Source organism: Rattus norvegicus, chromosome 4, assembly GCF_021556685.1.
Source record: "Rattus norvegicus strain SHRSP/BbbUtx chromosome 4, alternate assembly SHRSP_T2T, whole genome shotgun sequence".
NCBI classification, from domain to species: domain Eukaryota; kingdom Metazoa; phylum Chordata; class Mammalia; order Rodentia; family Muridae; genus Rattus; species Rattus norvegicus.
Genome location: NC_141537.1, coordinates 168,390,009 through 168,450,956, shown reverse-complemented (window position 1 = coordinate 168,450,956; position 60,948 = coordinate 168,390,009). Strand labels below are relative to the sequence as shown.

At 37.9% G+C, this 60,948-nt stretch overlaps 4 protein-coding genes and 1 pseudogene across 4 annotated transcripts; 4 read left to right on the top strand and 1 right to left on the bottom strand.

Moving 5' to 3' along the window:
* Window positions 1–15,658: 15,658 nt before the first annotated feature.
* Smim10l1 (small integral membrane protein 10 like 1) lies at window positions 15,659–18,085 on the bottom strand. The gene has a single exon (NM_001447436.1). The coding sequence runs from the start codon at window positions 17,940–17,942 to the stop codon at window positions 17,739–17,741; it is 204 nt and encodes a 67-aa protein (NP_001434365.1). The 5' UTR covers window positions 17,943–18,085; the 3' UTR covers window positions 15,659–17,738.
* A 4,325-nt stretch (window positions 18,086–22,410) lies between these two features.
* Window positions 22,411–27,200, top strand: LOC147995101 (large ribosomal subunit protein uL1 pseudogene; annotated as a pseudogene).
* Window positions 27,201–28,673: 1,473 nt separating this feature from the next.
* On the top strand, window positions 28,674–29,450 carry LOC147995100 (taste receptor type 2 member 140-like). Its single transcript, XM_087659609.1, has one exon. It carries the CDS (start codon window positions 28,675–28,677, stop codon window positions 29,386–29,388), a length of 714 nt encoding a protein of 237 aa, XP_087515735.1. The 5' UTR covers window position 28,674; the 3' UTR covers window positions 29,389–29,450.
* Window positions 29,451–35,563: 6,113 nt separating this feature from the next.
* Tas2r140 (taste receptor, type 2, member 140) lies at window positions 35,564–36,502 on the top strand. Its single transcript, NM_001085397.2, has one exon. The coding sequence runs from the start codon at window positions 35,564–35,566 to the stop codon at window positions 36,500–36,502; it is 939 nt and encodes a 312-aa protein (NP_001078866.2).
* Window positions 36,503–57,007: 20,505 nt separating this feature from the next.
* Tas2r103 (taste receptor, type 2, member 103) lies at window positions 57,008–57,946 on the top strand. Its single transcript, NM_001166690.2, has one exon. The coding sequence runs from the start codon at window positions 57,008–57,010 to the stop codon at window positions 57,944–57,946; it is 939 nt and encodes a 312-aa protein (NP_001160162.2).
* The last annotated feature ends 3,002 nt before the right edge of the window (window positions 57,947–60,948 follow it).

The window sequence follows — 60,948 nt, the reverse complement described above, 5'->3', positions numbered from 1 at the left end:
GCGAAGAAATAATTCATTGGACATATTCTCCATCTGAATTAAGTAGCATAATTTTGAAAAGTGCAATGTACATACAAACAGGGAACAGTTTGATAGTAGTTATTCTGGAAGAATAAAAATTAACTTCACATTTTGTTCCAAAAGGCAAGAACACAGGGAAATCACATACGCCCTTGCATACCTGTATTTTTCCAGAAGCATCTCAGACAATATCTGTTTTTGAGTTTTGTTGTGCTTAGAATCTGAAAGTCACTTTTTTGTAGGATTTCTGTAAGCTCTGAAAAATTGTGCTCTTAAGTTTCTCTTTAGCCTAACCTTTATTTCTAGAGGTCAACAATGCTTATCAGACTGTTGCATAAATGATAAATGTGTTATTTGAAACTTAGTTCTATTGATTCGAATCTGAATAAATAATCATTGAATTACATTATTTAATTAATAGGACTCCTTTGGTGTCTCTCTCTTACTTGAAATAAAGCCATTTAAAAGAGAGAAAAAGTCCTATTTTCCTGAAAGCTTTCCTATAGCTAACTTTTTTCTGATGTCATCCTGTGGGATGGATATTTTTCTGTGATGATATCATTCTTTTTAGATTTATTTATTTTCTGTATATGAGTACACTGTCTTCAGATACACCAGAAGAGTACATCATCTCCCATTACAGATGGTTCACAAGCAGCATGTGGTTGCTGGAATTCGAACTTAGGACCTCTGGAAGAACAGTCACTGCTCTTAACTGCTGAGTCATCTCTTCAGGAAGATGATATGATTTTTATTACTTGCATTTTGACAGGGTCTTAGGGAGATCAGGCTGGACTTAATCTCAAGTTCTAAGTGTAAGCAACCTTCAACTTCTTTTATCTATTCACTTTTCTTTTTCTTTAGTTTTTCTCTCATAAAATACATCTAGACCACAGGCTCCACTCTGCATACTTCTCCCAGTTTTCCACAACCCCTGTTCCGCTTTACTCTAGGATCACTGCTTCCTCTTTTCTCTTTTATTCAGAAAAGAACACAGAACACAATGATATCACCCAAACACAGAATAACAAGTTGCAATACGACTAGGAACAAACTCTCATATAAAGGCTGGATGGGGCAATCCAGTTGGAAGAAACAATAGTGTCAGCAAATATTTCCATTATATTATTAGGAGTCCCACAAAACCTAGAAGCTAAACAACCTAAGTCTGTATACAGAAGGCTTAGTGAAGTCCCATGCAGGGTCCGTGATTATTGTGTCTGTCTCTGTGAGCCTCTACGAGCCCTAGTTAGTTGATTCTTTGACCCATTTCCTAGTGGTGTGTTTGAATTTCTTTGCCTCCTTCAATCCTTCCTTTGCATCTTCTTCAGGATTTCCTGAGCCCCAACTAATGTTTGGTTGTGGGTATCTACATCTGTTCCAATCTTTTGCTAGATGAAACTTCTCTGATGGCTATTATGCTAATATGTTGTCTATGAGTACAGCAGAATATTTTTAGGAATGAATTCATTACCTCATTTTCCCCAGTAGCACTTTGATCTATCATAGGTCTGTTGGCTACCTAGAGTCTGGTTCCTGGCCCACCAAACATTGTTAGCCATAGGGTCTCCATATTGGTATCGGTCTTATTTTGTATCAGTAATTGGTTAAGGCCAATCCAACAAGTTCTGTGCTACCCTTAACCCAGTATATATTATAAACAGGGCAAATTTTCGGGTTTAAGTTGATATTCACTGGGGGTTTTGCATTATCACAGAAGATGAACAATCCAAGCCCTGTATTCCTGTTACTGGGAGTCTTTGCTAGGGTCACCTTTGTAGATTCCAGGGGGTTTTCATTGCACTAGGTCTCTACCTAATCCCTTAGAAGTCTCTCAGTTCCAGTCTTTTCTCCCAGGACTATCTCCCTTCATCATTTTTTTCCTCCCTGATACCCCATATTCCCATTCTCACCTGCTCCCAGGAAGCATGCATATTCATTTTATTTTCCCTTCCCAGTTAGATCCATATATCCCCCTTGACCCTCCCTTATTACTTAGCCTCTCTGAGCTCTGTGTCTCTATTTCATCCGGTTCTGGATCTTTGGATACAATTCTACCAAGGATAACAGTACGTTTTTTTTCCCATAAGTTTTTATTTTTTTGTGGGGGGAGAGAGGGTTGATTTTGTGTTCTTACTACTTCTCTGGAATATTCAAAATGCAAAATATTGGGGCATCTTTTGACCTTTTGAAAACAATGCTTTTGTGAAAAGTGACCCAAGCATAACTGTGGACATCAGCAGCAGGTAGGCTTTCTGGAAGCAGCAACAAACAGATTAAGTCCTGGTGGGAAAATTTTTTGAACAGGAATTGAAAGTGCCCATGCAATTAAATTTCACTTTGATTTTTTATTCTGGTTAGAGAAGTGATATCTACACATAAATCAGTGCTAACACAGTACATTTCGATCTTACATCATAAGGGGTCACTTGTCATCATTTCCCAAGTTCCAAATACCAGATATACTACAATTTGGACTCTTCAAACCAAAAATACATACTCCCACAACTACACAAACTAACACAAAGGCCAATGCAATTAGCTCCCCCAACTAGTTTCAGATCTTATCAGTACTAAAGTATATCTCCGTTGGTATCTTATTTTATTTTTGTTTGTTGTTGCTGTTGGTCTTGTTGTTGTCTTTGTTTTTGTGGTTGTTTGAGTAATGGTCTCACTATATAGTCCTGGTTGAACCATTTTACTTGAATTACCTTTTTGATTGAATGATAATATTTTATTATTTCCAAATAACATTTTGTCCTAGGAAAGATATAACCAAAAAAGGATCCCCCCCCCCCCTAAAAAAAAAAAGTTAGGGTTAGGCAGAATTTTGTTTTTAAATTCCAGAATAGCAAAACCATCCATCTAAGGAATCTGGAGACCACTGGTCAAATGAAATATCTGAAGAAAAATGAAGAATTATCAAGAGAAAATATCCCAAAATAAAGAGTAAATTGTCCAAATGGTGCCACATACCTCAGCCTTGTGTCTGCTGCCCTCTACCGACCTAAGTGGCAAATAAAATTCAATTAAAAAATTAAAGCTGGTTTTATGTTTGGAAAAACACCTCTAAACCCACTCCGAATTATTGAAGTAAAATCCAAATTATCTGTCTCATATCAGGAGAGCCTCCTGTTATGTGATAGGGGAAACAAAAATAAGGGTCTATTCTACTATCACTAATCTCATAGCTCTTTGGTTTTCATTTGATTCTCTAAAATTTTTCTTACGGTATAAAACTTAACTTAAAAAGCAAGAAAAAACCAGACATAAAGAGTAGGAGGAAGTCAAGAGATGGGTAGAGAGAAACAGAAAAAGTAGAAGAGTGAAACATTGAGTTTTAGTGTTTTATTGAGTTGTCATAGAGAGGGAAAAGAACTGTTTTTATTGAGTCAGTGAGGGAAGAAAGTCAGTTGGGTGCCTTCTCTGCCTCTTTGAGGTAGCAGACTTTCACCCTACAATGTAGCTCCCAGGTCATTATTGGTAAAAATCAAACATTTGATGTTTTCAGAATATTAATTTTAGCTCTCCATTGTTGTTGTACGTATCTTCTTTCTAGGTTTATGGTAATGTCTGCCACATAAGACTTTCATTTTCCTATTTGTCCTTGTAGTCCCACACATTTAATTTATCTTATACTTTGTTTTACTTGGGATAATATTCCAATTACAACAAACTGTGTAAATACCATCTGAAGGGACCTGCCAAGGATCAACCTTGGCTTGGAGTAGGGTTCTGAGAAAGGGTTGCTTGGCAGCAACCAAAGAACAACTCAAAGTCAATTGTGGGTATAAGTTGACAGTCTTGTGCAATGTTTGCGACAGCTTTCTGAAGATCTTCAAATAGACATAAAGATCTCTTGCAGGTCAAAGCCCAGTTTTTTATTTACATATGAATTCAGTCATTCATACCATGTCCATTTTGATTATTCCACAAATCAGTATTTTATGAACTTAGCTCCTTGATTCTTAGGAAAAATAGTAAGTACAATTTTTAACAATTAAATGTATATATCTTCTTGTCTTTTTAAAGAACAGACGATAAGCTTGCTGCTGGGATCCTACCCTGAGATTAACATTCCTACCATTGCTATGTTCCAGGCTGAACTTAAACTCGGGAATTTACCTTCCTTTGTATCTTTCTGACAAGCTGGCTTATTAGTGCAGGTTTTTATTTTTAGGTCCCTCAAGTGACTCATGTAATTCATACCGATTCCTTATATTTTGTATAGTTGAGAAGTCCTATTTATATACATTTGAGCTCATGTTTTCAGAGTTCTTTCTCACAGTCTTAATGATTGTCCTGAAGGTCACACATTTACCATTTTTACTGAGAAATATGACTCCTGGACTCATTCTGTTTCAAATTATTAATGCAATTATGATCAAATTACCTTGTTGAAATTCTCAAAGAATTACTAAACATACTATATTATTTTCCCCTAGAAAAAAAAAGAACTGTCAGCCTTCATCCTTCTATGCTAGTATGTTATATAGCTTATTCTTGTGCAGGTGTTATGCAAGCCGCCACAGCTATTGTGAGTCAAGAGCCCAGACGTCCTGTTTTTCAGAAGACAGTCAGGTGCTTCCCAACTTCTGAGATTTACAGTCTTTCTTCTTCAGCTACTGCAATGATTTCAGTTGTGGGGAGAAAGTGATATTAATGGCCCATTTGTGGCTAAGCAGTCAATTTGACTTTTAAATACATTTTCATTCAATTTTACTTGGAATTACAAGAGTTCCCTGAATTAACACTGTACCAGATATGTTACCAGTTGAGTACTATGGTTACCCTACTGTATTTATTGTACCACATGGAGCCCATTCCAGTTGTCTATTTTTATTCCTTATTATTTACTTATATTCTATTATTTCTTTCTAATTATTAACTTTTGTCATCCCCAGTGACTTTAATCCCATTTTCTCTCCTCTGTAAACCTTTAAAAGCATTCACAAATTGGTAAAGGATATTTTGTATTTGACTTTTTTGTATGTGTGATTTAGTTTGCAATAGTATCTTCCAGTGCAATCTACATTGTTACAAGTATACAAATGTACAGCTCAGGATTTCTAAAATCAACTTATGACTTCAATAACTTACCATAATCAATTAGCATGTTTTCATTTCTTCTCTGTTGATGAACATCTCAGTTAATTTCATAGCTTGGGTGTTTTGAATAGTGCTACAGTCAACATATATGAGCAAGTATCACTTTGATAGTCTAATTACATTTACTTTGCAAGGTATTTAACCAAAGGAATGAAGGATTACAGTAGTACTATTTTCAGTTTTCTAATGTATTTTCATAACTGCACTAATAATGAACAATCACCAAAAATGTAAAAGGACCACCATTTTACCACAACTTTGCCATATATCCATAGCCAGTCTAAGAGATATAAGGAGAAATCTCACTGTGGTTCTTGAGTTTCATTTCCCTTATAACTACTGATGTTGCAGTTTATGTACACAATGATCTTTTCTTGGTCAGTTGATTTAGAGATCAAGGTGAAGTAAAATCAACTGTCGACAATAGTCAACCCACACCATAAGTGGCACGGGCCAGGTAACTTATTTGCACTTTCTCCCTTCTGTTTGGTCTTCATTCAGTTCTATAAGGACCCTGGCTATTTGCTAGAAACTGGCATTTCTTCACGGCTTGTCTTCCTCCCTGTGATGCTTCTTGATATTAACTGTTCTCCACTAGGACTCTCAAGCCACTACATATGACTCAGAGCACAAATTCATTGCCAGCTACCTGACTGGGACCTTCTGGTTTCCCTATCTGGCTTTGAGACATGTGATCAATATGTACTTTATAAAGAAACTTGTTTGGTGATTGTTGGCAAAACTAGTGAAGTCACCAGAATATAGTAGACAAGCAAAAGACATGGCATAAAGGCTGTTATCTCCAAGCACCAGACAAACAAAGGAAATCTAGATTCATACACTATTATGATTAGCCCTCCCCTGAATATTGTAAATACTTCTATGGAAAGAAGACACATGACTTGAACTCTAACCACAAAGAAGACAATGTTTACCAACAAATTCCAGATGTCCAAATTTAAGTGATGAAAAACTAACAACAATGACAATCAATGGTAACAAATCAAAGTAACATCTGCTTCAAGATATATAAACCTCATAGTAATGCCACTTGGTGAAAATGACCTGGAATTACTTCTAGAGTAAGATTTTAAATGATATATTAAAAATATGGTAGGAAAAGTAGAAGGAGACAATGAGATAAATAGAATAAGGAAGTCCATCTACCACATAATACAAACTTGAATTTTTGAAGGAAACAGATTTCAATAATGCTAGAAATAAAAAACTCTATAACTCAGTTGAAACTGTGTTATATGTGCATGGGAGAGTTGTCCCTGCTCCTCACTGTTGGGAAAGCTAGTTTGCACCTTGCATGGGTGGCACAGCTCTGATGGTAAGGCATGGGTAAGTCAGCCCTGAGGGTGTGTGAACAGGCGAACTGGACCAGGTCCTCCCCAGATGTAATATGAGGACAATGGGGCCAGAGCCTCATCTTGGAAGCAAAATGAAGCTGATTCTAGAGACATGGGTGCAGGTGAGCCAGTCCTGTGTAAGCATAAGGGATAGCTGGTGGGCTCAGCAGTCAGCTACCATGTGGACTAGAGCTTTGAATTGGCCTACCCCAAAAAGTTCTTTCTTTCAAATATAATTTGAATTCAACTAAGAGTAGTTAATGGATAGAAGTCCAGATTAATTTACATATATATTGTTTACAAAAATGTCAGAAATCCACAAACTGTGACATTTAATGTTATTTATTCTTTTGTTATTGGGTCACATTTGCTCCTAGCAGCTCCCCTTTTGTAGATTCAAAGAAGAAATTGAGCATCTCTATCTCTGGGTAAGGTAATACAAATTGATCCATTCTTATCTCCTTGTAAAAAGCTCAAGTACAAGTGGATCAACAACCTCCACATAAAACTAGATACACTGAATCTCACAGAAGAGAAAATGGGGAAGAGACTCAGATACATGGGTATAGGAGAAATTTTCATGAACAGAACACTAATGACTTATGCTATAAGACCAACAATCAACAAATGGACCTCAAAAAGTTGAAAAGCTTCTGTAAGGCAAAGGACATCGTCAACAGGACAAAATCGCAATCTGCAGATTAGGAAAAGATCTTCACGAATCCTACATCTCATAGAGTGCTAATATCCAATATATACAAATAACTCAAGAAGTTAGACTCCAGAGAATCAAATAATCCAGTTAAAAAATGGGGTACAGAGCTAAATAAAGAATTCTCAGCTGAAGAATATCTCAGCTGAATGGCTAAGAAGTACCTAAAGAAATGCTTAACTTTCTTAATTATCAGGGAAATGAAAATCAAAATATCCTGAGAGTCTACATCATAGGAGTCAGAATGGCTAGGGTCAAAATCTCAGGTGACAACAGATGCTGGCAAGGATGTGGAGAAAGAGGAACACTCACTCCTCCATTGTTGGTGGGATTTCAAGGTGGTACAACCACTCTGGAAATCAATCTGGAGGTTCCTCAGAAAATTGGACATAGTATTACCTGAGGACCCAGCTATACCACTCCTGGGCATATACCCAAAAGATGCTCCAACATATAGCAAGGGCACATGTTTCACTATGTTTATAGAAGCCTTATTTATAATAGCCAGGAGCTGGAAAGAACCCAGATGTCCTTCAACAGAAGAATGGATACAGAAAATGTGGTACATCTTCACAATGGAGTACTACTCAGCTGTTAAAAACAATGACTTTTTGAAATTCATAGGCAAATGGATGGAACTAGAAAATATCATCCTGAGTGAAGTAATCCAATCACAAAAATACAAACCTGGTATGCACTCGCTGATAAGTGGATATTAGCCAAAACACTCAGATTACCCAAGATACAATCCACAGACCACATGAAGCTCAAGAAGGGCAACCAAGTGCAGATGCTTCAGTCCTTAAAAGGGGCACAAAAATATTCCTAGGAGGAGATATGGAGACAAAATTTGGAGCAGATACTGAAGGAATGGCCATTCAGAGCCTGCCCCACCTGGGGATCCAACCCATATACATACAGCCTCCAAACCCAGACAATATTGCTGATGTCTACAAGTGCATGCTGACAGGAGCCTGATATAGCTGTTTCCTGAGAGGCTTTGCCAGAGCATGACAAATATAGAGGTGTGTGCTCACTGCCAAGCATTGAACTGAGAATGGGGCCTCCAGTGGGGGAGTTCCAGAAAGTATTGAAGGAGCTGAAGATGTCTGCAACCCCATATGAACAACAATACCAACCAAACAGAGCTCCCAGGGACTAAAGGAGCATCTAAAGAGTACACATGGACAGACCTATGCATCCAGCTGCATATGTAGTAGACTATGGCCTTGTTGGGCACCAATGGGAGAAGCCCTCAGTCCTGCCAAGGCTGGACACGTCAGTGTGGGGTAATCAGGGTAGGAAGTGGTGGGTAGTTGGAGAGAGGAAACACCCTCATAGAAGAAGGGGGACAGGAGATAGGATAGGGGGTTTTTGGACAGGAAACCAGGTAAGGTGATAACATTTGAAATGTAAATTAAAAAAATAAAAAAAAAATGAAAAGGTGGGCACAGAGCTAAATAGAGAATTCTCAATTGAGTAATCTCAAATGGCTGGGAAGAATCTAAAGAAATGTTTAACATCCTTAGTCATCAGGAAATGTAAATCAAAAGGACCCTGAGATTCCACCTCATACCACTCAGAATGGCTAAGTTCAAAAACTCAGGTGACAGCAAATGCTGGCAAGGATATGGCGAAAGAGGAACATTCTTTCATTGCTGCTGGGATTGCAAGATGCTACAACCACTCTGAAAATCAGTCTGGCTGATCCTCAGAAATCTGACATAGTACCACCTGAGGACCCAGCTATACCACTCCTTGGCATCTACCAAAAAGATTCTTTAACATAAAACAAGGACACATGCTTCACTATGTTCAGAGTAGCCTTATTTATAATACCCAGAAACAACCTATATTTCCTTTAATTTAAGAATGGATACAGAAAATGTGGTACATTTAGCCAATGGGGTACTATACAGCTGTTAAAAGCAATGACTTCATGAAATTTTCAGGCAAATGGATGGAACTACAACATATCATCCTGAGTGATGTAATCCAGTCACAGAAGAACACACATGGTTATGTACTCACTGATGAGTATATATTAGACAAATATAACACAATACAATTCACAGACCGTATGTAGCTCAAGAAGTAGGAAGACCAAAGTGTGGATGCTTCAGTACTATTTAGAATCAGGAACAAAATTATCGTGGGAGGTAGAGGGAAGGAGGGACTATGGAGGAAGAGGGGACAGGGAGGGGCTAAAGAGCAGGATCAGGTATGGGAACAAATAATGGAGGTGTACAGAAGGTCAGAAAATTGAACAGAGTTGTTTAGCAAGGGGGTATGGAGAGCTGGGGGTAGCCACCAGAAAGTCCCAGTCACCAGAAAACAAGAGACTCCCAGGAAACAACAGCGATGACATTACCTGAAATAACCAACAAAGGGGAGAGTGAACCTGTAGAAACCATATCCAGAGGTTAGGAATTGTCCCCTGTTGAGATGGGACCACCCACCCATCTCCAAAATTTTAACCCAGAATTGCTCCTGCCTAAAGAAAATACAGGGACAAAGAGTGAAGCAGAGACTGAAGGAAGGGCCATCTAGAGACTGCCCCATCCGGGGATCCATCCTACATGCAGACACCAAACCCATACACTATTGCTGATGCCAAGAAGTGCTTGAGGACCGGAGCCTGATATAGCTGTCTCTTGAGTAGCTCTGCCAGAACCTAATAGTGATGGGGATGCTTGCAGGTAACCATCAGTTTGAGCATAGGTATTCCAATAGAGGAGTTAGAGAAGGGACTGAAGAAACTGAAGGGGTTTGCAACCCCATAGGAAGAACAACAATATCAACCAACCAGATGCCCCAGGTCTCTCAGAGCCTAAACCACCAACCAGAGAGTACACATGGAGGGACACATGGCTCCAGCTGCATATGTAGCAGAGGATGGCCTTATCTGGTATCAATGGGAGGGGAGGTCTTTGGTTCTGTGAAAGTTCGATGCCCCAGTGTAGGGAATGGAGAGCAGTTAGGTGGGAGAGGGCATGTTGGTAGGGGGGCACCTTTATGGAAGCAGGTGGACGGGGATGGAATAAGGAGTTTCCAAAGGGAAAACTGAGAAAGGGGATAATATTTGAAATGTAAATGAATGAAATTTTTAATAAAAAATTGTACTTCTCAAAAAAAAATAGTAATCTCAGAATAACACTTACGTTGCTGCACCAGGTAACAGGTCCTAAGAGTGAAAGTGTTTGTATTTGTGTACATGTTTCATTGCAATCCTATCACTACAGTTGTTAGCACAAGACACGAATATTAGATAAAGAGGGAAGACACAGAGGGTAAAGTTTATAATAGAGTGGCAAGTTTAATAGAGATGGTGGATGTGTAGATGTATTTATAATAATATAATTTAAGGGTAGATACACTAATTGTATCTTACAAATAAGAGTGGGGGATGTTCACTGTAACATTTTTACTGTGAGAGTGAAACTATAATAAACAGACATTAGATATCACACACAGTATACTAGGCATTCTATTCATTTAGTCTCTGTAGCTGTAAGGTAAAATGACAATCTGCAATGAAATGATGATAAAGACTTGTCGGTTTGGCTCCATGGAGTTATAAGTAAGGTAATGGCAGAGTATTCATATTTTCTGTCCAACAATGTCTGAGCTGTGTCTCTTCTACATATAGATGATGAGACTGAGGCCAAAGAAGGATTTAACAATAATGTAAGACATCTTGATTAGCAATCTGTATAAGACAAAATACGTTATTTCAGGAATTACATTTTAATTATCTTGTCATGGGAAATGTAATGTACAAATTAAACTGCATGCACATTAGCCTTAGATGTTGACCTCGCTTTTATTTTGAAGTTTTAATATTTAGTGTCACTAAAATTCTGTAATTAACTAAGTAAACTTGCGAGCAACTTTTGACTCTAATAAAATGGTTGTTGGGGTAAATGAGTTAACATCTAGCTAAGAGTAATTACACATAAGCAGCAAATTTTAGGGGAGATAATTATAATGAGCAGGGTGTTGTCCTTGACAGTAGAATGGCAAAATACAAGTATAGGAAGCCTAGGCCTTAGGCTAAGATATTGTAATGAATGGTTTCTAATCTGTGTTTTAGTGGCTAGTGACTTCAAGCCCTGAATCTCCACTGTCTCCATCTGCCACCTTCCCGTAGGACTCAGCAGCATCAGACCCTCTCCCAACCCATGCATCCCCAGACCAGATCATGCAACCTAGAATGGTCGACCAAATCTTGTGGAAAGAGAAAAATCATGATTGCTTCTTTTTTTACTACTGACCACTTACCTGCCAAATAATGTTCGATTTGAGAAACTGTATATGATGATTTCTTCTTTCTGTCCAGAGGAAGGTGATTGACAGGAGAAGAACATTCTGAGTCTGTTGATGAAACTATCTAAACTCGGATGCCAAGTTCCAAAGGCACCGGTGTACCCAGGTATGCTTTCTTGAGGACTTCTGTACCCATATATCAGCTAAAAACATGTATCTGTACTGGATTCTAACAATGCTTTACAGATTTGTATCAAGTGGGCCATGTGCTACTGTTTTCGGTGGATTCTCCTAGCAGAACCTCACTATACCCCTTTTACAGTTGTTCATATCATGGCAAAACCCTTCCAAATTCTCTCATTTTAGACAAGAGGTAAGATTCTGTCTATCTGCATCCTTTTGAGAACCCTAAGTTTGATCTTGAAAGAATAAATCATCTGAAATTTTGTTACTTGCATTTGAGAAACATAATCAGGCAACTCTTTTGAGTCCCCCTATACCAAATGCCTTTTGACAGCTTTTCTAGTTACTCTTTGATTTGTTTTTATGTTTGTTACATTGAAGGCATTACATTCTCTGAAACTAAAGAACCCTAATCACTCTCACTCTAACCCGAATTTTACTCGGTGTCGTTGTAGAGCCTGCCTATCTAGGTTAGGCTTGCTCCATTTTAAGCTTATTTTAAGGAAGGGCTGTGATGAAATATTCTGACAGAACACGTTAAAGGAGACACGCTTTATTTTAGATCACAGTCCTAGGCATAGCCCATCATGGCAGGAAAAAAATAAAAGTGTGGCAGGAGTTTGTAGCAGGTGGTGCCATCAGAGCCACACCTGTGAAAAAAAAGCTAACTTTAATTGCTGTTCAACTTTCTCTGTGCACACAGTCACAGTCTAGGGTTCCCTGTCCAGGAAATGGTCCTACCCACAATTAGGAAAGTTCATCACACATCAACTGATATCAACCTAAGCCCCACAGTCATACACAGAGGCTTGACTGCCAGGTGATACCAGATCTGTCAAACAGACCATTAATACCAACCTTCCTACGCATTGAGAATTGTGAAAAACAAAAACTCTGTAGCCCTCTGTTTTCAAAATGAAGGGGATATTGAAAATGAAGAAAAGTATAGAATGAAGCACAAAAAGTGTATTTGTAAATGGCAGTGCTTATGCTGGGTAAATATCCCCCAAACATGGGAGATGAGTTTGACACTTCACATTGCAGTCTTGATCTCTGGCATTACTCCTTGGGTTAGGATTTACCCTCAAACATTAAGATCTCTTATAACAAGAGAGCTCCTAAAGGCCCACTACTTTAATAGAATGTCAAAGAAAAGGTTGCTAAGGTCAGTATCTAAGAGCAAAAACAAGATGGGGTATATTTGTTTACTCATTAACCTCTTGCTATTAATGGGACATGACAGGGTCATGGGTCAGGAGCACCTCTGTTGGCCACCATTGGCCACTGGGGTCTTAAAGATGTGTGCAGAGATCATGAGGAGATAGAAGTAAGACAAACATGAAGGTCAAGGAATCATTTGACTGGAATATCTCCCACACAACACACACACACACACACACACACACACACACACGAACAGGAGTGATTCACAAGGCTATCCAATTTAAATAGAAGAATGAGATGGGTTAGTGAGAAGAGGTGATAAGATCACAGATGCAGTAATTATCTGTTAATCACTCTTTATTTTCCATTTCATATGAGTTAGATCATAGTGGATTTCTACAAGGGCTTTCTCACTACTCTTTGGTGCTACATAGTATGTTTTAGCTTAGCACAACATGAAATCAATGATCTTCTGTTTTCTGATTTTTAAATTTTATTTTTACCTGTATGAGTATTTGCTTGCAAGTGTGTATGTGTGCTATGCCTACTCCTGGTGCCTGTGGAGGCCAAAAGGGGTTATCAGATGCCAGTGGCTCTGGACAGTTGTGAGCTACTATGTCTGCTGAGATTAGAACCTGGGTCCTCTGCAAGAGTAGCAAATGCTCAACAGCTGAGCCATCTCTACAGCCAGGTTTTCTGATTTAACTGTACCTATCATTACATGTTTAGACTATTTTGGATGGCAGCCATAACATAAATATTAATCACCTGCACAAACAATTTATAATACATGCATTATTTTATATACACAATAAAAACTTCCCCATCATATATAGCCCAAGCATTTGATTTTGTGTTTTAAAAGTGTAACAGATAGTTGATATAGAATTATAAATAATATCTGTAGTTATCTGGGCTTTTAAAAATGTAAATATAATTTTGAGTATTTACTCATAGTACATGATAGATGTAATTTTATATGCTTTATAGAAAGTTTCATCTTTAATATAACTATGAACATAAATGTCCTTCCATATCATTAGATATGTTTTCTCACTTAAACATTTTTTTTTATTTCATGATTTGGTCACTTTTAAATCATGCTGACCAATGGTGCCTCTTTTTTTGGTGGCCTTTATACTACCTTTAGAGTATTTCTTTTCTTAAATTTAAAAATTTAAATTTAAATTTTTAATTAGATATTATATTTACATTTCAAATGTTATCCCCTTTCCCCTTTGGAAACCCCTTATTCCATTTTCCCTCCCCCTGCTTCAATGAGTGTAATCCCCCACCCACCCACCCTCTCCAGTCTCCCCGCCCTGGCATTCCCCTATACTGGGGCATCGAGCGTTTCCAAGAAAAATATGGAACACTTCTTCATGAATTCATGTGTCATCCCTGCACAGGGGCCATGCTAACTTCATCAGTAACTTCTAGGGCTCTTGATTTCCATACCATGAAACCTAGGATTATCTAGTCGCTTTCAAATCCTGGGACTAGAAGTAATTCCTTTGCATTCAAGGCTGGCTGGTGCTGTGAGGAAGACATAACGAACTCTTAGAATATTGTATACTCCCCGCATAATAAAAAAGTTTTGGGGACACTCATAGGAAATATATACTGAGATGGGTTCTCATGCAGCTGAAGTTCGGCTGGGTTTATTACAGGTCTGTAATAGAATGCCCAGTGTTATTCCTAGAGCTCTCAGGTTAATTACAGCAGTTAAGATAGAGGTGGATTATATTACAACCATAAAATAAAACAATCTATTTTATAGTGAATTAACTTTTATGATACAGTCTAGATATTAAGGAAAAGAATATCACTGTTATTCTCCACCCCAACTGGACATAGAAGTTTAAGATTTCACCATGGAAGATAAAGAGTATAAAAGACAGGAAGACAGGATGAGGGTGTTATGAAATGCACTATATATATATATATATATATATATATATATATATATATATATACACACACACACACATATATATATATGGCTGTTGCACACCAGAGACAGTTCAACGACTCCATCATGGAATAAGGAGGGGGGCCCTAAGGGGTCCTAGGTCCCTGAGCTGAGGAGCTATAAGCAGATGGCTATTGTCCCTATTTTTAGATGTGGACTGGACTCAGTGGATTAAAAAAAATACAGAATTAAAGTAGGATATCAATAGGAAGATAATGTGGGAGGTATCTATAGGTTCGACACTGAATGTGTCCTCAGGCAGTGTTCATATTATTGTTTAAACACTGTCTTTCAATGTTCTGGAACTTTGCCAAGGATGCTAGACCAGAGAACCCCAGGGACCTGTCTCTGCCTCTCCTTAGCACTGGGGTTGCAATCACGCTACCAAGCCTGGCTAACTAGGCTCTGGGGACCAAACTTGGTTCTTCAGGCTTTTATAGAACAGTCTTTACTGACTGAAGTATGTTTCCAGCTCTTTCTCTTTATGGTCATTCTTTCTGCTCTATTACAGTTGGAATTTTCTCATGCTTTAAAACATCAGGTGTATTTCTTCATTAATAAAGCATTGACTATTTTTTTTTCCTTCAGAGTACTTCTTTAGCCTGTAAATTTTAGTAATGGGGACCTGGGGACTTCAGTGACATTTAAAATGTCACTTGGCAAATATGAAGCCTATTGTGGGCATAGCTCAGTTATCAAAAGACAATGGCAGGGGGATCATGAGTTTTGGGCTAGCCTGGAATACACAGCAAATTCTAGAGGAAACCCTATTGAGAGAGAAAGAGGCGGGGAGGGTGCAAACAAAATACCACAAAAGACAGAAGTGAGACATTCGGTTCAGTCTTTTCCGGAATTAAGTTAATAAGGAGACACTCATTTTTTTTTTCCTTCTAAAATTTTTATTCTTAACCACTGGATTCTTTTGCTTTCGTTTCTTTGGGACAGTGTTTTTATCACATGGCGCAGGCTGTCCTTGAACATGACAGTTCCAATGCAACTTCCAGAGTGGAGTAACATCTGTGTGCTACTATGTCTGGCTCTGATTGGATCCTTCAGCTATCTTTGAGTATCAGGAAATTTTTCTGCAAAGAGCTTGGAAACAAGCAATTTTCAAACAAAGCCAGCAGAGGGGGTTTCAAAACAGCATGCACTGTCTTAAAATGTGCTCGCAGGGACAGAATAACAGATACGATTCCATGTGAAGCCTCTAACAGTATATGTTCATCTTACACGTGTTCGGAAAGAATACAGTTACATGAATCTGTAAGAAAAATCACAAGTGGAAATGAAAATCATTTCCAAGCTATATTAGGCAGAATACTTCCACATTAATATATATTGATATTATCAAACAGTAGCAGCTCATTGTATGATTTATATTTCAATCCCACAATACTTTTGGTCATTTGACCTGTGGTATACTTGCCTGGGGAGCTTTTAAAATCAAAATATTTTAATTAGATCTTAATGGAAGAAAACCATATACATGATTTAAAAGAAATCACCTTAGAGTAGTAACAAAAATCAACAAAGCCTTGCTTTTCCTTTACCTATCCCCATACATTTTCTCTAGAAATAACCACTTTTAGCTCCTAGATGGTTTTGCATTAATTTTCCTAATCATAGTTTATGTTGCTTCTTTATGTATTTGACCTTTATTTATGTTTTTGTAGCGCTGCGTATCATACCTAGAGCCTCATGAAGGGTAGGTCCACAACTTAAGTCTACATGGTAAGTCTACAACTTAATCAAATCTTCAGTCTAGATCTTGATGCACTTTGTGTCATTACACATACATCTTTTTCAGTTTCCATCCTCCCAATGTTACATAACTATTTCCTGTTAAGTGAGAACTTATATTACAGGTACAGTATTATTCACATGAGGTAGGGCAGCATAATGTTTTATTATTTTATTTTTCTTGGGGTTTCTAATTACCTGTTTAACTTTCAAAATAAAATACAATTACTAATTCACCACAGGCTTGTAAAAAATCTCTAGCATACATTCACATACACCAGATATCTGCTCCTTTTCAGACATTGAGAACATTCCATCTCTGGATGTTTACTCTTTAGGTCATGTTGTTACTGCCTCCATTTAGCAGTTAGAATCATGGCTGACCATAACAAGGAAATCTTTTTGTTCACAAATGTACAGCTTTTACCCTCCCAGTCCACAATGGCACCATCAGTCCATTTACTTTCTTGTCCCTCCACTTGTCACGGTTTGTAACATCAGCATTTTACTCTGTAGCTAAAATTAGGTATTCTCTTTAAAGAAGAAAGCCATATGTGGTCCATTTGCATTACTACCAGGGAATACACAATTCCTGTGAGGCGACTGGACTTTCTTTCCTTTGGAAACAATGTCTCTTTGACTGGAACATCTTCACATACTCCCACTATATTTTCAAAATCCTGCTGTCTGTCACATTTGGCATATTTGAGGGCTCTCCTGTAGTCTGACTTTGACCCACAGTTTCAAAATATCCTCTTGTGGGAGGAAGAGATGAATGTTTTTTTTAGATCACATTCTTGATATAACAAACCTCTTACTCAATGTCTAGCTCACAGTCCAGTATTCTCAAAGATTAATTCAGAACGCAAGTTTGATGTAAATCTGTGTTCTTGAAAACCTTAGCCTTCCTTTCTCATAATGCATCCTGTGCCCTTTGTCATATCCTAAGACTTGCCAGGAGTTTACTGAGGTGCAGTTCCTTTGGATACTTCCTTGGACAGCTGCTCTGCTGCTGGAACAATTTTTTGCTCTTAATCGAATCAGCTAGCTTTCCCTCCTCCAACTCCTAGGAAGGGTAGGCTGCGAGCAGACTGCCCGCGAGCGAGCCTGATCTCGCGAGATTGCACGTTCTTCTCGCGCATCTTGAAGATGCCGCGGAGCGGTCTGGGAAGCGGCCATCTTGCGGTCCCGGGTGGCGCGCAACGCAGACAGGGCTCTAAATGTGTACCTGCAAGCGGATGTTGAGGATCACTGAGCCCGCGATGTAGAAGTACGGGAAGTTCATTCGCAGCTGCCAGGCCAGCTCGAAGAAGGCGAGCAGGGTGCGGGAGAGCCCCTTGCAGAAGACACCGTACGGGGTGGCGGCCGCAGGGCCCACAACCCTGAGCGCCAGGGCGGACGGGGCCTCGGCGGGGGTCATGGCGTTGTCAGACCAGGCCGAGGGTCCCCGAAGATCCGCGCAGTCCCGAGCCAGACCGAGCAGTGGCCGGGATGAAGCGGCCACCGCTTTAGCCTTCACCGGCAGCGGCCGCCGCTCCCTCCCTGGTGGCGCTGGGCGGCGTGGGCTCCGCCTCTTCCTGTCAGCTTCCTGGGGAAGGTTGGCTGCAGGCAATTATGTAACTGCTAGGGACAGCAGCACAGAGATCCGCTGTCCCTTTAAAGGGCAGAGCTCAGTGAGCTGATGTAACTTAACCAACATTTAGTACACATTTTGCAAAGATCAAAGGTAGATGAAAATAAGAGTGTCTGCTATTTAATCCCATAACATTTACTGAAACACTGACAAGGTGATCAGTCACCTTACATAAACGTATATAGGCTTAGGGTCTGCATTTGTAACACCGTAAGTGAAAAGTCATCATATTAGGTTAGGGATCCACCTGTATATTAGGACTATGTAGGTTGCAAGTGATAAATTAAGCAAATATACACGATCTTTTTTTTTTTCCTTTTATTGGATATCTCTTTATTTACATTTCAAATGTTACTCCGTTTCCCGGTTTCCCTGACATAAGTCCCTATCCCATTGTATAGGATGTGTGTTAGCACATGTATATATGGTTGTGTTTCCAATTAATATAAACCCATAAAAAGTTCAGATTAGGTATGGAATCCAGCTTTTTGCACTAGTGAAAAACCTAAGTTAGACTCGAAAGACCAGAATATTATTTATTTTCATATTCTTAGTATACTATAGAAATACAAGTATTCATTATTCAAACTTTATTTCTGGCATTTATGTAATGCACTTCCATTAACTTTATTTGTTTCACTAATGCCCCAGTTTAGCCTCATTTATGTACTATGGATATGCATTAATTTCTGAGCATAACTTTCAGAATATAGTATACTTCTAAACGTCGTTATTAAAATTTTCCAGATCTGACTTAACTTGCATATATGCGTTATATATCCCAAGCATCCCCGTGCTCTGAGAGTGTCAGCTCAAAAGGACACTCCAATTTCCAAAACATCGAAGGACAGTCTATGCAAAAACGAGCTAACTCCTTGGACTGCAGGAGGATTTCTGGTTAGATAAAAGGCAGGCTCTTTTCAGGAACTTGTGAAGTGTTTTCCTACCTGCCAAAGGGAACATTTATTTCTCTTACCTCTGGCAAAAGAGACTTGTCATTCTCTGTTAATATATGTCTTTGGGCGCTATCTAGTCTATCAAGGTCCTTGCCTCAACGTTTCTTCAGTCCTCACTCAGTTATGCATTTCCAAGACCCGATGCCCATTTCTGCTGGCCCTCCCTCAGTCCAGCTACTCTTTTGTAACCACCATTATTCGCACTATGCCTTCTCTATTCTCTATCCTTGATATTCTTCTCTCTGACAGACAGTCCTGGCTGTATCCAGTCTGCTGCCGTGTGCAATCTACTTTTTCTCTTGTCTTGACACTTCCAGTTCACCCTGGCTATTCCCTTACATCTAAAATAAAAATCTTCCTATACCATGGAGTAGTCCTGTCATCTGTCTATACACAGAGCACTTCTGTTTCTCAGTAAACTACCTATAGGTCTGGTGCAAATAACATGATTTTGTGAGAGCTGGAAAACTTAAAGAGGGGTCTCATTTATGCTTCTTTTCTGCTATTGTATCAATGCTAAACCAGTAGAGAAACTGGTCCCCAAACTAAGGACTAGAGAATAAAGAGTAGTTAAGGATGAATGACCAACTCAGAATGTACATGCTTTTAGTACACAGGTGTAGTTTATTCTGAAATCAGAATCCATGAAGCTATAAACATTGACTTAAGTCAGTCCGAGCCTGGATCTTCCACTTTCTAATGACAGAAGTATTCCCTCATTCACATACTTACATCACCTGACCCATCCCTAGCCTGCCCTGGCTCTTGCCCTTGTTAACTCCATGAAAATAGCTGTCTTTTACTTTTGGAGAGTGGAGAATATAGCAGCCATGCACTAGGTAAGTGGCCACAATGAAGACTTATTCCTGTAGGACATGCTAATGATTCTTTAAAAAGCTCTCAATCCTGCTTAATGCTCAAGAGTGTTTGGAATCTGATATTTTAGAGGGTTGTGGTTTACTTCTGTCCCTTGAACTGAAAAGACTATTTCACATCTCTTAGCAGGTGTTTTTTAAAAATAAAACTAAAAATGTTGAGTCTTTCATTGCCTGGGAGGAAAAATTCAATACCAAATTCGATGCCTTGGGAATTATTTTCCTGAGAGGATACTTAATGAGAAAGTATCAAACAACATTCAGAAGACTGCTTATAGTAGTCCACACACTAACTGACAAACAAACAGTGCAAACGCCCTTACGTGCAGACAGATCATCAGTTACACCACAGCCTCACCACGGAACCGTATGGGGAAATGCAAGACAAAAAGTCAAGAATTCTTAAGACCTGGCACTGCTTAGCAATATCTTGACTTTTAGCACAGCTAATGGGGAGGGGGAAATTAATAAACTCACTGAGAAAAGAAAAATTACAATAGACATCAAAGAAAATGACAACATAAGAGAATATTTTAAATGCCTAAACTCCACTGAGTTAGAAATCTAAAAGAAATTAAAGAATTTCTAGATTTATATAACAAGTTGAATCAAGAAAAAGCCATCAGTATAAATAGGCTAATAATGAACAAGGAGATTGAACCAATAATTTTCTGACTAAAACATGCCCAATCCAGATGGTTTCAGATAAAAATTGAACTGTAAATTGTATCCTGAGTATTCCAAGATATTTTACTAATATCCACTTATCAGTGAGTACATATCATGTGTATTCTTTTGTGATTGGGTTACCTCACTCAACATAATATTTTCTAGTTTCATCCATTTACCTATGAATTTCATGAAGTCATTGCTTTTAATAGCTGAGTAGTATTCCATTGTGTAAATGTACCACATTTTCTGTATCCATTCCTCGAAGGACATCTGGGCTCTTCCCAGCTTCTTGCTGTAATAAATAAGGCTGCTATGGACACAGTGGAGCATGTGTCCTTGTTATATGTTGGAGCATCTTTTGAGTATATGCCCAGGAATGGTAGAGCTGGGTCCTCAGGGAGTACTATGTCCAATTTTCTGAGGAACTGCCAGACTGATTTCCAGAGTTCTTGTACCAGCTTGCAATCCCACCAACAAACTCAGAATGCTCAAGATACAATTTACAGACCACATGAAGCTCAAGAAGAAGAAAGATCAAAGTGTGGATGCTTCAGTACTTTTTAGAAGGGGAACAAAATACAGACGGAAATACAGAGACAAAGTGTGGAGCAGAGACTGAAGAAAAGGCCATCCAGAAACTGCCACACATCGGAACTATCCCACATACAGTCACTACTGCAGATGCCAAGAGGTGCATGTTGACAGGAGCCTGATATAGCTGTCTCCTGAGAGGTTCCACCAGAGCCTGACAAATAGAAGCAGATGCTTGCAGCCAACTATTAGATTGAGAATAGGGTCCCCAATGTAGGAGTTAAAGAAAAGACTGAGGTAATCGAGGGGTTTGCAACCCCAGAGGAAGAACAACAATATCAACCCACCAGACACCCCTCAACTCCCAGGGACGAAACCCCCAACCAAAGAATACACATGGAGGGACCCATGGCTCCAGCAGCATATGTAGCAGAGGATAGGCTCTGTCAATGGGAGGAGAGGCCTTTGGTCCTGTGAAGGCTCAATGTTCCAGTGTAAGGGAATGCCAGGGCAGGAAGGTAGGAGGGAATGGGTGGGTGGATGGTGGAGCACTCTCATGGAGGCAGGTGGTGGGGTGATGGCATGGGGAATTTTCAGAGGGGGAACCAGGAAAGGGGATAACATTCGAAATGTAAATAATGAAAATATCCAATAAAGGAAAAGAAAAATAAAAAAGGAAAAGATGCATTGGAATTAAACTATAACAAAATTGAACTGGATATTCAAAGAGGTATTACAACGAACATCTCTTGAATTGTTTTTAAAAATGAACAAAAAAAGGGTGGGGGAGAAAAAAGAAACAGAAGGAAGAATTTCAAACTTGTATGTAACAAGTCAGTATTGCTCAAATACCAAACCAGATAAAAACATATCAAATAAAATGAATGACCAATAACTGTGATAAACATAGGGGCTAAAATATTTGCAAATGGGATTTGATATGGCAAAAAGATCACCCACCACTACCAAATTGAGTTTATCCTGGAAATGTAGAGATGGCTTATGTTGATAAGTAAGTATAATAAATAATATCAGTGGATATAAAGCCAATCAAAACATCATCCATTACCTGTGGAAAGTCCTTAAACAAAACCCAATATACTTTAATAATCAAGGTTCTGGAGATTAACAGCCTAGAAAAAAAAATCCAAAGGAAGAAAGAACAGGTTCATGCAGTAGTGTGGATACATTCTGTCAAATAGATCAAGAAACTCACCAAGGGTTCTTTTCCGGTTCCCGTAGCCGCAGCCATGAGCAGCAAAGTTTCACGCGACACCCTCTACGAGGCGGTGCGGGAAGTCCTGCACGGGAACTAGCAGCGCCGCAAGTTTCTGGAAACAGTGGAGCTGCAGATTAGCCTGAAGAACCACGACCCTCAGAAGGACAAACGCTTCTCGGGCACCGTCAGGCTTAAGTCCACCCCTCGCCCCAAGTTCTCCGTGTGCGTCCTGGGGGACCAGCAGCACTGTGAGGAAGCCAAGGCCGTGGATATACCCCACATGGACATCGAGGCGCTCAAGAAGCTTAACAAGAACAAGAAGTTGGTCAAAAAGCAGGCCAAGAAGTATGATGCCTTTTGGCCTCCGAGTCTCTGATCAAGCAAATCCCACGTATCCTGGGCCCAGGCCTAAACAAGGCAGGCAAGTTCCCCTTCCTGCTGACACACAGTGAAAACATGGTGGCCAAAGTGGATGAGGTGAAATCCACAATCAAGTTCCAGATGAAGAAGGTGTTGTGTCTGGCTGTTGCCGTCGGCCACGTGAAGATGACTGACGACGAGCTAGTCTACAACATCCAACTGGCTGTCAACTTCTTGGTGTCCTTACTCAAGAAAAACTGGCAGAACGTCTGAGCTCTATATATCAAGAGCACCATGGACAAGCCCCAGCGTCTGTATTGGGATGCTCCAATAAACCTCGGTGCTGCCAAAAAAAAAAAAAAAAAAAAAAAAAAAAAAAAAAAAAAAAAAAGAAACTCAACAAAGAAGACCAGAAATGTATTATAGAAGCTTTGCAGAGTGGCCTACACCTGTGAGTATAATACTTGGAGGATGAGGCAGTAGGATTACCACATATTTGCCTTAGAAATATCTGTTTATTAGAAGGGTATAAAAGTTATATAAGAATATTTTCTCACTTGAATAGAATTATTATTACTTTTTTGTATGTAGGTGGGTGACTAATTCAATTAGCATTATTCTGGTGTGAAATTTAAGTTGACCTTTTTTTTCCATATTATCATTCAGTGTTTCAGGGTAATTTATTGAAAAAAATCTTTGCAATTTAGCAGGTTGTTTTCCTTGAAAGTGTATTATCTGCATAAACTAGTCTATCACTAGAAACATTGCTGTGTTTCTTGTTCCATTTGTACTGTGAACCAGCAGTGTTAAAATCAAAGGAAAAGATTAAATATTTATGCTCTTATTTGGAGGTTATTTAAATAATAATTCTCTTCCCTACAAGTTGTGCAGAGGTAAAGATGGAGCCGAGACCGAGGGAACAGCCAACCAGTGACTGCTCCAGCTTGAGATTTACCCAGACAGCAGAGTCCCACTCTTGACACTATTAGTGATACTCTGTTATATGTTACATCATATAGTATGTAATGATACTATATATAATGATACTATGTTATAATTAGCATAATCATCTCCTTGGAGTCTTTATCCAACAGTGGATGAAAGCAGATGCAGGGCCCCATAACCCAACACCAGGTGGGGCTTGGAGAGTCTTATGGACCAGTGGGGAATAGAGTTAAGCCAGCCAGAGGAGCCAAGTTCACCACAAGAAGACCTACAGCATCAACTAACCTGGGCTCACAGGACTTGCAGAGACTGGACCATCAAACAAAGAGCATGTAGGCACTGACTTAGCCCCACCCTCCACATTTGTAGCAGATGTGCAGCTTTGTCTTCATGTGGGACACCTAACAAATGGAGTGGGGGCTGACCCTGTCTCTGTTCTGTGCCATTGGCTACCCTTCTCCGTACTTAAACTAGGTTAGCCCTCAATGGGAGAGTATGTGCCTAGCCTCTGCTGGAACTAGAAGTCCCAGGGTGGGGTGGTATCCAATAAGGGATCCTCTTCTCTGAGGAAAAGGGGAGGGGGAAATGGTGGGACTTGTAAGGGTGGGACTGGGAGGAGAAGAAGGGATCTGTGATCTGGAAGTAAAGTGGATAAACAAATTATTGGAGAAATTAATTATTTTAAAATTGAATGGACAAAAATAGTAACCTTTTTAAAGCTCTACACATGAGGAATATTTTGCCAAACATCATTAATGGGCTGAAAAGACTGAACAGCATGAAAGATGTTTTGAATCTTCATTATCTACAAGAGACATACATTTGAGATAACATAGTAATAATTCTATCATGAAGCATGCACGTGGCTATATATACTACAGGATTACACACTTTCAAACACAGTTACACATGCTTATTAGCTGTTGAAGGAGCATTGGCTTCCCTGGGTTTCCAAGAAAACACTGTGAAAAAACTACGTATTGAATCGATCATTTTATTAACAGAAAACTAAAGTTGTTTAACACAAATAATGAAGATATTCAAGCAATGTGATTGCAACTGTCAAAGCAGAATATAGCCATATTTTCATGCTAACAAATAAGAATTCATCTTTGACTCAATATCAAATGAGAAGTCCATTGGTCTATAGGAGGAACACAGGAACAAGAATTAATCTGAGCAGTTATGATAGTGTACTCTTTGTAGGAAGAAGGGTTTAGTTCACGTAATAACACACTGTGGTGATGTTTGCTTAAAATTCGACACACAGTTATAAAAAAATCACTATATATCCACAGTTCAGATGCACATATAAAGTTGATATACTACAAGAGGGGGCAGGGAAGATAACTTAGCTGGTAACAGCACCTGCACAGCTATGGGGATCTAAGAATCCACAGAATCCATAAAGAGCAAGCCATGACTATGTGCATCTTCTATACCAGTGCTGGACTGAGGGAATGGGGAGAAGAGAAAGAAGGATCACTGGAGCTTTGATCCAGCTCAGAGAGGAAACTGGACAAAGTGATAGATAAGGACACCACAAATTCTTCTCCAGTGTTTGCTCCATGGGGCATCGGCACCCTTACATGTGAGTGTGCATATGACACACACATACAACCTTACACACAAGTGTTACTAGTTTTGACTTTTATTGGGTGAATTTTATCACTGCTCAGGTGAGTGAGTATGAAAGTGATATAACTGGAAATGTGAAAATGAAGAACGTGACAGCTTTACATGTATGACTGTCCTCCCTGTAGACACTTTATCCTCTGAACTGCATCCCTGCATTGTGCCCTTCAGTTAATCTACCTCCTGTGAAAGAGGCACAGCAAGATGTGGCTGCACATAAATGATGACATCATCAATGATCATCATTGGATCCCACAACCAAAGGCTGCAAACTGTAGCTCCTGTCTCTTTAAATTTGGATGCAGTAAATTATTATTATTATCATTATTATTGTTGTTGTTGTTGTTGTTGTTGTTGTTGCTGCTGCTGCTGCTGCTGCTGCTGCTGCTGCTGCTGCTGCTGTTGTTAAAAATGAAGACTCACCATTTCAATGGTTATTCATGCTTGCCAATCATCTCCAATCCATGAGAAGAATCTCGGGAGGAGGAAATAATGTCATTTCCGTTTGCTGATTATTTGTGGCACCTACAATTGAAAACAAAATAGTTTTCAAAATATTTCTACTGAACTAATGAATGGATAAATAAATGAATGATTGTATTAGGGCTGGCAAAATGACAATAAACAAAACCCAGTATGATAGCTGCATAAAAGCATGAATGTTGTGTTTCACTTTTAATTTTTAGGTTACAAGTTTATAAAGTAGATGGCATTTGCCACAAAATGTCAGTTTTGAAGAAGTATGCAAAGGAGTTCAATAAAATTTCACATATTTTCAACTGTGAATTTCGATACTATCATTTCATCTTATTATTTACTTTATATGCAAAATGCCATTTAGCATTATAAAATCTAGGTAGCAAACAGATTCCTTTCATTACTTATATTTCTTTTTTCTGTTTTTTAATGGCTGTGAGATTAAACCTAGGGTCTCTTACATGACTGACAAGTATTCTTCATCTCAGCTACACCTGAGGCCTACCAGCATCCTTTCTTAATTATAACGTTTGTGCATTTTCTCCCATAACACTTCTAAACACTCTTCAAGTGAGCGTATTGTAAGGTCATAGAAGCCAACAAAGAAAATCTAAAATTCAACAAATATTTTCTCTGCATCATTCAGAGGCATTTACAAAACCAGATCCCATGCTCACAGTGTTTCATTATAGTTAAAATTGGAAGGATAATATTGGCGATACAAAATATTCCCTCAGAAAATAGATATGTGAGGACTCACACAGATCCATGCCCAAAGTAGTCGATGGAAAGTGTCACTCAAAGAGTGACTCCATGTATAAATGCTTGCTTTTTGTGTTGGGGACTGGAACCTTTGCTGTATAGCTCTTTTTGGTCAATTGTCTCTTAGATATGGTTGCTCCTTTTTTGTGACAGAGCACCTTGCATTGATTCTGTAAGAGTTTGGGCTCTTCTTTTACTATAACTGTGCCAGAGACATGCATAGTAATCTTGACACTATTAATAGAGTAGCAGGTTTGTTCTGAGCAAAGCCACTTGGACAACAGAGTGCGGCAGTTACAGCTGCTAAGGTAGAACCTCAAAGGCTTCCTATCTAGAGTGAAAAGTCAAATAGAGAAGTTCAGGGATCCTCCCAGGGTGGTGTTACTCACTCCCATGTATACAAGCTCTGCCGCTTTTCCTTAAGGTCTTACCGCTCTTGTAGTAGCACATGCTCCGTACAGCCCCACCTCCATTGTGTTTTGCATTTTTATTCGCTGACTTCCTCTTTTTTGTTATAGAAAAGGAACCACTCGAAGAGCTCCTTTCTGTGTCCAGGTATGCTCGTTCTTCTGTTCTAGAAATTTCTCCTAAAATGTTTCATATGCTAGCTTAATTTACCTTCCTAGTAATTTCCGCCCCGAAATGTTGGGCATTCATGAAAAATTTCAGGATATTTTTGTCTTATTTTCTTTGCTCAGTGTTGCTCCAAAGGGAAGTGGTAGTTGTTTTTCTTTCACATGCAGTAGCCTGTGACTTTCTCTTCAATCTAAACACTTTGGTTGCCGTTACTGTGATATAGAGTCTTATCAAAGAGCCCAGTTTTCTTCAGTACTGAGCCATGTATAGCAGTGTGGTAAGTATACCAGGTTTCCTAAAGTTTTTGATGATTTTCTGGTTGCTCATTCTGATATATATATATATTTTTACATGTGTGTGTGTTTGCTCCTTTGGCTGTCATCATTTAGCTCTTGAAGAACGCTATGACCTGTTGCTGCAGTCCCTGGCTTGCCTTGGGTGTGTATTGTGTTGTATATATCTTGGTGCCTACAGTAATTTTAAATGGACAGATGTTGACGCAAAGTGGAGGAAAACAAATAGTATTTGCAGCTTGTACTGGTGAAGGAATCTCGTGCATGAACACAGAGAGGAGACCCAGAGAATGAAGAGGATTTGTTTTATGCAGATGAATTTACGTAAGCTTGTTGTCTGCTTTGTAACAATAGGAGTATTTCCAAATTATTTGCATGTATGGAAAAGATAGTCACAGGTCTTTAGAATATTCTAGTACATTACCACTGCATCAATTACACATGAAAGCAATTTTATACCATCTCCTAACAAACTATCATGTTACTAAATCTTAAGTGAAATATTCATTAAGTTTTAAGTAAATGATAAACCTGAGTTTTAGAAGTCAGAAACAAAAATGATTATCATTGAAATAAATACACATTTACGAACTAGTACATGCCTGTGTACATATGCATATACAACATTATAAAAAGTAAATTATCAATCTAGTCATTCTCAGTTATTTGAGGAATAACTAACTATGGATGATTATTAGATAGCTGTGTGTTTCTAGAAAAAGCTTTGGAAAACAAGAATAAGAGCCTGTATCAGCACCCTTTTGAAATATTAAATGAAATTCTTATGTTAGATAACAATTTAGGTACTATTGACTTTTATGTGAGTTATAACCTTATAAATTTGCTTGTCATAAATTAAGTGATTGAGCGTTAATATGTAGATAGTGGAAGCCATGTAAATAAATACATTCATTCTGACGACAGCATATGGCAATTTTGTTTCCCTCAGCATCAATTACAGAAGACTTCAACACATCTTCTGTAAGGTACAGAGCATCTGGATGAAGCTGAGATGGGTTTGTTTGAAAAATCTTATCTTTTGTGAAGAAAACTGTAAACCAGCCCACGAGTGATTCTTTGTGTTTATGTGACACAGCATGTAAGAGTTCATTAAATTAGAATGCTGTGAATTCTTAGGAGTCATCTAGGCATGGTTTAGAAGACTGTCATTAAAATATTTAGCACTGTAGTAGAAATTGGAGCCTCCTCTTGGAGACGATGAGTGGTGTCTTACATTACATATTATTAACTACTCTATGTGTGGAATTCATAGTGGGAAGTTTAGGCAATGCATTCACAGTTCTCGTGAACATCGCGGACTGGGCCAAGAGGAGAAAGATATCTTTTATAGATCAGATCTTCACTGCTCTGGCAATTTCCAGAATTGGTTTCCTCTGCTCAATAATCACAAGTATACTGGTATATGAACTGCACCCAACCTTAATAATGACTAAAAGACTTGTGAGAGAAATTAATATTTCCTGGACAGTGACCAATCATTTCAGCGTCTGGCTTGCAACAAGTCTCAGCATTTTTTATTTTCTCAAAATAGGCACTTTTTCAAACTCTCTTTTTCACCTAAAATGGAGAGTAAAACAAGTGGTTATAGTGACATTGCTGGCATCATTGCTCATCTTCTTTTCAAATTTCTTAATCATAAACAGATGCGCTGATCTCTGGATAGATGGGCATGGAGCTACTGTGTCCTACAGTGCTGTCTTAACCACTGCTCTGCAAATTTCTAGGCTTATTATAGTCATCAACACTATGTTCACGCTTATACCGTTCGCTCTAGCTCTGACAATGTTTCTCCTTCTCATTTTCTCTCTGTGGAGACACCTGAGGAACATGCCGGGCAATGCCGCAGGCTTCAGAGACATCAGCACTGCAGCCCACATAAAGGCCCTGCAAATGACAAAATGCATAGAGTGAGAGAACTTGGAACACTGAGCCCTAAATGTCTCCATGAAATACCCCTGAGGGCGTAGGGAAATCTAGAGGGGAGGAAGAGGAAAGGAGTAAGAGCCAGATCAGTTTGAGGAACAATCAATAAAAAGTCTTTTTAAATCAACAGGATAAACACACATATGAACAGGCACAGGACTGAAGGAGTGTGCAGCAGGTAGGGTCTTACAGCTATAAGAATAAGGGAATTCATGTCCCCGTCCCTTACACTGAAGCGATCTTCAATAGATATCCACTTGCCATTTTGCCATTAAAACCTTAGTTTCCCTCATGAGGGTCTCCTGTGGAAATAAACTACTCATAAGGTTGAGTTTCATGACCAACGGTAGATAGCAAACAAAAAACAAACTCAATGATATTTTTTGAGGCTCTATTTTGCAGTAAAAGGAAAAGAAATAAAAAGACATGCCTATACAGATAAGGAAGCATAGAGAACTTAAAATAAACAGATTTAAAAAACTGCCCATATTATGTGACAATTAAAACACTAAATATACAAAATAAAAGAGTATTTGTAGCTTCTAAGAAAATGTCAGAAGTCGTATATGAAGGAAAAACCATCAAAATAACAGCTGACTACTCAATGGAAGCTTCACACACCAGGAGATCATGGGATTACATGCCCCACATTCCAAAGAAAAACTAATTATGCTAATTCAGATTGTTTTACACAGAGAAGGTATCTACCACAGATGAAGGGGGAAAGGTTTTCCATATTAACAGAATCAGAGAATTTATTTCCACCACACCAGCCCTACAGAGGTTGCCGGATGCCATACATCAGACTGAAGAAAGCAGTCTATCTACATAAAGTCAAGAAGCTGCAGAAAGAAACAAATCTGCAGTTACTGACCACAACATGGGACTGCTAACCCAGGCAGAGCTAATAGCTATCAGGACAGCCCTTCCAAATTAACCACAATAAAGTTATCCACTTATCGAAAAGCACAAGTTAAATGAATGGATTTAGAAACGAAACCCATTGTCTCTGAGTATGTGTATGTTTGTAAGTATGCATGTGGAGACTGCGTTTTTGTGTATGTATGTATAGGGATTGTGTGTTTTTGTGTATGTGGTATGTGCATGTGTTTGTGTATTTGTGTATTTGTATGTATTACTTGTGTACTTAGTATACATATTTGAATGCATGTTTGTGTATTTGTGTGCTTTTTGTATGTGTGTCTGCTTTGTATATATGTGTGTGTGTTCATATGTGTATTATGGATTGTATGTGTTTACATGTGTATATTATTTGTATGTATATGTGTGTGTGCATATATGTGTACTTGAGTATGTGGGTATAGGTTTATGATATATGTTTGTGTGTGCTTGTGTATATATGTGTGTTTGTTTATGCATATGTGTTTTTGTTTTTGTGTATTTTTTATGTTTTTATGTGTTCATATATGTATACATCAGAGTGTATGTGTGTTTTTTGTGCATATGTGTGCAAGTGTATATGCATTTTTGTATATGTATGTGTATGTATATTTGCTTGTATATATATGTGTGCATGTATGTGTGTAAGTGTGCATGTATATATGTAAGTGTGCTGGTTTATGTGAATATGCGTGTATGTTGTGTGTATATATTTGAATATGAAAGTATGTCTCTAAGTGTATATACATGTGAATGTATGTATTTGTATATATGTATGTGTGTGTTTCTGCAGAGAAGTATAAAGTAAGAAATGAGGTTAGATTATGGAAGTTTTATTTAGGTTTTCTACTGCCAAGATGAAACACTAATACCAAAAGAAACTTGTGGAGAAAACAGGTTTTTGCTCAGACTTCACAGAATTGTCTATCACTGAAGAAGGCAGGAGAAGAACTAAAGCAGGACAGTAATCAGGAGGCAGGAGCTGATGCGAAAGCCATGGGGTGATGTTGCTTACCGCATCGATCAGCCTATTTTCTTACAGAACGCAGGACCACTAAGCTGAGTAGTGGTACCATGCACTATGAACTGGGCCCTCCACCATCAATCACCAACTAAGAAAATGTTCCACAGGCTTGCCTATAACCCTATATTATGGGACTATTTTCACAGTAGATGTTCGCTTTTCCACGATGATTCTAGCTTGGCTCGAGTTGACATAAAATTAACCAGCACAATAGATTAGAGCAAGGGAGAAATTGGTAGACTTGGAGGAATTGGAAAGAGGCAGGGTCAATATAGAACCAGTACTCAAGTAGGAAATTCTCAAATGAATGCTTTAAAAATGCAATAGAGAGAAACTTGCACTCAATTAAGTTAGTAAATTTTAAAGACATGAGTTAATTTGCAGGCACATTTGGATCACCGATGTTAAACAATGAGGAAATTAACTACTGAAACAAACTTAAACCAAATAAGGAAGTGTGAAATGCTAACTAACAGGCTTCTGACTGGAAAAGCTCAGACTCAGACGGGTTCACAGCCGAATTATTCAATCCCTTCAATGTTGTACAACCTATATTTTTCAAATTACCAAAACAATAGAAAAAACTGTCAACTCCTTCAACAAATCTAGTACTACTAAAGCCCGGTAAAGACACAGCAACAAAAGAAAACAGGTCAGTATCTCTAATAAACACAAACACAAACATTCTCAAGTATTTACAAACAGGACACACATATATCGAAAAGATCACCTACTCTGCCTAATTTGGCTTCTTCCTAGCAATGTAATAATGATTCTACGTACAAAGATCAATTAATGTAATAAAATACATAAGTTTAGTAAAAAACAAAACACACGATCATCTCAAGGGATGGCAAGAATGCTTGTGGTTAATCCATCATGGCTGCAGCATGAAAATTTTAGAACAAATAAAATAATAAGGAATGTTCATCGATATAATAAGGACAAAATATGAGAAACCAAGCCGGTACTATCAGAAAGAGAAAAACTTGTAAAGACTCTAATATCAGGAATAAGGCAGACTGTTCTCTATCCCCATTCATTTGGAATACTATGTTTGATTCCATACCTATAGATATAAAAAAGAGAAGGAAATCAAAGAGATATAAATAGAAGAATATTAAAGTTGTCTCTACTTTCTGTAATGTTACACTATTCGGATTCAAAATTTCCATCAGAAAAATGTCTAGAAATATTCAATACTTTCACCAAACTGGAAAGATATCAACTCAACATGCATTAGCATTTTTACCAGTAAACCACAGACATGCTGAGAGGAGAACCTTCTACTGCTATTTTTTAAAACCAATGCATTTTAAAGTTTTATTTTAAATACTTATTCTTACACCCATAAATGCAAGTAGCTCTAATTTCATCAGGAGCTTCTTTTTTGGAAAAGGTGGACATGATTTTAGAAATCCAAAGCTGGTCTAAATGCAGAGAAAAGAGGTGGTCTGTGGATTGTTCAAACCACTAAGGCTCTGGGAAATCACAGAAGAGAAGACAGAAAAATTGTAAGAACAAGAACACCTGGGTGTCTGCTTTGAAGTAGTGTCTTTGTCCTATGACAGGAAGCTGCAATCATGAGTACCCATCAATAGCATTGCCTGAACAAGACGGACATAATAATGACAGCAATTAGTTGATATGGCAACATGAACAGATGATTCCATATGTTATCACCCACTAAATGAAAGAGCTGTGGGAGGTAAATGTCTGAGGAGAGAGGAGAATCAGTTTCTTCCAGGAACAAGCTTGTTCAGAGGTTGCTATCTCAAGTGTTCAATCTTAATGCATATGCATACAAGCAAATCTAAATGTAAAAACAAATTATAAGCAGTTATAGTGACATTGCTGTACATGTAGCACTTTATGTACTGAGAACATAGTTCTGTATAGATACACAAGACTGACTCTTCCAGTCTATGTGTCTTATATCTCTGTATGACCTATTTATTCATATCTATCAACTCTCTATCATATATCTATATATTATCAGTAATCAATCATGTGCCATCATCTATTAATGTATTACACATATCTACATAGTTCTGTTGCACTGGAAATCACAGTTATCTTTCTTAAAGATGTTTTGTATAATAAACATTAATTTTACATTAGTGAAAATGATTCTGAATATATTGTCTTAAATTTGTGGTAAATTTTAATGTTGTAATTGAGAATCTAATCTATTGTAAGAAATATATAGACACTGAAGATAGGTAAGTGTTATAACAATAGTGATCTAAAATAAGGGATACATAGGGTGAATTTATGTTTACTAAACTCTTTTCAATTGTGTGTGTTTATGAAGACAATAAAACTTACACCTATTGAATTATGAAGTACAGAGATTTGTAGATGCACAATATAATATTTGTAAATATAAAAATTGCAGGAACATTCATGCTCCTGAGGATCTGTTATTTGTTTTATGAATGAATTATATGGAAACTGTTCTTGGTGTTGCTGTCTTGTTGGACAACTATGTTTCCTATCTCCTGCTGCTCAGGTAGAACTTTCTCTATTTCCTATTCAGAGAGGAAGGTGCAGAGAAGAGTTTTGAAGGAGCTCCCCTGAGGATCTGCCACTCTTCCATTGATATAAACTCTGTCACTTTCCTAAAAGTCAATGCAGTTCCAGCAACAGCACCCACTCCACACCCCTCCAGGGTGTTTTGCATTTGTCTGTCCTCTTTTCTTTGCTGTGTGGAAGGGACCATGCCAGGAGAACTGACTATGTTTCTCTGCAGTGATGGTATGCTTATTTCTAAATTTTCAATGGTTGTGCTGGTTTTCTTTCTCACTATGCCTGTTCCTTAAACATTGAGTAATAATAAGAAATATCTTTTCTTTTTATAGAGAAGTTTTTCAGGAGGCTAAGTTTATAGTCCATCTTTGACACACAACATTCCATGTCTTTCTTAAGAATTTCTATAGATGTCTTCTGTTCTTGTCCTGAGATAGGCTTTCAGCTAGAATGGCTTCACACATGGTAGCCCCCTTGCATTAGCATCTTACTTGCAGAGCAATGTTTACCAGTAGTAGCACAGATATCTATTGATACATGCTTCTCTCCTGTCTTTGTTCTATTTATGCCATTGCTTCTTTGACTCTCCCTTAGCTATGAAATAATGCTCTCATGCAATGTTTCATTTTCCAGCTTGCCCAGGTGTTGAACCATCTCACCTACCTTGATGACTACAGTGATCTTATAAGACAAGACTGTGAAGCCAAATGAAGGGGATTGGATACTATCTGAAACTCCTTCGTGCTGATGGGGGAACAGGCTATTCCACAAAGGGAGACACAAAGAGTGAGGAGAAGTTTTGTGGTGTAGATTAATTTGAATTAACGCACTGTCTGCGCTTAAGCACAAGAGGAAAATTTCTAAATTTGTTTTCATGAATGTATAAAATATACACACTTACAGAAGGTTTGGTACATCAATTATACTGTCAAGCACATTTACACAAGTTTGAAATGGCTATTTCAATGTGAAGTGTGAGTTGGATGGATAGAAATTGATTGTTAATGGGCAGCATGAATTACAGAAATGAGAAATGAAGGAGTTATGTTCTAACTTTATGTTTATACATTAGTATACACCTGTGTGTTCATGTAGAAGAGTACATGTGTGATGTTGAAGAAAGACTATCAGTATCTGCAGTAAGAGGTATTTATTAGGTTAATTTTTTGATAACTTTAGGGAAGAACATTGAAAATAAGATAATGTAACATAACAGAAATTTTACTTATGCATTTAATATCATACTTATTCTATTTGACAGCTTATTGTCTGCTATACCTTTTATAGTTTTAAAACGCAGTTTGCCTGGAAATTAATTAGCTATATTTTAATAAGCAGACATATAAAACTGAAATTAGAATATCTTTGTTTTGATGATACATATGAAAATCTAACGTTTCCCTTAGAATCAGCTACATAGAACTTCTGACTATCGTGTGCAAGGTACTTAGTACATAGTGCGTAGATGCAATTAATCTGGTCTGTCTTGGATAATATATGGGATTTTTTTTGTGTATGTATGTATGTATGTATGTATGTATGTATGTATGTGTATGTGTGTAGAAAAACTATAAACCAAATCATTAGTGTATTTTGATAATTGATATTGTTGATGAAAGTTCATAATAATTATGTTTTGAAATTTAAGAATCACATAGATATAGCCTTTTAGAAGATTACATTAAGATCGTGGAGCATCTCCTGGTGACAATGAAGGTTACTGTGGAGTGTGCATTATTAATCACTTTAATTGTGGAAATCATTATAGGGTGTTTAGGAAATGGATTCATAGCTGTGGTGAACATCATGGACTGGACCAAGAGAAGACGGTTCTCCTTAGTGGATCAGATCCTCACTGCTCTGGCCATCTCCAGACTTGCTTTTGTGTGGTCACTACTCACAGTTTTAGTGATATCTGAGCTTCACTCATCATTGTTGATAACAAGAAAAATGTTGAGGATAATCAATAATTTCTGGACAGTGACCAATCATTTCAGCATCTGGCTTGCTACATGTCTCAGCATCTTTTATTTTCTCAAGATAGCTAACTTTTCAAATTCTATTTTTCTTTCCCTAAGGTGGAGGGTAAAAACTGTGGTTTCATTAACACTGCTGGTATCTCTTCTCCTCTTGCTTGTAAATGTTATCATCATAAACACATGTATTGTTATCTTGGTTGAAGGATACAAAGTAAATATGTCCTACAGTTCTCATTCAAACAACAATCCACAGATTTCCAGGATTCCTTTATTCACCAACACTATGTTCACATTCATACCCTTCACAGTGACTCTGACAATTTTCCTCCTGCTCATCTTCTCCCTGTGGAGGCATTTGAAGAAGATGCAGCATCATGCCAAGAGCCCCAGAGACCCCAGCACCACAGCCCACATTAAGGCTCTGCAAATGGTCGTCACCTTCCTCTTCCTATACACCATTTTCTTTCTGGCACTTGTCATGCAGGCTTGGAAAAATGAGATTCAGTCAAAGACTGTGTTCAACTTGGTTTTTGAGTCGATAGCACTTGCTTTTCCTTCAGGTCACTCCTGTGTACTAATTCTGGGAAACTCTAAGCTCAGACAGGCTTTTCTGACCATAATATGGTGGCTGAGGTCCAGTTTTAATGCTGCAGAACTCTCAAGTCCTTAGACCATTTAGTGTATTGACTTCACTAATTTAAAGTATGACTTCCATTTGCCCTTTCAGTTTATTGTTTAGTTGTAGCTTTGTGAACCTTACAAAATTCTTTGTGAATCAAGTACAATCCAAAATATTAAGGGATAGATGTTGCTGTATGTGGAATGATGTCAACATGTACCATAAAACTAGAAGAAGTTGTGTTATTAATGTAATATAACTTTCTGTGATACAATAGACTTTAATATCATTAATAAATCCTATGAAATTTGTTTATATGTATATACATATATGTATAAAACTTAGGAAGGACAAAAACAATGGCCTATATCAAAATAATTATATTTACAAAGTTTAGAACATGTTGAGAAATGATATTGAATTAGACATCTAATATTCATTTTATTGTTTCAAATATATTATCTATTCAGAAACTTCTAATGAAAAATTTGAGTTTAATGCAATCTTCCTGTCCATTTTACTCATTTTGGAAATTAGGAATTCTTCAAACTTATTTATCATGGGAAAATTTGTTGTACTTTTTCTATGAAGTATTAACATATGTGATCAATCCAATTTAGTTGTTTTGCCCACAAATGCAAAATCATGCTCATGACAGTACCTATATATTTTAATTTTAAATCTACTTTTGAAATTAAAATATAATTATATCATTTCTCCCCTTACCTTTCCTTTCTCTAACACCCTCCATGTCATATATTGCTTTTACATATTACAAAATTACAAACAAAAATTTAAATAAAACTAAGGCTTTCTTAGTTTATTTGGTGTTACTTCTATGTATATTACAAGGTTGACTACTCATTGTTGAATAGTTAATGTGGTAGTCATTCTCTGCTCATGTGTAAGGTTAGATCATCTCTGAGGAAAGCTAATTCTCCCGCTCTCAGATATTGTTAGCTGCCTGTAATTATGTATTTCACCTCAGTAAATTCATTATTTCACCACACTAGACATGGATCAAATCGTTTCTTTATCATTTCCCTGGAATAATTAGTCATTTGTTCACATTTCCCAAGAAAAGTTAAAGAACACTGTATATTATAAAAAATTTGGGGTCATCAGAATCAAAGTCACATTTAGAAAGTATGTCCAGTACAGTAACAAGTATTATCTGGTGGTAATAAATTTGAGTTGCAGAAAAAATTTGAAAAAAAATGTATATGCTAATATAATTGACCACTGCTTTCTGTATTCATAGCCACATACCAAGTTCTGAGAGGTGGTATTCTTCTGCCCAATGATGACATTATATACTGAGGAGTACATAACAGTGGAAAATGAACAAATATGTGTTCACTTAATGTCCTATCTCATTAAGGTAGTTCAAATAGACTTACCAGTGATATGGAAAGGCATACGATATTTGTATTTTGGAATTAATTTCATTCCTTGAATAATATGGCTATACATTCTTACCTTCTGCCAAGGGCAGAGGGATTTATAAACTTCCAATGGTCTGTCAGTCCTCCTCCTCCTCCTCCCTTCCTCCTCCTCCTTTTATTACTTTAAATTTTTACAGTCCAGTCATTACCCGCCTTCTGGTCGGTCCACCCTCCCAGAGTTTCTCATTCTGTTTCTCTTTTCCCCCTTTTCCAAGAGGATGGACTTACCCCACCCCCACATATGTCAGAACTCCCTACTTCATGGGCCCTCAAGTCTCTCAAGGATTAGGCACAGCTATACTCATGAGACCAGACCAGGCAATCCTTTGCTGTATGTGTCCAGGTCCACATACCAGCTAGTGTATGCTGCCTGGTTGGTGGTTCAGTGTCTCAGAAATCTCAGGGGTCCAGGTTAGTTAAGACTGCTGATCTTTCTATGGAGCTGCCCTCCTCCTCAGCTTCTTCCAGCCATTCCCTAATTCAACCACAGGGGTCTCTGACTCCAGTCCATTGGTGGGTATAATTAGCTGCATCTGTGTCAGTCAGCTCCCTGTTGGACCTTTCTGAGTACAGCCATGCTATGCTTCTGTCTGCAAGCACACCATAGCATCAGTAAGTTTCAGCTCTTGGAGCCTCCCCATGAGATGAATCCCAAGTCAGGCCAGTCACTAGACCTCTTTTCCTTCAGTCTCTTTTCCATTTTTGTCTCTGCAGTTCTTTTAGACAGGAACAGTTGACTGTGGGATAGCAACCTCATCCCTCTACTTTATACCCAGTCTTTCGACTGTAGGTGGACTCTATTCTATAGGTTTCCTTTTCCCATTGTCGGACATTTCATCTAAGGTCCCTCCCTTTGAGTCATCAGATTCTCTCACCTCTCAGGTAACTGGCACTGTTATGCCTTTCCCCTCCACCTTTCCTCTCCCACCCAGGTTTCTCCCTCCCTTTGCCTCCCATGATTGTTTCTTTGTCCCTCCAAAAGTGGGATTGAAGCATCCTCACTTTGGCCTTTCTTCAACTTGTTAACCTTGAATTCTGTGGATCTTAGGTCTGTACATTTTAAGCTAATATCCACTTATTAGTGAGTAGAGACCATGCATGCCATTTTGGGTCTGTTACCTCACTCAGGATGATATTTTCTAGTTCCATCCTTTGCCTGCAAATCTCATGAAGTCCTTGTTCTTAATAGCTGGATAGTATTCCACTGTATAAATAAACCACATTTTCTGTATCCATTCTTCCCTTGTGTGACATTTGGGTTGTTTCCAATTTCTGGCTATCACAAACAAGGCTGCATCTTTTGGGTATATGCCCAAGAGTGGGATACCTGGGTCTTCAGGTAGATCTATTTTCAATGTTCAGAGGAACCCCCAGATTGATTTCCAAAGTAGTTATACCACTTTGCAATCCCACCAGCAATGGAGGAGTGTTCCTCTTTCTCCACATCCTCACCAGCATCTGTTGTCACCTGAGTTTTTGATCTTAGCCATTCTGATTGGTGTAAGGTGGAATCTCAGGGTCATTTTGATTTGCATTTACCTGATCGCTAAGGACTTTGAACATTTCTTTAACTGCTTCTCAGCCATTTGAGACTGCTCTGTTGTGAATTCTATGTTTAGCTCTATACCCAAGATTGGCTTTAGCTTCTTGTATTTTATATATAATTTGTATATATAGAATGTGGGTTCAGCAAAGATATTTTTTTCACAATTTGTAGGTTGATGATTTGTCCTACTGACATGACCTTCGCCTAAGAGAAGGATTTCAGTTTCATAAAGTCCCATTAATCGATTCTTGATCTCGGGGTCTGAGCCATTTAGTTCTGTGTAGGAAATATCCCAGTCCCCCTCTCCTGTGCCAGTGAGTTTGAGTCTCTTTCCCACTTTCTCTTCTATTAGATTCAATACATCTGGTTTTATATTGAAGTCCTTGATCTACTTGGACTTGAGCTTTGTACAAGGTGACAAATATGGGTCTATGTTCATTTTTTACATACTGTTTGGCAGTTAGACCATAACCATTTATTGAAGATGCTTCCTTTTTTCCACTGTATATTTTTGATTTCTTTTTCGAAGATCAAATGTCCATAAGTGTGGTTTTATTTCTGGGTCCTTCATTCTATTCCATTGATCAACTTGTCTGTCCCTGTACCAGTACCATGCAGTTTTTATCATTATTGCTTTGTAGCAGAGCTTGAGGTCAATCTAAATCTGTAGATGTGGCTGTCCTTGAACTCATATAGTGCCCATGACATTAATTTTTCTTTTTTTTTAGAGTCAAAGCCTCTTTGACTATTTGCTCATTGTAGGACAAATTGTTGGCTCTTACTACAGTCATAACTCTGACCTTGCCAGATCCGTCTGTGAGTCTGTAGAGCCTATGCATAGCCTTCATACTGCTTTAGTTGGCTGTACTAAAGGAGAGTATTGAATTGAGAATAGGACCCCTGTTGAAGGAATCAGAGAAAGAACTGGAAGAGCTTGAAGGGGCTCGAGACCCCATAGGTACAACAATGCCAAGCAACCAGAGCTTCCAGGGACTAAGCCACTACCTAAAGACTATACATGGACTGACCCTGGACTCTGACCTCATAGGTAGCATTGAATATCCTAGTAAGAGCACCAGTGGAAGGGGAAGCCCTGGGTCCTGCTAAGACTGAACCCCCAGTGAACTAGATTGTTGGGGGGAGGGCGACAAGGGGGGGAGGATGGGGAGGGGAACAACCATAAAGAAGGGGAGGGGGGAGGGAGATGTTTGCCCGGAAACCGGGAAAGGGAATAACACTCGAAATGTATATAAGAAATACTCAAGTTAATAAAAAAAATAAAATAAAGGATACTCTTTCCTGCTCTGAGTCTTTCTACACTGGGCACAACATTTTTTTTTCTTTCTGGAACTTGTTTTTCTTAAAATGTAAACATAAGGGAGAACAGAAGTTATATTTAGTAAATAGTAAGGAGTTACACTGACTGTAATTGGGGATTTTATAGTCTCATTACGGAGAATATAACTAGCCATTTCTATAGATGAAGAAAGTGACTTCAAATCTTTCAAATTGTTATCTATCTACTACTAACTCTCTCTCATATATATATATATATATATATTATACGTATATAATATATATGTATACATCTATTTCTCTCTATATCTATTTAACTGATGTTTCTATCAGCTGTCACCCATCTGTCTATGATCTATTATCTATCTAGTTTTTATAAATACATTCAAAATATATTTTTATCACCCTATCACCCCCTATTAATCTACCTTTCTCTAATTATATTCAACATAACTCTTTAACTCCTTAATTTATGAATTTTATATGAAAGTATAAACTCATATGGGCTTCATATTGTTGAGCATTCCTTTACTGTATTTCTGGCAGTGAGCTTACTGTAGTTACAGGTCCTCTCACAGTTCAGGGCCTCTACAAGTAAAGTGGCCCTTGCTAACAAATACTGTAGTATGGAAAGAAGCACAGCAGTCTAGTTTAATAGAAAAAATTTAATAAAAGAAACACAGTAGCATGTTATTTGTGGTATTCTTGTTCAGGTAGCCAGATTATTAAGGTATAAGAATAGCTTCCCTCTAATTTCTAGGTAATGTGATCTCACAACACCTTTTCTTCTAGTTTTTAAAATCATTTTGCTCCTTCCATGTTTGTCAACAGACAGAGAGTAGATTTCTAGATTAATAACCCACAGTTAAGTTGTCTTGAATAGTGCTTGTTCTTAGCTTTGGATTGGATTGTGTGTGCGTGTGTGTGTTATGTACACACAGTATTTGTATATAATATAGTACAATACATAAATAATTACCAGCATACAATTGTAGAGAACAAGAAATTTCCATAACAATAGAAAACAGGGAAACCTTAGAAATAAAAATCCTCACAGAATACTTCCTCTAAACTCTTGTGCATGTATTCAATGTGCTTGTTTGCTATTGCTTTTCAAGGACAAATAATGTCATCTCCCTAGAATAGAGGCTTATCCATATCTTTAGTCATTTCCCACATTCCCCGTACATTAGATTTTAAATTTTACTAGCTGGAATGTAAACATGATTAATTCAAATTAGACAAGAGTCTCAAAAGGCAAAATTATACAAAACAGTGGAAAAAGAAGAAACCTGTATTTGCATTTGCGTAAAGGAGAATTCAGCTTTATTTTTTTTTATATTGGATATATTTCTTTATTTACATTTCAAATGCTATTCCCTCTCCCGGTTTCCTATTCTTTTTTTTTCATCTTTATTAACTTGGGTATTTCTTGTTTACATTTCGATTGTTATTCCCTTTCCCAGTTTCCGGGCCAACATCCCCCTAATCCCTCTTCCTCCCCTTCTATTCTTAAGCCTCCTCAGTATATTAACCTAGATGAAGTAGAGATAAACATCAGCATAATAACTCAAAGCAAGGCAATTCAGAAGAGAGTCAAGGCAGTAAGAATTCATGGGAATGGGTACTGTCTACTTGTGACACACTTTTCTTCCCATTGGGTTGCCTTATCCAGCCTTAATGTGACATTATATGCCTTGTCTTATTGCACATTGTTATGTTGCATAGGGTTGTTGTTCCTGACATTCTTTTCTAAGGGAAGGTAAATGATTCTTTTTCACCTGAAGAGGTAAAATAAGGCACTTTCCTGTGGATAAGTTTGGGGAATTTGTATTTTTCTTCATCTCTTGTTATTGTGTGTAGTACATATGATCAGGTACATGCCTGTGCTTGTACCAAGTGCAAACATTGGGTGTCTTCTTACATGGGCCTTCACACTATTTTTTATGGGGTTTATTCCCTGAAACTCAAATTCACTGACTTCTTAAGATGGCAGACTGAAAAAATCCAGGAGTTGACTGTCTTTACCTGTGAGAGAAGGGAAATACTGGTGTGCTATTTTACCTGCTCTTAGCATAGGTGTGGAAGATGCATATTCAATCACTTATTCTTTTTTTTTATTAACTTGAGTATTTCTTATATACATTTCGAGTGTTATTCCCTTTCCCAGTTTCCGGGCAAACATCCCTCTCCCCCCTCCCCTTCCTTATGGGTGTTCCCCTCCCAACCCTCCCCCCATTGCCACCCTCCCCCCATAGTCTAGTTCACTGGGGGTTCAGTCTTAGCAGGACCCAGGGCTTCCCCTTCCACTGGTGCTCTTACTAGGATATTCATTGCTACCTATGAGGTTGGAGTCCAGGGTCAGTCCATGTATAGTCTTTAGGTAGTGGCTTAGTCCCTGGAAGCTCTGGTTGCTTGACATTGTTGTACATATGGGGTCTCGAACCCCTTCAAGCTCTTCCAGTTCTTTCTCTTGAAGAGCAAGTATTTGGCCACTGGATTCATTCTCCTATTCTGACTTTGGTGCTTTCTAATCTTTTCATTGTAAAAATGTATAAAACAATAAATGTAAATGAATATAGGGGAAATATGACATGGAAGAGCTAAATGAAGAACACTGTAAACCTGTCAAATATGATCATCGTATCCTGATCTGTTTCTCACCATTAACCTATTCCAAGTGCAAAAACCTCAATAGGATGAGACATCCAAGCAAATGTCTCCTATTCTCAGCACTGTGGCTCACAGAAGTCCTTGCACATTGTAATCTATTCTTGCTGTTCGTCAGATGGTTACTTGTGAAATCATCTCAGGTCAGAGCTGTGATTTTACCAAAGGAAATGTCCCATTTTTGTTATCAGGATATTGATTCTTTCCATTTTAAAGCTGTTTATTGTTCCAAAAAAAGCTGAGATACCCATGTTTGTTTTCTCAATGACTGGCAAAACTCTCACTGAAAATCGAAACTTTTAAGTGAGTTTACAGGCCAATGTCAGGATCATCAAGACACGGCATGCCTCACCCCATGCTGCTCCAGAAAGCACAGGCAGAGTGATGGCTCAGCATGTAAGGAGCACAGGCTTCTTTTCCAGAGGATTCATACTAATCGCTAGCACCCAGATCATGGCTCATAACCATCTCTAACTCCAGTTCCAGGATATCTGAAGACTTTTTCTGACCTATGTGCATATTCCTCGCATACAGTGCACAGGTGTCTATGCAGGCGAAGCACAGCATTTCACAAATGTAAAGGAATAAACTAAGATTGGAATGACTTGAAAATTAAGTCACACTTGTTCAGCCTCTAATATCTTATGTTACCTACCACGTTTCCCCCAAAATTATTTGAATACGAGTGATTTCTAAGCCTCTAATTTTGCACAAGTTTATTTTATTTTTTCAGAAAATATAAAAGTTTTATTGCATTCCTAGAATCTTCAGAACAAGACAAGTAGTCATTTACAGAATATTCATGTAATTCTATGTTAATCCTGAAGATACAAGAAGACCGCTAACCCAAACCATCTATGGCCTAATTAATTAGAGAGCAATTTATTAAAACAAAGTTTGTTTTTAAATCCATGTATACTGGTTCTCTCTACCTAAACGTGGGGTTCAAGAGATCAGCAATAAACTTGGGTAAGATTTTATAGACTAGAAACAGGGTGTTCCAAATGGAGGATTTGGCAGGCAAATGGGGTAGGGTTACAGAAGCAAAGCATAGCCCATCGGTCATAACAACCTCCTGAAACAAAGACATGGTAGCTAGGTAGTCAGAACATGGTAACCACGATAAGGTAGTCAGAACATGGTAACCACGATAAGGTAGTCAGAACATGGTAACCACGATAACCTTTGAAAAAACTGGTAGGGTTGCAATATGCTTATAACAACTTTAAAACAAAGGCGCGGTTACCATTTCCTGGAACAGGCAGTATAGAACCATTGCTGCACAAGTTTATTAACTAAAATATTAAATTGTCAATTGTCAGTCTGTGCACTTGACGCTGTGAGGAGAAATCTCTGGCCTAGCAGAAGCTTTCAAGCAAGGGAGAGGCATCAGCTGCTCTGGTGCAGAGGAGCTTCCAGCTGCAAAAGCTGTGGGATAGTGCTCTCTTCCCTAGGGAGTGTTACTGCCCTTAGAGGACAGATGCTCTCAGGCAATGAAGTAATTTACACACAGCTTTATTTATTCTAACCAGATTTTATATACATTTTTGGGATGGGTTGTGGTCTGACAGCAGATGCTCTCAATTGGCTTCGTCTAACATGCTAGGGATGCCTCATCTGCATGTGGAGGGGTTTGACGGCACTGGCCATATGTGACTGTGACTGACGGTCATGATCCTCTCCATGGGAGACTGTGCTCACATGGTAGGAGAAGCTCCTACCATCTTCTAAAAGGTTCCTGGCAGGGTTTCCAACCCACTCAGCCTTACTGAGTTTCTTGTCACAGTCTACCACCCCACATTAAATGTGTATGAAGGTTTGTGAATAGTAGCACTGTACATTTGAAACAGCAATTAGTATAAAAATAACATACATTTCTCCAAAACAAACGATCCATCATATAAGTTATGGTAGGTATTTCCGAATCGTAAAGTCAAGTATACTTCATCTCCAAAATGTATATTTTCCTCCTCAGGTTTTATAATTGTATTTTATATTTTGTATCAGTGCTAGCTTATCTTAATAAACTATTGCTGACTTTTATTCTAATTTAAATTCTGTGAATTTGTATGTTGAATACAATTAATTTGGATGGCAACAACAATCAGTTCCACTCCAAATAGCTAAGTTGAATGGTTTAGGAAGATTTGATGTTCTCTTGCATTCTCTTTTCATGTTTAATATGAAGGAACAGAGAGTCTCTAATGAAAGTTTGCACATTATAATATTGAATAGTAAAAATCTCTGGCAAAATTAATTTGTTTCATTGCTATTACAAAGATTATTGAAGAATAATATACACTTTCTTAGGTGAAAGTCTTGGACACCATTCAAGTCTGTATGGGTTTGAGGAAGGATGGATCATATTTGGGTCTTCAGTATTTTCTTGTTATTAAATTTCATGTCTAGCTACAAAAGCCATATTTACCTGTTTTTATATTAAAGTAGGTTTTAAAAATTATTTATTTTATTTATTTACATTTCAAATGTTATCTTTCTTTCTGGTTTTCCCTCCACAATCCCCCTATCCCATTCCATCCCCTGCTTAATTGAGGGTGCTCCTTCACCCACCAACTCAGTGCAGCCTCACTGTCCTAATATTTCCTTATGCTGGGGCATCTAGCCTCAATAGAACCAAGAGCCTCCCCTAACACTGATGCCAGATAAGGCAATCCTCTGCTACATATGCAGTTGGAGCCATGGATCCCTCCAGGTATACTGTTTCATTGGTGGTTTAGTCCCTGGGATCTCTGGAGTATCTTGTTGGTTGATATTGTTGTTCTTCCTATGGGGTTGGAAACCCTTTCAGCTCCTTCAGTTCTTCCCCTAACTCTTCCATTGGGGTCCCCATGCTCAGTCTGATGCTTGGCTGTGAGCATCCACATCTTTATTGTTCAGGCTCTGGCAGAGACTCTCAGGGGATGGCTACATCAGAGTCCTGTCAGGTTGGCATCAAGTATAGTGTCTGGGTTTGGTGTCTGAGGATGGAGTAGATCCCTAATTTGAAAACCACCTTTATATTTTTCAGCTTTCTTCAAAACAATCTTTTAAAATTTAAATAGTGACAATTCTTTTTAATCTTCCACTTCTGGATTCCTACTAAATGATACTAAATTGTTTATGATAGCCATTTTCTATACTTAGGAATAAATCTCTTTAAATAATAGCGTGAAATCATTGTGCATGCTTGAAAAACTCATTCTGGAATTTGAAAATCTCTTTGGTAGTTGAAGATAGTTTTTTTAAACACATATCTATAAGGTTCAGGTATGTTTCTTCTATTCTTACTTCAAGATTTTCATTAGGAGGGGATGATGAATGCCCTTTCTGTATCTCCTGATATGATATGATATGATTGATATTTTAAATTTATTTATGTGTTGTACTATATTTATTATTTCTGTATGTTGAACCAACTTTACATTGTAAGGATGAAACCAATTTGGTCATCTCATACAGTTTAGTGAATGTGTTTTTTGGTAATTTTGTTGTTTGTTTATTTGTTTGTTTACATTTTTGAGACAGTGTCTCATGTATTCTAGACTGACCTCTAATATGAACAGAAGCCATGACTGATTTTAACTCCAATCTCTTATCCTCTACTGTCTCCTGAGATGATTTTGAACATGGCTTAGATGGAATTCATTGATAAGTTTGAATATGTGTTCTTTGAACAAATTGGTCTTCAGTATTCTTTTTTGTTGTATGAATTTCTGATTATGGTATTATACTCACCCTGTCTGAAAGGACATTTTAGTGTTCTCTTTCTTCTTTTCTTTTGTGAAGGGTTCAGACAAGCCATTAAAATTTTGCTACAACTCTGCAGTGATTTGATCTGATAAAGGCACTATTTGTGAAAGAGCTGTTATAATTCAATCCAGACTTATGTTTTGTCATAAATGTAGCTAAATAATTTTTAACACCTTGGTTTTATTTTGGTGAGTCATATACTTTTATGATTTGATCTGCTAAACCAATATCAAACAAAAATAGGTAAAGATTCTTTGTGTCATCCTTCACATGCCATGAATGAAGACCTATGATCGATTATTACTAAAATTTACTGATAAAGACTGTTTTTCACTCGTTCAAACAAAGAACAGGATTTCATTCCTAACTACTCTCTACACACTACACAGACTACCGCCATCCCTACAGATACCTTGATGATACTTAAATTCTGTTTTATTTATTGGTTATTTTTTATTTACATTTCAAGTGCTATCCTTCCTTGAGGTTTTCCCTGTAAAGCCCCACTCCATTCCCCCTTTTCCTGCCTCCATTGGGGTGCTTCCCCAACCACCATTCTTCTCCCGCCCCCACCGCCCTATCTTTCCCGTACATTGGGGTGTCGAGCCTTCACAGTATCCAGGGCTTCTCCTCCAATTGATGCCAGACAAGGCCATCCTCTGCTACATATGCAGCTGGAGCCATGGGTGCCTCCATGCGTACTCTTTAGTTGGTGGTGTAGTCCCTGGGAATTCTGGGCGGTCTGGTTGGTTGATTGTTATTCCTCCTATGAGGTTGCAAACCCCTTCAGCTCCTTCAATCCTTCCCATAACTCCTCCATTGGAGTTCCTCTGCTCAGTCCAATGTTTGGTTACAAGACTCCACATCTGGATCTGTAAGACTGACAGAGACTCTCAGGAGACATGCTCATTAGGTTCCTGTCAGCAAGTACTTCCTGGCATCAGCTACTGTCTGGGTTTGGTGGCTGCACATGGGATGGACCCCCAGGTGGGGCAGTCCTTGGATGGCCCCTCTATCAGTCTCTGCTCCACTCCTTGTCCCTGAATTTCCTTTAAACAGGAGCAATTCTGGGGTAAAATTTTGTGAAGGGTTGGTGGCCCCATCCCTCAACGAGGAGCCTTGCCTAAACTCTGGATATGGTCTCTATAGGTTCTCTCTCCACTTTGTTGAGTATTTCATCTAATGTCATCCTTTGGATCCTGGGAGTCTCTTGCTTTTCTGGCCTTCGGGCCTTTCTGGTGACTGCCCGCAGCTCCCCATCCCCCATTGCTACACCACTCTGTTAAATGTCCTGACATTCTGTACATCTTTCCTGTCTCTTTCCACAAATAATCATGCCCCACTTTTTCCTCTCCCCCTCCTCTATTCTTTTCAAAACCCTCCAGCTCTCAACCTTCTGTGATTATTTTGTTTTGCCTTTCAAGTAGGACTGAGGCAACCACCCTTTGGTCTTTCTTTTTCTTAACCTTTGTATGGTCTGTTAGATGTATCATGGGTATTCCAAGCTATTTGACTAATATCCACTTATCAGCGAGTGCATACCATGTGTGTTCTTTTGAGTCTGTTACCTCCCTGAGGATGATATGTTCTAGTTCTATCCATTTGACTGTGAATTTCATGGCGTCATTGTTTTTAATGGATGAGTAGTACTCCATTGTGTGAATATACCACATTTTCTGTATCCGTTCCTCTGTATGTTGAGGGACATCTGGGTTTGTTTCCAGCTTCTGGTTATTATAAATAAGGATGCTATGAACATAGTGGAGCATGTGTCCTTGTTAAATGTTGGATCATCTTTCAGGTATATGCCCAGAAGTGGTATAGCTGGGTCCTCAGGTAGTACTACGTCCAATTTCTGAGGAACTGCCAGACTGATTTCTGGAGTGGTTGAACCAGCTTGCAAACCACCAGCAAAAGAGCAGTGTTCACATTCCTCCTTCTCTATATCCTTGCCATCATCTGCTGTCACCTTTATTTGCTTTTTTTTTTCTTTCTTTTTTTTACACTCCAGGTTCTATTACCATCCAGGTCCTGGTCCACTCTCTGACTGTTCCACATCACATTCCTCTTCCCCCTGTCCCAGTCTCCACAAGGATGTCCCCCTCCACCAGACATCTTAACTCCCTGGGGCCTACAGTCTCTTGAGGTTTAAGTGTATCTTCTCTGACTGATCCCATACCTGGAAGTCCTCTGCTGTGTATGTGTTGGGGGCTTTATATCAGTTTGTACATCCTACATGATTGGTGATCCATTGTCTGAGAGATCTTGGAGATACTGGTCAAATTGAGACTGCTGGTCCTTCTACAGGGTCACCCTCCTTCTCAGTTTCTTCTAGCTTTTACCTAATTCAACCTCAAGGATCAGCAGCTTCTGTTCATTGGTTGGGTACAATATCTGCATCTGTCCCTTTCGGGTGCTTGTTGGGTCTTTTGGAGGGCAGTCATGATAGGTCATTTTTTTTTTGAGAGTTCTCCATAGCCTCAGTAATGGTGTCAGGCCTTGAGGCCACCTTTTAAGCTGGATCCCATTTTTGGCTTGTCACTGGACATTCTTTTCCTCAGACTCTTCTCCATTTTCATCCGTTCAGTTCTTTCAGACACAAACAATTATGAGTCAGAGTTTTGTCTGTCGGGGAGCACTTGAGTCTTTTTTCTTAGCCATTCTGACTGATGTCAGGAGGAATCTCAGGGTCATTTTGGTTTACATTTCCCTGATGACTAAGGATGTTGAACATTTTATTAACTTCTAGTACTGTATTGAATAGGTTTGGAGAGAGTGGCCAAACTTGTTTCTGATTTTAATGGGATTGCTTTGAGTTTCTTTCCATTTAGTTTGGTGCTGGTTACTCATTTGCTGTAAATTGTCTTTATTATATTTAGGTATGAACCTTGAATTTCTGATCTTTCCGAGACTTTTATCATGAAGGGGAATTGTATTTTGCCAAAGGACTTTTCAGCATCTATTGAAATGTTCATATTTTTTTCTTCTTTGAGTTTGCTTATATAGTGGATTACAGTGATGGACTTCCATACACTGAATCATCCCTGGATCCCTGGAATGAAGTCTCCTTGATCATGATGGATGATCATTTTGATGTGTTCTTGAATTTGTTTTTTGAGAAATTTATTGAGTATTTTTACATCGATATTCAAAAGTGAAATTGGTATGTAGTTCTCTTTCTTTGTTGGGTCCCTTTGTGGTTTAGGTATATGTGTAATTGTGACTTTACAGAAAGAATTGTGTAGTGAGACTTACGTATTGCAGAGTGTAGAGCTGTGCAGAACTGACCTGCTTTATCTACCAATGTCATGGATTCAAGGTCGTCTTGCCTCATTCAAACTTTTAGACATATACAGTCACACTTAAATATCAGAGATTGAATAGCAACTGGTGACTTGTTCTTCTTCAGGCTTGGCCTACTCTTCCACTCTTTTTAAAAGATGTTCTCAACCACGTTCAGCAGTAACAAGTTGTGGAATTTTGTCATCCTGATTTCCAGGTTTCCGGGATCTAGAAGAGGTTATTGTAAAGATTGTCATTCTAGGGAATTCAGAAATTGTCTGAACAGGGTAGAAATGGGTGGAATTGATTGTGTAGCCATAATCTTATTGGTAGAAAAATTTATACTTATTACAAAGTTAACGTTATAATTCCTTACATTGGTACAGAATTTATTTTGATACAGAATTAAAATTTTCAATGGTAAGAATTTCTTCTATTGATACAAAAATTGAAAAATAGCTTAATGCCAGTCTTTTATAACTGCCACTACAAACTGTTTTTAATTGATTTAAGAATATGAATTTTGGGCTAGATAACGAACTCTTGGATAAGAGTTAATAATTAAGGTGTGTTTTTGAGATATTTCAATGAGAAATAGCTGAAAGAGTTAAAGGGCAATCATCCGGGTTACTTTACATAGATAGTTTTCAAAAACCTAAGAGATCTACAGAATATGACATTTAATGTTTTCAAATCAATTGATGTTGAAACATATCTGCTCCTGACAGCACCCCCTTCTCGGTTCAAAGAAGATACTGATCAACTTCACTTCCACTTGAAGCTGTTTATCCTGGCCAGGTAGCCACTGGGCACAAATTGCCTGCTTCATCTGCAGACCAATACTGTCCAGGAAAAGGACACATCATTCAGAAAAGTCAACTGTTGGCTTTGCAGAGACAGGCTGAGCAGTTCTTAAATAATTCTGCTTTGCAAATGTCTGTGAGATAGATCCCGGGCCAAAAAGTCAAAGACAGATGTTGCAAGTACAGGTAGGCTGTTGCCTCTGCAATTTGTTTTAGTTTTGGAAGCTTTGCTAGTGCTTCCTATATTTTCAGGTAATATTTAAATCACTCCCAGATTTCTGTCAGGCTGGAAGAGTGGCCATAGGGACTTAACCAACCCAAGCTGCTTAGCATTGAGAGAGAATATATATATATATATATATCTTTGAGAGGATGGTTTTCAGATAGTACATAGGCTATAACTAGGACATAGCTCAGCTGTAGAATTGTAAGACTTTTAAGTTAGATAGATGGTATATTGCTCTATCTAAATTGACAAATTGATGGACTGGATGTCATTTGTACCTCATACTATGTAATTTTCTTTTCATAATTTCTTTTTTCAATTATACCTTGGAGAAGAGGTTTTCTTTTTTATTGGACAGAAAAAGATGCGGTGTAGGGGAATTTCCCGAAATTATTTGATTGGCTAATAAAGACAAGAAGCCAAGGTAAGGAAGTGGCTTTTTCTGAGTCCAAGAGAGAAAGAGGGGACACCGAAGAAAGGAATGGCCCTTTTTTGGTGAGGGAGAGAGTGAGAGGATGTGCAGGATGTAGGCCAAGGAATTGTCAGACCAGCTGGCGCCATTGCCACCAGAAGAATTTCCAACACAGAATAGATGATGAGTTTAAAAACAATAGATTCTGTGCCTAGCAGCTGTGTCATTCTGATTAATTTTAAAATTAAGACTGCCTGGCATTTTTTATTTGTTACAATTCAGGTGGGTGAGTGAGACTGCAGAGCTGCAAGGCAGCCATGGCATTGGCAGAGCTGAGCCATGAGAGTGAATGGTTGGTTGAACTCAAGTGGTAGCTCCAGGTATTCACACCTATGGGCTGTGCAGCTTGGCAATGACAGAGAAAAAGGTCTCAGGCCATGGCATCAGCTAGGAACAGAGACCACAGATGCTAGCACCTAGCTGGGACACGTGTGGGTTGTTGTTGCTGTTTTGTTTTGTTTTTGTTTGTTTTTTAAATTACAAGATACCTTTTCTAATTTGTAGGATGTAAACTTTTAAAATGTTCCATACTATTGAAAACTATTGTAACCTTCCCTCCCCCCTCCCCATTTTACTCTAATTTTATTGATTTGGGATTTATTTCATTTTGCATTATTTTCTGTTATTTTTGGAAACTTTTTACATTGTAGTCATCGGTGATTATTATGTCATTAACATATTGAATGAGCATGATATTTTACAAAATATTAAGCCAAGAACAATAAATAGATAGATTGGTTAGATAGAGTATGAACTTAGCATATATGAAACTCTGGGTTTAATCACTTTGATAACTAGACTAAACACACACACACACACATAAACACAGACACACACACACACAAACACACAAACACACATACCCACACCAGAAGAAAGAAAGCAAAACAAAATGAAACAAAAAAACAAAAATCTCCAAACACTGTATTATTATTTTATTGTTTTTCTAGAAATTAAATAAACCGTGTGAGATATTTTGAAAATGAATATCCACTAACAGATAGTCATCAGCACAGTAGCCACATGCTGCTGGACCAATTCCTAAAAGTATCAGAGGTGTCAATGTGTGTCCTCTCTTCAGGCAACTGCTTCCTGGTAATGTTTATAGCTCTTTAAGAACAATGAACAAAAACTTTGTAATCCTTGATTCACTATACCTGACACATTCTTAATTTCTGTCTAGAATAAGACTTTGTCTAACTTTTTTTTATCGTGTCAAGCCAGGAGAGGAAGAGAGAGAGAGAGAGAGAGAGAGAGAGAGAGAGAGAGAGAGAGAGAGAGAGAGAGAGAGAGAGAGAGGAAAAGAGAGAGGAAGAGAGAGGAAGATTAGATTTGTCTAACTTTTGCATCTGGTTCTTTTAATTGGTTCAGTCTTAACTATGGAGTTAGTTAAGCTTTTGGACTTCTTTCCAGTGGAATCTTAAGGCTTAATTTTTCCACCTCTACTCTCCTTTTGTAATAGACTGATTCTTATTGTGTGGATGTCTTTGAACTCACTATAGCTTTTGTCCATCTCATTATTTCTTCTCTTTAAATACTTCAAAGTCTCTTTGACTACATGTTCAAGTAAATGGATCTGACTCCATTTATTACCTACATTCTCCTATTCCCTGACTCCGACCTTGGCAGACTCATCACTGATTCTCTGTTGCTTCATTATGTATTTAACCTGATGGACTCAAAGAACAAGGAGAGGAGACTCATCACTAGAATACTATCTGGTTCACACTTTTGTCTACTGAGGATAACATTCAATTTCTTTTAGAGAAAAGAAGATGGTTCTTCTTTTCTCTAAAAAAGTGAATATCAGGGAGAACAAAAGCTCAATTCAGTAGCTGACCCTGCTGAAGTCTATAGAACATATACATGTATAAGTTTCATAATGAACAAGGCATGGTGTCCAAATTTATTCTATTATTATTATTTCATCTATTTATGTAATATTGTCTGTCTATCTATCTATCTATCTATCTATCTATCTATCTATCTATCTATCTATCTATCATCTATGTATCATTCTATCAATATATCTGTCCTAGTCAGGGTTTTTATTCCTGTCCAAATATCATGACCAAGATACAAGTTGAGGAGAAAAGGGTTTATTCAACTTACACATTAATATTGCTGTTCATCAACAAAGGAACACAGGGCAGGAAACAGGAACTGATGCAGAGGCCATGGAAAGTTACTGGCTTGCTTCTCCTGGTTTGTTCAGCTTGCTCTCTTATAGAACCCAAGACTACCAGCCAAGGGACAGCACTACCCATAATGGGCTGGGACCCCTCCCCTTGATCACTAGTTGAGAAAATGCCCTTTTTCTCAGGATCTCATGGAGGCATTTCCTCAACTGAGGCTCCGTTCTCTGTTATAACTTCAGCTTGTGTCAAGTTGACACATAAAACCAGCCAGTACACCACCCATGATTTTTCTATTTATTTTTCTATCTATATTGATCTATCACTATCTATCCTATGTATATATGAAACATAAATAAATATTAATGCATATCACAATAATCAGTGAAATGGTCATGAATTTGAAAGAGAGCAGAGATGGGTATATAGGAAGATTTGGACTGAAGAATTGGAAAAGAGATGATATAATTATATTATGATATCAAAAATTAATACAAAAATTACGGTAACAATAAAAATGAGAAAGAATGAAGTCTCAGTAATTTACTTACTTAATTTTTAAAAATAAATTGAAGTGGTAGTGATCCAGAATATAATGTAGATTTATCTTTTTATAATATAGACATTGAAAATATAGTTAGTGGGTTATTATTGTGAACAATGATGTAAACACACAGATGCAGTTTTGAAATTAGTTTTGTTAAATCCTTATAAATTGCTTGTGTTTGGTACGGACAGCATATAACATTCAGTAATAAAATAAAAACCATCATAACTGTACTAATTTGCATATATATGTCACATTACAACGACATTCATAGAGGCAGTCCCTGTTGGAATAATGACCGATCATTAATAAGTTAGATTCAGTTAGATGAAATACGTTGGAATTGTGCCACTCTCACCCAGTCTGGAATAACCATCTTCCTAGGATCTCCTGTTTAGGTAGAGTCTCAAGTGTTTCCCATGTATAATGGAACATAAGGGGTGGTGAAGGCTTAGGGAAACACCTGGAGTTTGTGGTGCCTTCTCTCTTTTTTTTTGGAGCTGGGGACTGAACCCAAGGCCTTGCGCTTGCTAGGCAAACGCTCTGCCGCTGAGCTAAATCCCCAATCCCTTGCCTTCTCACAATAGACAAATTTCTGTCCTTTTTTGAAAGCCTGGAAGTTCCAGTAGCAGAACCTACCCACACAGGCCTGATGCCAGGGAGTTTTGCATGGTCTTCTTCCTTGTTTTTTGTTATATGGAAGGAGTCCTACCAATGAGACCTGTTTTTCCTTTATATTGATGGTAAGATTACGTTTCTATTATACTTCATGCTTAGAAATTTCCCTTAATTTGTTTCAGTAACTAGCCTAATTTACCTCCCCAACATGTCCTGTGTAGTTTTTATTTATCATCTATCTATCTATCTATCTATCTATCTATCTATCTATCTATCTATCTATCTATCTATCAATCATCTGTCTGTCTCTCTGTCTGTCTGTCTATCCCTTTTTGAGACAGAGATTGTGGTAATCCTGGAGAAGCGCATCTTTTTTTGCAAACTTCATAACTTCTCTTTGTTGTTGTTGTTGATGATGATGATGGTGGTGGTGATGATGTTATTGTGTTTAGACAGTATCTTGTGTGGCCCAGATTACGTTTGGACTTCATTTCCTATGTTGGCCATTTCAGTGTCAGGTTGGATTTATCCATATGCACCATCCCACCATGTTTACCATGTTTACCATGTTTGATTATTTTGTCATATTTTGAAGCATAGTTAAGCTCTTGAAGAAGGTACGGTGGCTCACCTTATTTTCCAGACTGTCTAAGCTATGTGTCATGCTTCATCTACCTTGATATGTATAGTGATGCTAGTGGCACAGTTCTTGAATCAAAGTAGATGAAATAATGTCTGAACTTCCTTGGTGATGTTGGGGGAATCAGATGCATTAAAAAAGTGAGAGAGAATTATGAAGATCTTTTAAATGGAAGCAAAATCTTTTACTCTTTGTCTATTTTATAGTACTGGGGGGAAAACGCTTATGCTTCCTTTTCTCACAGATTTAAAAGTCACAAATTTACAAATATTTATATTGTCACTGGGTCAACAATAACTGCAAATAATTTTATACAGTGTCCTACTAGCTATCATTGCATCTTGCATGAGGTCAATGTACAATAAGGGTTAAACTTCTCAATTGCTTGAATTGAGAATGGAGATTTTAATAGAAATAAATACATTTGTGTATCTATTAGAGTATATTTATATTACATTCACAACTGTGAATGATGACCTTATAAAATATGCAAACATTAGCATTTTCACTAATAAGTATTTGAAAAATAATGGTTTCTATTATTTATTAAGTAACTGGCAGAATGTAGAAAGAATTTTGGAAAACACAATAAGACTTTGTATATACTGCATTTTGTTGTATTTGATAAGCTTGTATTTTATATGTGAATCCAGATTTATGTTACTTCACGGTGAATTAGAATTCTATAATATTAGTAATCCAGAATAAAGGTATCCAGGCCAAAATCTGTAGATTGAGCAAAACAAACAAAAAATATGCATAATTTTATTTAAATAGCAGCATACAAATTTTAATTTTTTTCTGCAGAAACTACAGAGGGCTTCAGGCTGCTGTACACAGGACATGGAGCATTGGGATGAAGTTCAGCTGGGCTATTTTTGATAACAAAGGCTGTGCGTGTGTGTGTGCGTGTGTGTGTGCGTGCGTGTGTGTGTGTGTGCGTGCGTGCGTGTGTGTGTGTGTGTGTGTGTGTGTGTGTGAACATAAACCATTTCATTAGTGAAATTTGGCTTTTGGTTCACATTTTCCATGAGAGTTCAGAAAGTGATTATGTTTACAATCAGACAGAACATTTTAGAAGACTGTATTAACACATCTTTGTTATTTCAGAGGAATTTGGATCATCATGGTGGTGACAATGAGGGCTGCCCTACGGCTAATGTTGATAAGTACTGTAAGTCTGGAGCTCATCATAGGAATCTTAGCCAATGTATTCATAGCTCTGGTGAACATCATAGACTGGATTAAAAGAGGAAAGATTTCTGCAGTGGATAAGATCTACATGGGCCTGGCCATCTCCAGGACTGCTTTTGTATTGTCACTAATCACAGGGTTCTTGATAGCATTTTTGGACCCAGCTTCATTGGGAATTGGAATAATGATAAGACTCCTTACTATATCCTGGACAGTGACCAATCATTTCAGTGTCTGGTTTGCTACATGCCTCAGCATCTTTTATTTTCTGAAGATAACCAATTTCTCAAACACTGTTTTCCTTGCCCTCAAATGGAAAGTTAAAAAAGTGGTTTCGGTGACATTGGTGGTGTCTCTGATCATCTTGTTTATAAACGTTATAGTCATACACATATACACTGATAGATTTCAAGTGAACATGGTCCAGAAGTGTGGTGCAAATAACACTTTAAGAGCTTACGGGCTCTTTCTATCCATCAGCACGGTGTTTACATTCATCCCATTCACGACATCCCTGACAATGTTTCTTCTGCTCATCTTCTCCCTGTGGAGACACCTGAAGACCATGCACCACAATGCTACAGGCTCCAGAGATGTCAGCACCGTGGCCCACATAAAAGGCTTGCAAACTGTGGTCGCCTTCCTGTTACTATATACTGTTTTTGCTATGTCACTTTTTTCACAGTCTTTGAGTATTGATGCTCAACATACAAATCTTCTTTCTCACTTTTTACGGTGTATAGGAGTGGCTTTCCCCTCAGGCCACTCCTGTGCCCTGATCCTGGGAAACAATAAACTGAGGCAGGCCTCTCTTTCTGTGATATTTTGGCTGAGGTGTAAGTACAAACATACAGAGAATCAGGGTCCCTAAAACATATTAGGGATCCCCTTCTGCATTCTAGAAAAAAAAATCAGTTAATAAGAACTGGAGTTTAGGAAGGAATCATAATCACAGTCTCATAGACTGTGAGCCTTTAGACAAAGGATCCATTGGAGACACACAGAGAGAACTTTGTTTCTGTGACTTACAAGACAGCACTGTAGAGTGTGAAATTAAGCTTCAGTCTGTCACAGAGAACAAACCATGTTTTTAAAGGTCCCGTGTAGGAAGGTACAGAATGTGAAAGGTGTTGTGCCATGAGGACTGGGTGTAAGACTAGCTGATACCATCTAACCAGAGATGAGAACAGAATCGTTCTGGTAGTCTGGCTGTAGTGGGTGTTTCAGTGGGTTCATGGACAGTCCTGGAAAGAGACCTCTGCAAGGACAATGGGACGAATTCATGTACAATACAACAGTGGTTAGTTGTTCTCTATTCATGTCTCTTTTTCGGACCTTGCTGTCTGGAAAGGCCCCAGGAGTTGAGAAGAACTGGGGAATGAAAGAGAGTGATGGATGGAAAGGAGTCACGTCCACAAGGAAACGACACCTGAAGGGAAACAAGACTGAAGGGGTGTGGTTAGATTTAAGGATAATGGATGTTTATACATGTTAATGTATTCTTTGTAAATATCTTTCAGCTGTATGTAACTTTATGAAGTTTAAACAGTTCTATGTAGATTATGTACTACCCAAACACAGTCTAGCATTGTAGCAAATGAGAAATTATGTATATTGCCAGAGAAAGAAGTGCATGAGGATGGTTTAATGTAAAAATGATATCAATATAAGTTTTATATCAATCATTATACTTTTAATGATTGAAAATGGTTAATAATTAATATATGAGACATGTCTACAATACAAATGAACCAAGAAAATGCAAAATCATTTTATTCTATCACATAATAATGATTCATAGCATAGAAAAATGTCAAGAAATTGAGGATAAAATGTAAGTTTGGCTTATATTTTATTGTACATACAGATATGATTATCCAATGTTTCAGGTACAGATTTATTTAGAAAAGTAAAAAAATTGTGCCAAACAGAATGTATCTTTACCTACTGAATTATCTTCTTCCTCCTTAGGTAGTCTAGAAGATGAACTAATGCCAAAGTCTTGTCTCCTTTCTTTCACACTCCGCCATGAAAAATATTCACCAGATACAGATAATAAATATTTTTTTCATAAAATATTTTGGTCTATTTCAGATTCATACTTATATTATTTAACTTGGGAAACAAAAATTATTTAAATGGAACTTATACTCTGTTTTTCTACATACTTTTATCTATATGATCCATTTCATTTTATTCAAGAATAACAAATAATTCCAATGTCTGTGTCTTAATTGAATACCTCAGTGATGAATTTTTGGGTTTGTTTTACTTTATGTCAGTGGTTCTCAACCTTTGTAGTGCTGCTACCATTTAGTATAGTTTTGGATACTCCTATGTATACAGATAGAGGATCAGTTTCTCAGTACATAAGACCACTAGAATTATGTGTTTTGCAATAGTTCGAGGAGATCACTTTGGAGATCACTATCTACTGACTTATTTGATGATAAACCAATTTATCACAGGAATAGAGATTTAAAGTAATTTAGATTTGTTTACATGTAATCTATATGACTATATATATATGTGTGTCTGTGTGTGTGAGTGTGTGTTCATATAGTGTTAGCATTGGCTGTGTGGCTAAATCAATAGTAAATAAAGTGAATAAATGCACTAAAAGGGATAAAAAGTTTAAATTAACTTGAAAAAGGAAGCTTGATATCTGATCACAGTTATGCTGCCACATCCCCTGTGCTCAGTGCTGTTAGACCTGAAATATGTCTCAATCTTGTGAATTATTAGAAATGCAGTCTTTTTTCTGCATTGTTCTTAATCAAAAGTAATGCTTATTTTATTCTTTATTTATTTTTTGGAAATAATTTGTTGACAAACCAACGATTTCAAATAGCATGTAGACTAGTAACTACTACAAGCAGCCAATCATTGTGCTTATTTGAACACTGTGTTTCTTGAAGCATCTTGGTACCCACATATGTGTGATATTATTTTTCATAGCCAGAACAAATCTATCCTTCAGTGCATAAAGATATCAACATAGAGTGAGAACAATGACGACTGTGGTATATAGCAGTCCCCAGATTCAGTGAAACATCTAGAAAGTTACTTCATCCAAATAGTCAACAGTTTTGGAAAATGCCCAAAGAAATATAATTTTTATATTTACGTCAAGTGTACTCATTTTTCTAAGATGCTTATTATAATAAAATTATTGATCCATCATGGTACACTTAGGTGGAACCATTTCTTTTGTTCATTTGTTTGTTTTATGTGTCTTCCCTTAGTCAAAAGGAATTTATTCACACATTCCTAGAAATTTTACAAGTGTATATTATATGAATTTTGTAATCTAGGAATACATAGACTTGGGGAGCACAGCAGAGGGGTCCCTAGTATTTATATGCCTGATGCAAGAGGGAAAGTAATCCAGGAAGAAGTACAGGCAGGCTGATGAAATAGGGGAGACACGGTTTCCCACGTGGTACAGAAGGCAGATCCAGTGCCCACAGCATGCAGGTTTATTCCCAGGGTTCATTGGAAGGCTTCAGCTGGGAAAGTATGATTCAGGAGACTTCCCTACAATGTAGGGCATAACCAGGGGACACAGACTCCAGGAAAATTTGTAGGATTGACTCCTGGGCAAGTTTGCAGACTGGCAATTCTAACATAGAAAAATATGTAGGAGTGAAAGGACACATGAAATCAGTAGGGTGTCTATAGTCACATAAAGCAAGAAGCCAGTTTTGTGTAAGTGGGGTTTTTGTAAAATTAATGATTTCATATGAAGCGAGTAAACAGGCACATAAAGTCTCTTTAATAAAACTCATTGGCTCATTACTGAAACAATTTCTACAGAAGAGCCACAGGAGACATATGTGTGTCTATTATTTGCTGCTTATAAACTAGCTTGCA

Bases quoted from the DNA above. Each gene is read 5' to 3' on its own strand.
- Smim10l1 (NM_001447436.1), bottom strand. From the start codon at position 17,942: ATGACCCCCGCCGAGGCCCCGTCCGCCCTGGCGCTCAGGGTTGTGGGC.
- LOC147995100 (XM_087659609.1), top strand. From the start codon at position 28,675: ATGAGTGGTGTCTTACATTACATATTATTAACTACTCTATGTGTGGAA.
- Tas2r140 (NM_001085397.2), top strand. From the start codon at position 35,564: ATGAAGGTTACTGTGGAGTGTGCATTATTAATCACTTTAATTGTGGAA.
- Tas2r103 (NM_001166690.2), top strand. From the start codon at position 57,008: ATGGTGGTGACAATGAGGGCTGCCCTACGGCTAATGTTGATAAGTACT.